This window comes from Malus domestica, chromosome 12 (genome assembly GCF_042453785.1).
Source record: "Malus domestica chromosome 12, GDT2T_hap1".
NCBI lineage: Eukaryota > Viridiplantae > Streptophyta > Magnoliopsida > Rosales > Rosaceae > Malus > Malus domestica.
In genome coordinates, this window is record NC_091672.1 from 8,690,436 (window position 1) to 8,762,524 (window position 72,089).

At 37.9% G+C, this 72,089-nt stretch overlaps 3 protein-coding genes and 1 long non-coding RNA gene across 6 annotated transcripts; 2 read left to right on the forward strand and 2 right to left on the reverse strand.

Moving 5' to 3' along the window:
• Positions 1–18,544: 18,544 nt before the first annotated feature.
• LOC103449750 (villin-3) lies at positions 18,545–30,914 on the forward strand. Of its 2 annotated transcripts, none has more exons than XM_070810044.1 (24): positions 18,545–18,966; positions 21,415–21,556; positions 22,189–22,288; positions 22,779–22,847; positions 22,945–23,181; positions 23,319–23,496; positions 23,691–23,823; positions 24,144–24,303; positions 24,392–24,542; positions 24,628–24,728; positions 24,840–24,998; positions 25,851–25,919; positions 25,992–26,060; positions 26,166–26,303; positions 26,784–26,912; positions 27,275–27,422; positions 27,525–27,535; positions 27,633–27,773; positions 27,844–27,969; positions 28,753–28,815; positions 29,105–29,206; positions 29,742–29,994; positions 30,118–30,314; positions 30,396–30,914. In XM_070810044.1, the coding sequence occupies exons 2-24, from the start codon at positions 21,501–21,503 to the stop codon at positions 30,507–30,509; spliced, it is 2,904 nt and encodes a 967-aa protein (XP_070666145.1). In that variant the 5' UTR covers positions 18,545–18,966; positions 21,415–21,500; the 3' UTR covers positions 30,510–30,914. The 2 variants fall into 2 exon arrangements, with proteins under 2 accessions (XP_070666145.1, XP_028946360.2); XM_029090527.2 differs by having other exon boundaries at positions 18,942–19,030.
• A 28-nt stretch (positions 30,915–30,942) lies between these two features.
• On the reverse strand, positions 30,943–33,529 carry LOC103449752 (uncharacterized). Of its 2 annotated transcripts, none has more exons than XM_008389079.4 (2): positions 33,255–33,529; positions 30,943–32,145 (listed from the first exon to the last, which is right to left on the reverse strand). In XM_008389079.4, exon 2 carries the CDS (start codon positions 32,069–32,071, stop codon positions 31,094–31,096), a length of 978 nt encoding a protein of 325 aa, XP_008387301.2. In that variant the 5' UTR covers positions 32,072–32,145; positions 33,255–33,529; the 3' UTR covers positions 30,943–31,093. The 2 variants fall into 2 exon arrangements, with proteins under 2 accessions (XP_008387301.2, XP_008387302.2); XM_008389080.4 differs by having other exon boundaries at positions 32,770–33,256.
• Positions 33,530–51,600: 18,071 nt separating this feature from the next.
• On the reverse strand, positions 51,601–53,521 carry LOC114820144 (uncharacterized). Its single transcript, XM_029090529.2, has one exon. The coding sequence runs from the start codon at positions 53,343–53,345 to the stop codon at positions 51,786–51,788; it is 1,560 nt and encodes a 519-aa protein (XP_028946362.1). The 5' UTR covers positions 53,346–53,521; the 3' UTR covers positions 51,601–51,785.
• A 2,005-nt stretch (positions 53,522–55,526) lies between these two features.
• Positions 55,527–56,182, forward strand: LOC139189944 (uncharacterized). The gene is made up of 2 exons (XR_011573721.1): positions 55,527–55,773; positions 55,886–56,182. It is a non-coding gene; the product is annotated as an uncharacterized lncRNA (long non-coding RNA).
• Positions 56,183–72,089: the final 15,907 nt, after the last annotated feature.

Below are 72,089 nucleotides of genomic sequence, written 5' to 3' on the forward strand. Positions count from 1 at the left end.
TATCATTCTTCATCACCGAATCCCCAACGGTAAAAGGACCAGTATGGGATATGAAGGATGGGCGCCATATGTTGTCTAGAGAAGGCGGGACTGCCTCTTCACCAATGTTCAAGTCAAAACGACGGTCAGAGGGTCCAGACATTTTCAAAGGTGTTGAAGAAAGAAGAGGTCAGACAAATCAAGATCTTAGAAGTGCAAGAAGGGAGTTTCTACAAGCGAAAATTCAAGTATGCTTTGAAACGAACTGCGTGCCTCTATAAAAATCAGCACTCGACGAGATTTCAAAGATCGAAAAGGCAAGCTCAGAATTCGAAGAGGCCAATTCAAAAATCGAAGAGGCAAGCTCAGAAATCAGAGAGGCATCTTGCTTTTCCAAACGCGTCAGCACCCGCCACACGCAAACTCAGCTTTGCGAAAATCACGGGTAATTTGTCGAAGCGCCGATCCCAGATATCGAAGAGGCGCCAGTCTTTTTCAGCCTCGTCAACACCTGTCACATGCACACTCAGCTTGGCAAAAATTACGGACAATTTGTCGAAGATTTCTGATAAAGAAGAAAGCATGTGAAGCCATACTGATCAATCACGCATTGGTCGCCAACACGAGTGAAAGAATAGTACCTCTACAGGTATTAAAGAACTTCCTATAACTGTCCACCTTCACCCTCCATAGCAAGGTAGACATACAGAACCGTTCTTCATCTCCGAGAATGCCTTCCCAACGAAGCCTCTCGAGTCACTCAGTGTTCCTTATTCCTTGGGGTACCTCTGCAAAAAAATGACACCAAAGTAAAAGTATCTCATATCACCAAGGTAGAAAGCAAGAGTATCTCATATCATACGTTCTCCCTGTCCTTTCCTTTGTCCTTGTTCTTACCTGCAAAGGCAAGGATAAAGAAAGCAATATGCCGAAACCTCCACTCAAACTCGAGTAAGGAACCGACTGCTTGGAACCCTTCCCTGATTGCCTACCTAGCACTGCTCTCGAGTACTCGTCTTTCACTGTTGCTGTACTTCCAAAGAAGCTGCCACATCTGTCTGGAGAACAGATAAGGCAAGTGAAAATGATACTTTGCAGCATGTGGAGACAACGTGCAGAAGAAACAAGCAGAGAAGAATGCAACATGCATAGTCAACTCAGCAGAAGGAGTCTAAGCTGAGGAACTCAAGAAGCTGCCACATCTGCCTGGAGAACAAATAAGGAAATGCAGCATGCACAATCAACTCAGCAGAATGAGTCTGAGTTGACGAATTAGAGAAAAGAAGGGGTCTGAGTTGAATCCAAGAGCTCAAGAAGCTTTAACAACATATTGACGGCACCATCGCCGAAGAGCAAAGCCTCGATATGCAATGCTGTCAAATCGCCACCACTTCTTCAAAAGCAAGAGTATTTCATATCATGATTTCTCCCTGTCCTTTTCTTTGTCCTTGTTCTTACCTGCGAGACAAGGAGGAAAAAAGCAATCAGCCAGCACTTGGTGTCAAACTCCCAGTCAGGAACCGACTGCTTGGAACCCTTCCCTGATTGTTTACCTAGCACTACTCTCGAAGTACCCATTATCTCAACATCTTATGCTTCCAGAGAAGATACCATATCTGCCCGAAGAACAGATAAGGCAAGGGAAAATGATACATTGAAGCATGTGGAGACAAGCACAACAAAGCACGTGCCGATTCATCTGCTACTTCTTCAAAATCAAAAGTATCTCATATCATCAGGGTTGCAATCACTCTGGGTAGTGGACTCGTTTTGACCCTCAAATTCTTGGGTCGACTTGCTAGGCTTTGTGGGCTGCACGTGCCGATTCACCACCCTTGAATCAAATCCAGTTCAAGAATAAGCTGTGGAAAGTCAACAATTGGAGGAATCCAGAAAGTCTTCCAACCCAGTTCAAGATCAAAGTTGTGGAAAGTCAACAACAGCCAAAAAAAATACGTGCCAATTCATCCACTACCAAAGCCAAAGATCATCTACCACATAAAGCTCATTGTGGTCCAATTTCAACCTTCAAGATCAAGCCTCGACGGCCCTTGAAGAAATTTCAAACAAAGTTCAAGAACAAGCCTCAACGGCCCTTGAAGAAATTTCCAACCCAATTCAAGATCAAGCCCCAACTGCCCTTGGATCGACATCTACATTAAAGGACTTCAAAACGCATCGCCTACACGTGACAACCACATGTATACGACGTGCCTTAAAGTGGGGGCATTTGTAGACATCAAAATTTTGGTAAATAAATGTTGACCGATAAATCAAAGTTTCAACGCTCATGTATTACATAAATTTTACACGTAGCGTGTGTCTAAACAAAAAAATCGAAATAAGTTGGAAAAGTCATCAAACAGGACACGTGTCAACACCTGGCAGAAACGACTTGTTTCATCTGGAATATTATATTCAAAATTAGGCCTTGGAAAATTCTATAAATAGAAGCCAATTTCATTCATTTGAAATGAGGAATTTTCAGATTACACCTTGAAGCTCTGAAGCTCTGAAACTCCGAAGCTCTCAAGCATCCAGGTTCCCTAAGAATCAAGAAAGCCTTCTTTGTTCTTCGTTCATTGTTCTTCCAAGATCAAGCCCCGATGGCCCTTTGGATCAACAACGTCAACAAATCCACACATCCAACTGTTCTTCAAGATCAAGCCCAAAAGCCCCTTGAAGGTCCGTTCATCACCGTTCTTCAAGATCAAGCCCAAAAGCCCTTGAAGATCCGTTCATCACTGTTCTTCAAGATCAAGCCCAAAAGCCCCTTAAAGATCCGTTCATCACCGTTATTCAAGATCAAGCCTCAACGGCCCTTGAAGAAACGCTCATCCTCAAGATCAAGCCTCAACGGCCCTTGAAGAAACGCTCATCCTCAAGATCAAACCCCAACGACTCCTTGAAGATCTGCTCAAATCCACCTTCAAGATCAAGCCCACGCCCCTTAAAGAACGTTCATCCTTAGATCAAGCCCAACGGCCCTTTGGATCAATTGCATATCCATAAATCAACACCTTACGGAGATCGAATCAGATGATCAAATTTGAGAGAGATTGTAACCCAAAATCATCAAATACAAATATTACTTTGTGCACGCTGTTCTTGTCTCTTTCGTTTTCAGGAAAATTTCGTGTTCACAGACACGTTAATACTTTTTCCTTAAAGTTATATTTGCTCCCACTTTAATATGAGTTTGCTAACTAGTCTAAAGCAAATCACTTCCAGGATACAACAAAGTTTGGAATTTTAGTTTAGTAAGAACTGAAATTCCCTTAAAATCTTCTAAAATGAAACTATATGATTTTGATGGAGAGAAAGAGGATAAGAAAATATTGGATATACAATTCTTCAAACAATATTTTCTTATCCTCTTTCTCTCCATCAAAATCATACAGTTTCCTTTTAGAAGATTTTAATGGAATTTCAGTTCTTGCTAAACTAAAATTCCAAACTTTGTTGTATCCTGTAAGTGATTTGCTTTAGACCCGTTAGCAAACTCATATTAAAGTGGGGGCAAATATCACTTTAAGGAAAATGTATTATTAACGTGCCTCAAAGTTATTTTTCTGTCTAATTCTCAACCTTATTCTTACAATATATGCTATCAAATTTCAAGCAGAAGTGTTATATTACTCAATGAATTTGTGAATTTGTATTTAGGGAACTGAAAATTCATTCATATTTTAAGATAGGCCAATTGGGTTTTTAGAGTTGGATTGCAGTTCTACAGACCAACAAGCGGAGGAGGAACAATAAAGAAAGAAAATGACTTGCTCTCAAAAGTTTCACACTAGACAACAATGTGATAGAGATGGACGGAATATTTGATGAAAATTTTAAAAACACAACGGTAGGGGAGAATTTGGCTAGTAATACAAGTGCATGGGGATAATTGGCTAAAATAAAAATTCAAAGATGAAAATGACACTACCTTACAAGTTCGGAAAGCAAATCGACAAATATCTTATATTGTTAATTCAAGAACAAGAAATTGCACCAATGTGTGACGATGTTGACTAAAAGATAAATGATCTTACGTTTAGGAGAACTTTATAGTATGATGGTCACACCACCACGTGTTCGTACTAATTCATGTATGATAATATTATAATAAGTAGTTGGCTTGATTGAATGTATTGTATTAATACAGTCTTTTTTTTATGGTATATTATTTGGAAAAATAACTAAAGAAAATAAAACGTGAACTATGCTTAAAGTTAACACGTATTTTCTAGTGTAGAAATCTTATCATTGTCATGTTAGGTAAAAACATTGCGTATGTGTAGATAGACAATCGGTACAAAAAGAATGGTAGTTCAAAAAACTCTAGCTTCTAAGCAAAATCTTGTATTGACTTTTGTGGAACTCTTTTTATAGCTTGAATATGCAATATACATGATTGAATTAAATTATACCCACACAACAGAAATGATCATAATGGCTCATAAAAAAAATTTCCACATCCAATCCATGACTAAAATAAGTTTTTTTAGTTTTACTTTTTTTAATGTAGAAGGAAAAATAGCCTCGCACCAATTTATCATTACAAAGTTTTGCTAATCTCTATCAAGAAATAATAATCTAGTCAAGTGACTCTTCAAACCAAACCATTTAGCGATACAACGATTTCCTGAATCGAGCAAGTCTTTTTAGATAAAAACTAAATTGAGTTTAAAAAGGAATTTATTAGAAAACAATAAAAGACAATAATTATATTCAGACACAAACCATGATACTCTTGCTAACATATTCTCTCATATACCATTATATGCCAGACCTATATGTATTAGTAAATGTCAATCTTGTTTGTCTAAGTAACATTACAAAATTTTTATAAAACTATAAGTACTCAATAAAAATGTAGACATGTTGTAGTTAATATTGTTTAGGAATGCGATTGTGTAAATTTAGAAGTAGATTCCAATACGATTTAGGAGATCTATTTCCTTTAGGACTTCTATTACTTGTGAAGCAAGTAAACCCTAGCTAATTAGCATAAATAAAGGCATAAGGCCACAAGGAAGCGTGTGCAATGCATAACCACCAAGCTCTCTATTGTTTCTCTCTGTTGTCATCCCTCTTCTACCTTTACTCTCTGAATTTTCGTTCAACATATTATCAGCACGAAGTGTGTCTTTGAAGGAAGTATCGAGTCAAGAACGTTATTGTAGCGATCGCAATCCAAGCATCTTCTATACTTAATCTTTTCTAAAGGTTTATAAGCCTTTATGCATGTTAATCATCACATAAAGCATGAACTCCATTTTTGAATTACATATCTTGTTATGTTTGTGATGGATTATTGTGATTTGAAATTTGATTGCTTAAATTGTATGTATGTGTGAAAAAAAAAAAGGAATTAAAAAACCCTAACCCATGTGAGCCACGACTCCGAGCTGCGTTGCACGCTTAAGCCTAGCCCAAACTAAATGATGACATTTTGTTTGTCTTCTTCCTCAGGTCAAGGTCAAATGCCATTTCCAATTTATGTTGAGACATCGTACCAGAGGTGCTGGGTGATCGGGAGCTCGAGATTCCATTGAATCTCTTTCATAGCAATCTTGTGCAAAATGCCTTCTCTACATTTCTTGCCGAAAATATTGTTTTACAATAACAATATCGGGCACAAAACTTTCAAAAGTTTTCAAATTTGACATTTGTCTTGCTAGTAGTTGAAAATAACCAACTTCTGATGGAAAACCATCAGTCCCACCCAACTAGCTCAAACATTGCTCCTTCGCATGAAGTAAACGCAAGTGTGCATCAAGGACCAAAACGCAGAAATAGGCAAAGAGGATGCAATAAAGGTGCTTCACCCAAATATGCGGATAGGGGAGACAAACTTGAAGCCAAGCAAAGAGTGTGAAATGCAATTCTAAGCGCGACTCTTCGTCTCATAAGGCTCAAGACTTTAAGAATAATGGTAAAGTAAAGGAGTTGACTGCCAAGCGAGTTAAGTGAGTTCCTTTTTTTTTTCCCAAACCTTGATATGTGCTACTGTTCTGGCTTTAGTAAACAATGGTTCAAAGTTTTCAAGGCCCTAATACACGTTGTGAAGGAATACCATACTAAAAGATAAGCTAGAAGGCCAATTTCGCTCGAGAGATGAATTTCGCCCAAGTTGAGAATCCTAAAGTTACAACGTTGGATATTTCTTATATTCCATGAGTCTAGCACACCTATGGAGGATTAGATTTTGACATAAGGCCAATATTGGCTGAAATTTGCTAATGTTTTTTTTTTATCTAAGCTTGTGAAAAATTTTGTTTCCGGTTTCTAAGTTTTGTGTTGATTGATGCATCGACACCAATTTATGCTATTGATTGATGCATCGACATGTTGGTCACATGTTTGCCTACGTCCACACACAATGTTGCCTTTGCAAAACTCCTGGAGCAAATTATTAAGTTTAGGGTTCACCTCCCATTAAGTCGATTTGAATAGATAATGCCTGAGAGTCTACGTCAAAAACTTTTGACAACTATTGCATGTCTTAGGGTGTTGGATTTGAACATCATGTTCCCTATGTTCACATCCAAAATGGTCTTGTACAAGCGTTCCTAAACTTCCGTTAGGACATTAGTCATGCCCACCAAGCTTCTGATTTCTGCATGGGGCATGCATATTTACAAGCAGCAATGCTTATCCGCCTGCCCATCACCATCTAACCCTACTTGCCACTCTAGTTGGTTATTGGATACGAGCCTTAAGTTCACACTTACACGTGTTTGGGTGCCATTTATGTGCCAATACCACCGTCATAACATACCAAAATGAGTCCGCAAAGAAGGTTGTCAATATGTTGGTTATGATTCACCTTTGATTATTTGGTACTTAGAGCCTTTGATAGGCTTACTGCTAGATTTGTGGATAGTTACTTCAATGAGACAATTTTTTAGCAGTTAAAGGGAGAAAAAAAACGTTAACTTTCATGATAAATAGAGCAGATTAGCATGGTCGGCAGCCACTATGCCTCAACTTGATTCCCGTACTCCGTAGTGTGACATTAAAGTGCGACGTATTCTAGATCTTCAGAGCTTAACTTAAAGCATGCTAGATGTTTTCTTTGTTCTAGCAAGAGTGACGATGACACACCCCGACCCGGAATATCCACTAGGACTCCGAATCCAGTTGTGATGGCCGATACCTGGAAGGTGACGAAGCCATAAAGTATAGTGATGTGGAAAATGTGAATGAATTTAAACCTAAAAGTGCCTAAAGACAAAAGTGTGTTGTGAGCGGGAATGAACCCATTTCACACCCGATGTCAGAGCATAAGTAAAGTACAGTAGTGTGGGTAAGGATCATACCCTCAGAGATAGCCACCTATACTGAGATTCGCCAAGAATCCTCGTTAATATGAACTTTCATCAACTAAACCTAGAGGGGCGAAAATCAGAAAACGTGAGTGGGCAAAAACAAAGCTTTTTGAAACCATTTCTCTTTCCAAAAATAATAACCCCTCACTGTAAAACCCGTATAATTTCCCAGAAAATAATAATACATACGTATAAAGAAATCAGGCTCGAAAGCAATGAAAACCAAAGTATATGCCATGCCAAGTATCTCAATGATAAATATGTAAGCCAGGTGATGTAAATCAATATAAAATGATATATCAGCTGGAGTCATCTAACGTGATCTATACGGCTGAATCTATAGCTCATAACTAATACCTGCACACGAGTCGGAACCACCAAATGTGGTCTGTACGACAAGCTGGGTGTAAATAAATACGCTTAAGTGCTACGATCATGTGAAGGCTGTGCAAAGTATCACAAGTCACCTACGAGTCGGAATGACCTAATGTGGTATGTACAACAGGCTGGCACCTGCCTTGGATCCAAGGTGAACGTGTGGTGCGAGAGGTGAACAATCACGTGAAGGCTAGGCCCTGGCCTTGGACGGAGCACTAACACCGGGGTGCAGGATAATGAGCACTAAATGCATCTAAACATAACCATACACACTGCAATTACTATCAACAATATGCACACACCTGAAGCTTACCTGTGCGTCCGCAGCGTTATGCAATAATATACATATCTATACTAATGCATATACTAAAATGAAATGTGAGTATGACATGGCACTTAAAAATATACGCTTATTTAAAACAGTTTTTGGGAAAATGTAAAACGTATATACGTATATATAGAAAACCAAAAGCCCATTGACCAAAAGTCAATCGTCGGCCAGCGATTGACAGTAGGGTCCACAACCCTACATAACTCGATCCGAAAGATCTGCTCCTTGGATTTCCAATCATTAACTTCCAAAGATCCACATTATGCTCCTAAAACATCATCCTAAAATTTCATTATGATCCAACGGTTGGATCTCCGCCAATTGAAAATTCAAGTGGCGGTCAACGTTTTATTTTACGAACTAACAAATCTAATTTGGGATAATCCGAGAGTCAAATTCCCAATCCGTAAGTTCCTATGATCTTCAAATATTATGTACTATAACATATTGAGTTTTGGTGACAATCCAACGGTCGGATCGTTGATTCATATAATTATCAAGTAACACACCATAATCAAACTAGATTCACAATAATCAAATCACATCATATGGATATCAAACCTGAGATCAATATATCGATTTAACATAAAATAGCATTGGCAGCCCACTGGCCACGCGCCGCCGCCGGTGGCGGTTGGCCGCCCCGACTCGTCGGAAAAATTCCACTATTTCTAAAAATTCTCAAACTTCATAGAAATGAAGATATCAATGAGTGGAGCAACTTTCATACCTGTTACTAAGGCCAATTTGGCAAGGAAAAGCCTCAATTTCACTCTAACCCGCAGGAAACCCTAAAGAGGCTGTGCTTTAATTCGTCACCTCCGGTGATCCTCCGCCCATACAGTTGGTTAGGCTTTGTTCCTGACCTTAAGAGGAGTTTAATAAGGGTGGCGACCATCGTTGGAATTTACAAGATCGGCGGAATTGCCGTCGTGGAGTCTGACACCCATATGGTTGTTCACCGTGAAATAATGCCTAAAACAACATGGGTTTGGTGGAAAGTATGAAGGTAGAGGGTCCATAAGTTGATCTATAGTGGTGGATGGCTACAATTTGCCGGAAAATCGACGATTTCTCATTGAAAATTCACCCACAAACCGGGTCAATTCACGAGTCAGGGGAGGAGATCCGGTTCTTCTCCTTCCCTATTCCCTCATTTCCCTCATTTCCCTCATTTCCTTTCTTCCTCATTGGCTGATTCCTCCCTCCTTTCTCTCCTTTATTTCCTATCTCCACCGCCCATCTCTATTCTTCTTCAATCTGGGCCACACACATGGCATTCTAGATTTTGTTCCAAAAATCTAGAGCATTCCAAAAAATAATGAATTTACAGTTTTGCCTTCAACTTCATTCGCTAATATCTCCTTTGTTATAACTGCAAATCACATCTTGTTTGCACCCACACGCTCGTAGCGACGAGTGCTACCCAAATACACCAAGAAAATAGATCTTACATGACACAACAAGGCAGTTATTAAAATCAACGCATTTGCCTCAAAGGGCATTTTCGAAATTTCTCATTTTAAATTATAAAAATCGTAATAATTGGGGATGGGTTGTTGTAGACGAGGTCACGTATACCACTTGTAAACGTGTCAGTAAGGATTGAAGTGCTAACAGGGCGTCAAGGCAATGTCCTATAACAACGTGCCCTAACCACCTTTACACCACATGGTGGGCCCAAATTATCTTACATATATATATATATATATATATATATATTATTGAAACCTTTCTTAGTGATAAATTAATTGATATACTATGTAGTCGAATGCTTTTTTTTATCCCTAATTGCTATGAAGAACAAAGGGCGAAATATAATTGATTCCTCTATTTAAGTGGTTTTCACTTCTCCTTATTCCTGTTCCTAACTCTTCCCCATATAGTTCCCAATGTTTGGCATTTTCCATACTTCGTAGGTGCAACATCAACAGATTTTCTGATTGCACGTAATGGTCGTGCTAACACATTTACAGCTAGCCAATCAGCTGCCCCAGTTTAGAAGCGAGGTAGACCAGTTGGTTTGAAGTAATATGGTATAGCCCAATCCTAGTTCAATCGTTGTCTCTTCTACACCAACGCATAAGGTTATTATAGACTACGGTTCGGGAAGAGACACAGCCGCTTCTCAAGGATTAAGATATTTTGGTCGACTATGCTTATTCAGATGCACTTTGTATTAATAATAAGATGATCATCGACGATGCATTTGCGTATATTGTAGCTACTGAAATTATGCAAAACGACAATATCAAACCACGTTGCATACACGAATGTCAGCGTATAACAGATTGGCTAAAATGGAAAAAAAATAACCTATGTTGAATTTGATTCTTAAGCAAAGAGAAAGGTGTTTGGTGTCGTAAAGCCCACACCTCCAAACATGAAACTGGTTGGTTATAAGTGATTTTCATAAGGAAGCGTAATGAGAAGAATGAAGTACTACGATATAAGGAATGCCTTGTGGCACAAGACTTCTCTCAATGCCTTGAAATTGACTACAAGGAGACGTATTCTCCCGTAATTTACGTTGTAGCATTTCACTACCTTGCAATAGGCTTGGCAAACAGGTTGTGTCTGTCATGTTCGTGTCGATTTTGTGTAACACCTATTATCTTAACGGGTCGTGTCGTGTCACACCCATTATCTTAACAGGTTCTTAACAAGTCGGGTCACTTTACCTACCCAACCCGTTAAGAATTTTTTTTTCATTCTTAAATTTGCACATACCACACATTGCCACATAAATACTACTTCAAAATATTAATACACATTTGTCGTTTAAGTACTACATCTACACTAAAAAATAAGAGCCTAATAAAAAAAACATCCATACACTACTAGTCTATTACAAAATATTAAATGTGCAAGGATATGCAAAATTAAAGAGTTTTTGTTTTCAAGGTTGTGAAGCACTTCTCAAAAGTTTAAACCTTGCCAATGGAACTCAAAGCTTGCATGTTATTCCTTTTACAAAATCCTCAATTTTTATCGATCATCATGAGGAAATTGTATTGGAACTTTGGCTTGATCTATTACCTTCAAGAGTTATGTTGATAATGTTTTCAGTAAGGTTTTCCACGTCAGAACTCTCTTCGGCATAAACTAAGTATAGAAAAACTAAGTATAGAAAAACCAAACATTAAAAACCATTCAAATTATGAGAAGTTTACCAAAATAATTATGAAAAGAAATAAAACAATAGTACTATACCATATAAAAATATATTACGTCCTTTTCCAAATAGCCAATCTCGTGTGCACAACAAAGCTTGAACTGTTTCTGATAACAATGAACTACAATACTGATCTAGTATTATACCCCCAATACTAAATGCAGATTCTGATGCAACAGTTGAAAATGGGAATTATTAACACATCTCGTGCTAACTGAGAAAGTATCAGATAATGAAAACGCTCCATTTGCCACCAAGAAAGAACATCTATGTCTACTTTTCTATCTATTCTTTTATCCTCCAAATACTTTTGCAATTCATTTTTTTTTTCAATTGAACTTGAACCATCGTAATTATTATCAAAATCCTACATCATAAAAAATAAAAACGAAAACGTAAAAAGAATCATGCATCATGTCAATTTCAAATATAATATCAACACTTTTTATAGTACTACTACTACAAATATATAAAGTAAATAAAAACAAACTTAGGTTAACTCTGATAGGATTAAAAGCACACCACAAAGTAGCACACAAATGTCCTATTGATTTTCCTTATTAACACTAAGATTTGTCAATTGTAGCATATGAAAATAAGGGTTTTTCCCGCAGAAGATTGTTTTATCTAACTACTTAAAATGTCACAAAAATTGGGTTGCTGTCCCTACTGACCAGCCACTAAAAAATATTTATTAGACCGACTTACACTTATCTAAAGTCTACGAAATTTTATATGCAGACACTAGACACACAGAGCTACACACACACACACACACACACATTTTTGGAGTTGATTTTCTATTTAAATTAAATCAAACAAAAACAGGAAAAAAGCGAATTTTAAATAATAAAAATAGATTGTAGTTCACAAGTTAAGAAAAAACGAGTTAGGCGAATCGCTATCCACCACCAAATAATCATGCAAACATGTTATGTTTCATTCAAATTCCTTTTATTTTCGGATGAAGATGCTGAAGTTGGCTCAATGTTAGAACTCAACCTATTACTCTTTCTTATGTAGTATGTTAGGAGAATGGCATTTTCAACTTAACTTAGTCCCTAGTACGCAATCTAGAATGGCGTGTTCATAGATTTAACAAGTAGAAATCATTAAGAACGAAAAGAGTTTGAGTCATCACAAGGCATCGTAAGTACTAGCATTGTCTTACTTATCCTAAAAATTAGTTCACATGTTAATTGCAATTAACAAGTACTACTCTAGAACATATGTAGGTCCTCATTCGACAAGGGCAGACACACACATATTCATAGCATTAGAATCCTATATATGCTTACTAAGTATGCATCCGTAGAAAAACACATAAAGAATTCATCAATGAGACAATTAGTGAACTAATTTTCATCCATTCATAAAAGTAATTCAAACAAAATGTCATAACAACTTGCAATCATATTCGGGCTTCAAAATAGCCCCTAACTACTAAAAATTAGTTACACATAATCCTTAAATAAAACCAAAATAAAGACATGAGTTTGAGAAGATAAAACTGCAAGAAGAGAATGCCAAGATTTCCTCCTTCCTTTCCTTCCTTCCCCAACGTTGCTGCCTTGCCTTTTCGTTCTGTTCTTTTTTTTTTCTCCTCTCCCTTTGCCGCTGCAACCTACAGCCTTTTTGTTCTTGCTTGTTGCCCCAATTTCTTCTCCATAACTCACCCTACTAACAGCCATTTAGTGATGACAATAAGTGAGAGGAAATGGTAAAACAATTGTAACTCTTTAGGCAACCTTTATGCCCATTACTCCCACTTAATCCTCATCTTTAATTCCATTTCCTCTGATATTTGAATAGGTGTCAGCTGACTTGTTCTTGGCTACATTAGTTTTGGCTGATAGATTTATTGGATTTATTGCTTTCAATGCATTCTTGTCAGTTACAAACTGCTCAGCCTCTTGGGAACCTTTCAGTGTTAAAACAACCATAACTTCTTCTAGAAAAATGATATTAGCAATCTGTGAAATGCTCCAGAAAATAGACATCCGTAGTTTTCCAAGCATATAAAGTTCATTCTCTAATTGATTCTGAACTGTTCGCAACTTGCTTTCAAAGTCAGTTGATCTGCATAGGCATTTTTGACGAATTTGTTACTTAAAATCCCACTTGTGCTATTTTATTTTTCTTTTCTTTGCTTGACAAATCCCAAAAAATACCAAAACAAAGTAAATAGCTCAAAAATATAAGAAACTAACTAAGAAAAGACAAGTGAATTTGATGTAAAATATATAGAAATATGAGCTTATCAACCTCAAAGAGAACATCTCCAGATTCTGTTTGATGATTAGGCACTGAATTCATTAGAGTATATGAATTATCAAGATGCAAAAGTTTTTCCAAGTACACACCAAAAAGAACATTCAATTTGTCATTAACCTTTGTAAATTCAACCGAATTCACACCATGAAGCTTTGTGTAAGTCCAATCCACAAAATGCAATTTATAATGAGGGTCTAAGATGATTGCAATTGCCAAAATCAAACTGTACTCTGACCACTACTTCTCAAACTTCGTGTACATGTAAGTCTCCATCTTATTCATGAAACTTTTAGAGTTATCCATGGCTGCCTTAATTTGAAGTTTGATTAAGAACACCTTAGGGAAGAACAAATTTGATATGGGGTATTTTGTCCTAGAGAATAATCACGTAACCTTATAAAAGTACCCAAAAAACTTGGAAATCTTCATTATTTTATCTCACTCTTCAGAAGAAGGACAACTACTAAAATTGGAATCACTTAACCCTAAATGAATCAAAGCATATCGATAGAAAATTGCACTATCTAGCATAACATAGGTTGAGTTCCATCTAGTAGGGACATCTTGTCTCAAACCTCTCCTAGCATCCAATATCCCTACTTGTCTAACACATTCATAAAACTTTAGTTTCCTAGCCTCAGAGCCCTTTATATACTTGATGCATTCACGAATCTTTATCACCGAAGAATCAATTTCTTTAAGTCCATCTTGGACTATCAAATTCAAAACATGAGCACAACAACACACATGAAAGAAGTCACCATTCATCACGAGAAGACTTCTAAGATTCAATTGATTCTTCAAAACGCTAACAAAATAAATATTTGAAGAAGCATTATCCAAAGTAATAGAAAATAACTTCTTCTCAATCCCCCACTCAGTCACCAATGCATTAATTTTCTCAAATAATGCAACACCAATATGTGGAGGAGGTATGTGACAAAAACTTAAAATTCTTTTATGCAATTTCCAATCTTTGTCTACAAAGTGAGCAGTAAGAGCAAGATACCTATCAGTGCATTGCAAGGTCCATAAGTCTGATATCAAACAAATTCTACCTTCAACTGAGCCTAACAAATTATGAAGCCTTTGTTTTTCATTTTTGAACATCCTCAACACACAGGCTTTAATTGTATTTCTACACGGTAACTTAATATCATGAGATATTTATGCAAACAAAGTCCTAATTCCCTCATATTCAGAAAAACTAAAAGGAAGATTATGCTTTATGATGACCTCTACCAATAAGCCATGGAATACCACAGGATCAAAGTTTTGGGAACATAATTCAGACACCGACAATAATTCACCAGTCAATCCAGGGCATGTTTTCAAATGTCTATTCATATTACCCGTCCCATGATGACTATCATCTACTACCAATTTCTTACAATCTTTACATTGAGCATGACTTTTACCATCTTCAAAAATAGTAGTCAATTTGTTGAAAGTTTTGCAAACATGAGACATGAGTGTTTGCTTACCTAATTTGATCACTCTAGCCTTTTTCTTTGCCGAACTTGTATTTGTATCTTCTGTATTTTCACTTCCATGATCAGGTTGTATTCCCATTGTAACTTCCATTGACGCTCCATCACTAAGGTTCGTAAAATCTTGCTCTACAACATCCATTGCTTCAAGAAAGAAAAACAAAACTGTAAAATTTTGCTCATACCAATTCCATACCATATCCATTTCAATTTCAATTTCACATATCCATATCCATTTAAATTCACATATCCATTTCAATTTCAATTTCACATTTCCATTCCAAATTCACATATCCAATTCAATTTCAAAATCCAAATCACATATCCACAAATCAGAATCCAATTCAAATTTACTTTCAAATTCACAATTCAATTAAAAATACCTTGCACTTGTAGGTTGCAGCCTTGCTTAATTGCTTTGCTTGTTCCAAATCTTCAAATGTGGAAAACAAATATAGACCCCACTTATTAACTTCAAGTAAATAGACCCCAAATGAAACATAGATACAAAAGAACTAGAGGCATTCACAATTAAAAAAAAAAAAAGACCTACCTGCTAATTGCCAATACTTGGGGACAAATAATTGGACATTGCATCTACTACAGCAAAACAAAAATAGGTGGGGCATTACTACACTGTCGTTGCCTGCTTCACATGCCACTTAAATTCTAACCTCCCCAGTTCCCTGAAAACATATCCCCAATATATATACTCCCAAATTTCAATGCTTGATTCTATTTCTGCCTCGTCCTTTTGTGATTTTCAAGCTTATGAAGCCAACACGAAGCACGCTTACTCAATCGCTGGGTTTTTTTGAATGTTTGCAAACATGCCCCAACCCAGAAACTCCAAAATCTCCAAAATCAGAAAACCCCAGAAACCCCAAACCCAGAAAATTCCCAACCATTAGTTTTAATTTTAACGAAAACCCCAAATCACTAGTTTTTGAAAAAAAAAAACACAAAATACGCAAAAATACAACATTCATACCTTTAGCGTGTGCTTGCCTGTGTGTGGTTTTCTTGTGGCTGTCGGAGTCGAGTTGAAGGAAGTGAACGGAGAAGGATGCGAGACAGATGCGGATTAAGGAGACGGCATGTGAGTAAGTCTGGACTGGAGAGATCATAGTGAATGAGAGAGAAGAGAAGGATAACGTCTAACCTAATGCACAATGGACAACTGAGATTCAATCTCAACCGATCCAATGGTCACCAATTTTTTAAATTTAATTTAATATGTATATATATATAATTATTATAGTTTTTAGGGGTATAAAATTGTTAAATTAATATATATAATTATTATAGTATTTTTTATGGTTATAAAATTATTAAATTAATATTTTGCTTATCGTGTATCGTGTTACCCATATGTATACTCGAACCAACCCATTATCTTAACAAGTGCGAGTTACCCGATAACGACCCAATTCGTTATCGTGTTGACTCGAACACCTGTTAATTTTGTGTCGTGTAATGTTAGGTTATCGAGTCGTGTTAGGAATTGCCAGGCATAGGCTTGCAAGTCTAGTAGTTTCCGAAAGACTTGACATGCAACTAAAGTGTGTATATGAGGATCTTGATACGAAAAATCTACATGAAAGTTCTTGATGGGCTTACATTCATTGGTCAAATAGTTCTAAATCAAGGAACCACTCTTTATTCGATTGAGGCGTTCACTACATATTGAAGCAATTCAGACGGATGTTATATAATTGTCTAAGCAAGTATTTGACTTGTCAAGAATATGTGAATAATGAACTATGCCCTTGCATGTCCATTAAGAAGTTTAGTTCCAGATTTATGATTGTTGCAGTCTATGTCGATGGCAAAAATTTCATTAGGACTCCTGAGGAGCTTAAGAAATTGTAGCATACCTTAAATTAGAATTTGAGATGAAGGATCTTGGAAAATTTGATATTGGCTTGGTCTTGAGATCGAGCATTGTTCTGACCATATTCTGGTTTACCAATCAAAGATTGTACATCTCTTTCGTTGTGAATCTTTTAGCAAGATATAAACACACGCCTATACACAGACACTGAAATGTGTTACGGACATTATACGTTACTTAAAGGTATAATGGATTTGGGCTTGTTTTATCCCTATTCATCTTCATGTGTGGCCATCGCCCCCTCTCAGTCCTTAAGTTGATCCTCGCCTTTTTGGTTATGCTAATATTGGGTACTTACATGACCTGCACTGAACACGATCCCAAACGAGTTATGTCTTTACCGTTGGTGGACCGCAATATCTTGGAGGCCTACAAAGAAAACCCTAGTTGCTCTGGGTTCAAACCATGTCAAGATGCTTGTTCTTTGTAAGTTTGCTTATGAGTGAACGTGGTTAAGAGCCGTTGTCGAGCATATTCGAAGCACACATGAATTGTTGACCATCGTTGACGTACCAACAATGATCTTTGAAGATAATTCTGCATGTATAAACCAGATTCGAAAGGATACATTAAAGGAGATCATACCAAGCACATTGCGTCGTAGTTCTTCTTCTCTCTTCAGCATCAAAAGCATCAGAATATTGAAATCAACCAAATTCGTTCCCAAAATAACCTCGTTGATCTCTTCACCAAGTTATTGTCAAAGTATCCTTTTTGTAGCTCATCCGAGGAATTGGAATGCCTAAACTGTTTCATTTACACTACTTGTAGTCTAGTTAAAGAGTTTTATCGATCTGAAGGGGCGTATCTGATAGATACCAAGTTAATCTTAATGTACTCTTTTTCCTTTAGTTCATGAATTTTGCTAACATGGCAAGGTTTTGACGAGGCACCTATTTTAGGTTGGTCATACCCTGATTTGAGCATTAATTGCCGCTTGATTACCTAAAACATCGACTTTGCATTTGTCACCTTTCCTCCGAGACTTGGAGTTATGTCCCGCATTTGGTTTTACTATTGTCAGATTTTTGTGAGCTTATGTTCCTTGTATGAAACCTTAATTTAGATTTGCATGTGTAACTACCTATGTCGATTGAAGACTCCAAAAATCATCGGTGAAGACTTGATGTGGCTAATTCTTAAGTTTTACACACTCAAGGGCAAGGGGGAGTGTTGTAGTTAATATTGTTTAAGAATGTGATAGTGAGGCAAGTAAAGCCCCCTAATCAGTATAAGTAAAGGAATAAGGCCACAAAGAAGCGTGTACAATTCAAAACAGTTGAGCTCTGTATTCTCTCTCTTGTCGTCCCACCCCTAGCTTAACTCTCTGAATTTTCCTTCAACAATATATATATATATTTGTGATTTTATTTTTCCCTTCATTTTGCTTTGGTACAAAGAAATCAGTAAAAACCATAGAATTCTCCCTTCAACATGTAAAAAAGTAGACAAAATTTCTACGTAGAAAATAAAAGGTTGGGGAAAAAGTGTAATGCTATAAATCCAAGACAAAAAGAATTAAAAAAAAAGATTAAAATATTATAATAATAAAAAAAGAGAAATAAAAAGTCCAAATTGGAAAGTAAGCAAAATAATCAGAAATTCGAAAAAAGCAAAGAGGATAGCCAACATGGCCGGTGCCACCGTCACCGGATCTTTGCCTTAATTAACGACCTGCCTGTCAAAACCATAAACTCTCTCTCTCTCTAACCTCTCTATCATTCCGCTTCCGTTTTGAGTCGTTTCATTTCTGTTGCTCTCTTCTTCCTCCTCTCACCATTTCATCACCAAAATTCATATATATTTCCATTAACTCTCTCTGTCTCTCTCTCTCTCTCTCTCTCTCTGTGAAACTCTGCTTTCTCTCTTTTTCTCTCTCTATCTATCTGAAATTACAAATCTCAAAGGCTTCACGAAAAAGTTAGAGAGAGAAGCGCACACCCGCAGCAATAATTCACTTTTCTTTCCAACTATCTTCTTCTCTCTCCCTCTTTATTGCCAGCTCTTGCAGTTCGTCCCTCCCATAACCCTTTTTCCCATCTCTCTCTCTCTCTCTCTGTATTATCTCTCACCCCCACCACCCTCCATCATTACAATTACACACAGAGATCCTATTTCTGGTACGTCAATTCTCTCTCTGATCGATCTCATACTCTTTTCAGCTCCATCAATACCCATTTTTCTGTATGTTATCTGGATCTCTTTGTTTTCAGAGCTATTCCATATTTGCTCTGATCGTTATTTTGTTTGCAATTCTCGTTTTTTGTTATCTGGGTTTTTATGGGTTTGTATCAAATTTAATAGGCTCTGGTTGTTTTTATTTTTGTTTGTGTTTTTGGATAAAGTTGAATACTTGATCTGATGGGGTATGTTGGTTTTGCCTCCTTATTGCTTGGTAGTTGTTTGATCATCTATGCTTGTTGGTATCGTTTGATCTGACCCTTTCTTTTCATAACCTTATCTTGATTTTAGTTTATCTAAAGCTCGAATCGACTGAGTTGAAATGATTGAGTGAGTGATTGAACAGATGACTAGAAGATCTTAATATTATCTGGGTTCTTTTATGAATGCCTTTTGATGAAATATTATCTGGGTTCTTTCATTTGGTAAAACGTTGCGTGTCCATGCACGTGTGTACGAGTGTACTTTAATCTCCCTTCATTTTGCTGTTGTGTAATCAGGCATGTTCCTGGTAAGTCTTATAACTTTGGATTTGATAGTAATCAAGTATCCAGTCCTATTGCCTTTTCTGTGGTCATGTTGATCACAAGTCATATTTCAGTTCTTGGGTAGTTTTTCACTTGTTTGAATACTGGAAGGGACGTTTAAATTTGCCAAGATATTCTCAGTTTGCTTCTTTTCAGTTGGATTCGGGAATGTTATGGTCCAGAGGAAAGCTGTGCTGGAGGATTATTCGCACTAAGTGGGTTCAGTAATTAATTGCAGTGTTTGAGTCTGCAGTCCTACACACCTAGCAGATGTTTCATGGATGGATTATATACAGCCTGTTTGGAAGTATCAAATATTTGTTACTTGAGTAAAAAATAAGATGAGTTGGATGACTGTTCTTGGCTGAGAAGTTACCGATGATGATTCTTCAGCCTTAGTGCGTACTTGAAGCCAGTGGTTTAACTAGCTTGTGGTCCAAGTTGAATGGACAGTAGTACAGATATAAAATTTAATATTACCCAATATATAATATATGTGAACATAAACTTATGTTAGACCAATAGGATCAGCTTTGAGGTCAAACTCGTTTTCTAGAAATTTTTTGCCATAAGTATATTCTATGGATTGATCACTCATCTATGATTAAGTCATGATGATCTAAGTGTGAACTTCAAGGGAAGGACTGTATGTCAAACACTAGTTTTTATAACTGTACAAAGATAATCTAAGCAACATCTATGTAGAACTTTATAAACTAGTAGTGTCAGGGACTAGTTTTAGGTACAGAAGTGGCTCCACTGTAACACCAGCGAGTAGTATTAATGATGAAAAATCTTAGGACAGTTTGTTAATTGGCTGAAGTATATTTCCCTTTTGATGCATATTTTCTACTGACATCTGCATGCTCACATGTAAAGAAGGAGAAAAAAGGTGATAAACTTCTAAAGATGTGGTCTGGGTAGCCAGCAGGGTGGAATTTAGGTCTTTGTATCACTATGAATGGAGGCTTACCTAAAGAAAGCCTACTAGGACGAAGCTTGAAGAGGAGGATCATAAACTGAGAAGAGGTTTTCTAAGTTCTTTGGTAGCATATATGGACCAAATTCTAGCTATATGAAAAGCAAGAGGTGGAAGCAATGATGCACTTATGAGAGTTAGATACCTACTAATATTATCGGGAACTACCTCTGGATATATCTCAGTCAAGAAGTTAGTCCAGGGAAGGGGAGTCCGTGAAACTATTGTAGTCTGGGAAATGCCTTTTGGAATATCTCACTTGAGAATCAGTCCAGCGAAGAGAGTTTATAAATGTTTTGCCAACATGATTTGTGTTTCCTAGCTGAATATATCAAGTGGTGTAACTTGAGTATCTGATCCAAGGTTCAATGGCCAACACATAAGCTAGAACCTGACGTAAATGGACTGAGACATACCAACCAAGTTAGACAACTAAATTCTAAATACAGTGCATCAGCGCTTGACCTTCATTCTCATGCATGAGTTAACTTACGCATGTTGGTGTTATGTCTTATTTGGCAAGCACTTTTACCTGTTTGATTTAAAGTTCGTTGTATACGAAAATCAATAACCGGTTAGTGTAGCTTTATGGAGATATATAGTGATCCGAGATGTAAGTGCTCACAATTTAAACATCACAAGAAGAGATCTTATTCTAACAACTCATATTGTCGTAGTGCTAAGATTTACTGTAGCATCTCTATTGAATTTCTGTGTTGAGTATCAATGCTCACATTTGTACATAAGAATTATTGAAGCAGATCTATTACTTTTGACATAAGTTATCTCTATACTGTTTTTGAAAATGATGTAGTATTCATTTTGGCTTGGTAACAAAACTCCATTTGTTTATTTGTCTTTGTTTTTTATTTTCCTTGCAGTGAAATCTTGTGGAATTTATAGGGACGCAGGATTCAAAGTAATTCTGCCTTGCTGAAAGAAAGCTTTCTTAAGGGATTTTCAGGCAATGTCTAGCTCTACAAAAGCTTTGGATCCGGCTTTTCAGGGATCAGGTCAAAGGATGTATCCTTTTACCAGAGATGGTGACTCAATAAAATGGAGTCTGCAAATTATTTCTTTTAAGAACTATAACGAAGGACAGGAACAATCTTACTATCTTGCATCCACAGAAATAAAAAATTAAAAAAAAATGAAGTAAAAGCGACTTAAAACAAAATTACGGCCCAGGATAGTTGGAATAGAGGCTAGGGTTCATGTGGCCGAACCTAAAGAGTTGAGTGAAGGTCATCCATTCCAGCTACTGTAAAATAGTTTGTTATAAGTAAATGTAATTAGTTTGTTAATAGCTGTGATTAGTCAAGGTAGTTAAGTGATTAGTTAAAGCAGTTAAAGGGTATTAATGTAAATAGCCAAAATGCTATATATATCCATACATGTGTAATTGATTATTCAGTCAAGACAATTGAAAACTTACCGAGGAAGTTTTCTGTTTCTATAAAGGTTTTGTTGTTATAGACAAAAATGTAAAGTCTGTTTCTATAAAGGTTTTGTTGTTATAGACAAAAATGTAAAGTAGGTTATACGTTATACTTTGTATCAATTTTGGGAATATGCAAGTCTTTCTGGTTATCTTTTAAATATGTTAATCATGTTGTGTTTCCACATTTGAGGTCGTGAAACTTAACATGTTATAGAGGGGCTGAAATTTGGCGAATTGAGGACTTCCAACCAGTTCCTTTGCCAAAATCTGAACATGGAAAATTCTATATGGGGGATTCTTATATTGTCTTGCAGGTTTGTCTATTTATTTACTCTCTTTTATTCTTTTCGAAGCCTTTACTATTTATACTTTTTTCCTCGCAAGATTGCTTAAAAAGAACGAAATTTGTCAGTAATTTTCTTCCGAGAAATGCAAAAGTTCAATTTTTCTTTTTTGGGTGATCCATAAGTTGATGTCATTCTTCTTGAATAACTTTTTGTGTTCTCCCTCTATCAGCTGTTACGTTTGGGTTTAAAAGGTTTAATAAAAAAATGGTGGAGGTTTGCACTGATTAATAAATTTAGCACTCAAAATGGTGCACACTATTACCATGGCTCTCTATCAAATCTTTTTTTATGCCTTTCCCTTTCTTTGCATGTTCCACCTTAAGAAAGGGGTAGTCAGGGATGGGGAGGAGGATGGGGAATGGGTGTAGGACATATCATACTTTGGAATAAAAAGGCTTACCTTCAAGGAGGCTTTTTTCATTCATATGTTCTCATGCACTTCTCTGACTGTTTGTAGACAACACAAAACAAAGGGGGCGCTTATCTCTATGACATACACTTCTGGATTGGGAAAGATACAAGTCAGGTATGTATGTTCAAAGTTTGAACTTGCCTTGAATTTCCTTTGATGTTATATATAGAAGTAAGAGAAAAATGGTTTATGTAGTGACTTTTTATTGTAGGATGAAGCTGGGACAGCAGCTATTAAGACTGTTGAGCTAGATGCAGTTCTTGGAGGACGTGCAGTGCAACATCGAGAAATTCAAGGCCATGAATCTGACAAATTTTTGTCATACTTCAAACCTTGTATTATACCATTGGAGGGGGGTGTTGCTTCTGGATTTAAAAAGGTTGAGGAAGACGAATTTGAAACTCGGTTGTATATCTGCAAAGGAAAACGAGTTGTCAGAATGAAGCAGGTATCCTGTTCTTCTGATGCGAGGGTTTAGAGTTTTTCTTTTTCTTTTGGTCTGGAGAGTTAGAGTTCAATTAAGTTTCCTAAATGTGATTCTGATAGAGTTTAAAGGGAATTGCACCCTGCATTCTGATTTTGTAGGTTCCTTTTGCGCGTTCCTCTCTGAATCATGATGATGTGTTTATCCTGGACACTGAAAACAAGATCTTTCAGTTCAACGGAGCAAATTCTAATATCCAGGAGAGGGCGAAGGCTTTGGAAGTAATCCAGTTTTTGAAGGAAAAGTATCATCATGGAACCTGTGATGTTGCAATAGTTGGTAAGTGCATATACGGTGTAACAATGTATATTATATACAAGCCCACAGAACTTTTATCATGTTTTCATTTTCTCTGGTACTCAAAATACCTGCATTATCCAACCAGAAGTGTTACCTTACATGTTTGCTATCTGTGTTGCCCATTCTCACTCATTACTTATTTCATTTGTCAAAAATGGTGTGCATTATGGCAGATGATGGGAAGCTAGATACAGAGTCCGATTCGGGTGAATTTTGGGTCCTAATGGGTGGATTTGCTCCAATTGGAAAGAAGGTAATCACTGAAGATGATGTGGTTCCAGAAGCTACTCCTGCTATACTGTACAGGTATTCTCATATTCTGTTATTGTCTTTTGTCTAAAACTCTTGATTTTTAGTAAATAGTGAACTCTCTCTCTCTCTCTCTTTCTCTCTCTCCCTCCCTCCCTCCCTCCCTCCCTCCCTCCCTCCCTCCCTCCCTCCACACACACACACGTATGGTCGTATGCTTTTCATGTGTGTGCATCTGCATGTAGTAGGTGGCCTGGTAAGCACATGCTCCAGACACTTGTTTCTGTGTTGTGTGCCGGAAACAAAATATCTACTTATATGTTAATTTCTGGTATAATCCTCATACGGTTCTAACTTAAACTTACTGGTTTTTGAAGCATAACCGAGGGTGAAGTGAAGACTGTAGAAGGTGAACTATCCAAATCCTTGCTTGAAAACAACAAATGCTACTTACTGGACTGCGGTTCAGAGGTGTTTGTTTGGGTTGGCCGGGTGACACAAGTGGAGGACAGAAAATCTGCTAGCCAAGCAGCTGAGGTAGTGACCTGCACTTTTTTATCCATGCTGGCAAGCAGATAGGTTTATGAGTGACTTACATAAATGTAACTCTGAATTTTGTCACCAGGAGTTTCTTGCTACTCAGAATAGACCAAAGTCAACACGAATAACCCGGGTTATTCAAGGTTATGAAACACATTCATTCAAGTCCAACTTCGATTCTTGGCCGTCAGGATCAGCAACTTCTGGTACTGAAGAGGGAAGAGGAAAAGTAGCAGGTAATTATCAACTCCTGAGTTGTAAAGTGTACAGTAATACTTTCTGATTGCCTTTATCTAATATTGTATCTTCATGGTCTGCTAGCTTTGCTGAAGCAACAAGGTGTTGGTTTAAAGGGTGTTGCAAAAGGTGCTCCCGTAAATGAGGAGGTCCCACCTTTGCTAGAAGGAGGTGGAAAGATGGAGGTCTAGTTGATAATGATATATGTTAATCATGCTTCTAGTAATGACTTAATTAATTAGGCTTCCTTGTTGATATCTTTTGGAATATTGGGTATTCTGTTTTTTTTTTTTCAGGTATGGTGTATCAATGGTGGTGCCAAGACTCCTTTGCCTAAGGAGGATATTGGTAAATTTTACAGTGGAGATTGCTATATCATTCTCTATACTTACCACTCTGGTGATAGAAAAGAAGATTACTTTTTGTGCTGTTGGTTTGGAAAAAATAGTATTGAGGTAATTCACTTTGTTCCTGGTTAGGATTCAAATAATTGAAAGAATCACTTTGCTTTCTGTCAGAATTCTTGTATATAAACTATAAAGAAAGAGACCTGCACTTCAACCTCATGCTTGCATACATTGTGCTTTCAATTGGGGTTGGGGGTGGGTGAGGGTTGTGGAAAAAAATGTTGCGTCTTTGATGTCCTTCGGTGTTTTGGTTAGAGTTGAATGTCATTTCTTGAAGATAGGAGGAACGCTTGATTTTGTTGTGGAGAGGGTGGGCTTTTTAGCTTCTTTGTGGGCTCCAGTAGCTGCAGAATCTGGAGATATTCCTTTCTTTGAGCTATAGTTGGATTCTTGGATGATTATTGTACTGTTTAAGTTAGCCTTGATCTGAAGTAGGAACAATAGGTTGGTAGTATCGGACATTTTCAGGTGGTTATTCCTGGTCTTCTTGTTTCAGTGTACTTCATGTCCACTTCTTGATTTTTTGAGTAAATAAATAAAAAAACGAAGTTTCATTCACATAGGAAAGAGACAACTTATTGTCCAAGTGTGGTTTGTATTTTCTGGAAGGGTTTTCAGGGCACTAAACATGTTGTTTGGTTTGGGTCTTTGTTTGTTCTCCTCTTCATCCAAGCTATTATTAAACCTAGTGATTGAATAACAGAGGATATCAAAAGAAAGAGTCATGTTCTTATCTTCATTCTAATGACTTTTCATTTAATTTTTTTACCTTTTTGGTAATAGTTTGTCTAATATTTCGTGAAAGCATCCTTCGACATTTTGTTTCTGCACCATATTAGAAAACCTTGTTGCAATTGTAAGAGGACTGCTAAAGAATTTCCATTATATAACCCATTTTAGGAGGACCAGAAAACTGCTTCTCATTTGGCTAGCACAATGTCCAACTCGCTGAAGGGAAGACCAGTGCAGGTATCATATTATCTTTAGTCAATGTTGGAGAATGTGTCTTACGGACCTACATATAATAGGGGCCTTTTGCAGGGTCACATATTTCAAGGTAAAGAGCCACCACAGTTAGTAGCACTTTTTCAGCCTATGGTGGTCCTGAAGGTATTGTTCAGTTTAGTGACTTTAGTCTGGTGCAAAGACCTCTCCATATTAGTTTCATTTGAGGGTTTATTGTTATCATTTTAATTTGATTGATTTCCTCTTCAGGGTGGCTTGAGCTCTGGTTATAAGAAATCGGTTGAGGAGAAAGGTCTGACAGATGAAACTTATACCGCAGATTGTGTGGCACTCTTTCGGTTATCTGGAACTTATGTTCATAACAGTAAAGCAGTGCAAGTTGATGCGGTATGAGCCAATTCATATGTTGTAATCACGTATCCTACATGACAATATATGCTCACATATTTTGGGGGACTGACCTTAGAAAGCGATAAGCACTCTGTCTGCGATATTACATATACCCCTGAATTCCTCGTATTGGAGACTTATCTGTTCCCTAGTAGTATGCATCTTTAAGATTACCACTGAATGTTTTTCACGCTGGATTTTTTGGCATGCTGTAGTTGGCCGGTATGGAGAATAATATGGTATATGAAATGTTGGATGTGATTTATTGAGGGGAAGATGAAATAGAGTTATCTGTGTTTTCTTCATATATGTAGTACGAAGATTCAAATAGAATTGCATACTTTCAAGAGAATGGTTTCTATGCTATGTTTAGATGTTAGACTTCTTGTTCACTGCTGGACATAATCTTTGTACTCTTTGGGCTTTTTAAATAGTCTTTCTTTTATATGTATACATAAAACAGATTTCTTTGTTTAGGTGGCAACATCATTGAACTCTACCGAGTGTTTCATTCTGCAATCTGGGTCCTCAATGTTTGCCTGGAATGGAAATCAATGCACCATTGAACAGCAACAGTTAGCAGCAAAACTTGCAGAATTTTTGAAGGTATACTTGTATTGAAGATTTCTATTCTCTCTTCCCTCTTACATAACTTATTTGCCTTCGAACTTATCATAGATGCACCATCCAGAAGAGTCAATAAAACCAAGTATGCTTAGTAAATGTATTTCAGTCGGGCTTCAAGTAACAATGGTATACTGGGCTCTGGCATTGTTTCGACTTGATGACAAAAGAACAAGATGATTGTACACGTTAACTTGATTGGGCACGTACAATGGATGGACAGTGTTCAGTATTCATGCTTAATGTAATTTAATAGTATTTATTATTTCTTAGGCTTTCGATTTTCAGTATTGCCACCAATATAATGTTCATCTATTTGAGCCTTATATGCCTTGCTAATACAGCCTGGAGTTACTCTAAAACATGCTAAAGAGGGAACTGAGAGCTCATCCTTCTGGTTTGCTCTAGGAGGGAAACAAAGTTACACCAGCAATAAAGTTTCTCAGGAGATTGTCAGAGATCCCCACCTGTTCTCATTCTCGTTCAACAGAGGTAGAATTTTATGACATGAAATGATGTCTAAGTTGGAAATTTTATTTGTAAAGCTAGTTCCATTCTAACTCTGTTTTTTTTTATTGTTCATTGATTCCCCAGGAAAGTTTCAGGCGAGTTATCTGGCCTTTTGAGTGTAATCGGTATTTTCTTCCATTTTTATTTGGGCGCTAGTGCTTCTAATCCCTGTCTTCGTTTTTAATTCTGCAGGTGGAGGAAATTTACAACTTCACTCAGGATGATCTGTTGACAGAGGATATCCTTATACTTGACACACATGCCGAAGTGTTTGTTTGGGTTGGTCAATGTGTAGACTCGAAAGAAAAGCAAAATGCTTTTGAAATTGGCAAGGTATACCTTAAAATATTTGCATCTTTGTCATATGTTTCATTTGTTACATTTTCCATTCATATTTGTGCAGAAATACATAGCGCTGGCGGCATCTCTGGAGGGGTTGGCTCCTAATGTACCATTATACAAAGTTACTGAAGGAAATGAACCTCGCTTCTTTACAACATACTTTTCATGGGATCTTTCAAAAGCCACTGTATGTTCTAAAACAACAGACTCTCTCTCTCTCACTCATTTAGATAAATTTTAAGGAATTTGTAGTCAAGCAAGGAATAATCAAAACACGTTTAAGTTGAATGCAACAAATTTCTGTGATTTGGAATTTTTGGAGGGGTTTTTACTTTTCTATTTCATCTTTAACCTATTAATTGAAATAACTAGTCTTTTGAACTAGAATGAAATTAAGCGAGGATAAATATATGTGTGGAATACTGTAAATGATAATGCTGTGCAAATGTCATAACAAATAGGGAAGTGAAAACTGTCTAGGTGGGAAGAGAATTGGTTTAGGGATCATTACGTATAGAATATCATATACCAGTAGGGATTAAATATGCATAGAAGTCTATCTTCTCAAATAAAATGAAAGCCTAGAAGTCTAATTTGGTAATAACATACGAGTCAATCAACATTTTTTTTCTGGGTAAATTATTACTGATTGATGATGTGCTTACATTCTCTCCCTCTTCAGTGTAATAACCATGTCAGAGATAATCATCTAAAATATGACTTTGTTTCTGCTACACTTGCTAGTGCATTTGAGATTCCAGACATTTCATTAAATAATTTTAGAGGCGGACCAAAACTTTTGTGATTGAAACATTATTTTGATAGGTAAAGTGTGAAGCAAAGGGGCGTGACAGTGTGTCGAAAACCTTTGTAGATATCAACTGTTTTAATTGAAAGTACTTTATACGGATGCATTACACTATTCGGTTTAATATATAATTTTCTTACAGTATATCTACACTAAATGTAGGTTCAAGGAAACTCATTCCTCAAGAAGGTGTCAATACTCTTTGGAATTGGCCATGCTGTGGAGGTAAGCAATGTATATTATCAAACACGTTGCATCGTAATCTCCTCTTATACATGTGTGCGAAATGCTATATGATACATTCTGTCTAGTATATACAAGGGAACCATGATCATATCATGTCTTAAGATTCTCGTTATAAGTTAGTTACCGGAATAATGTTCTTCTCATAACAGTTCGAAATGATTGAACAACATTAAGGGTTAAAATCTATCAAATTTTGTAAAATTTTTTAGCATTATCATTTATTATCCTTCTGTAATTCACGGAGAACGGATATCTGTTGCTGGATCAGGACAAGTCCACTGGGAACCAAGGAGGACCAAGGCAAAGAGCTGAAGCCTTAGCTGCTTTATCATCTGCATTCAATCCATCCTCCGGAAAGTCATCCCAAGCGGTAAATAAATTTTTTTGTACCAGCATCGTGTGCTTGTAGTGGATGCTATTGCCATGTTGTCATGTCTTCACATGCGGTGTGCAGACAAGCAGAACTTTTAATTCATTCCATGAATGAATAGTAGGAACCTTCATCCTAGTTAAGTATTTACAGAAAGTTGCATTAGAAAGTGTACATTCCCCATCTCATCCTCCATTCCCTCTCAATGCTCTTTTCATGTTGTCATTCTTTTGTGGAATAATCAACTAAGGAAGTGGGTGTGTATACAAACATCCCTTAGGTTTTTCGAATGTTGCATTATGACAAGTTGAACCTGATATTAAGCTGTTACATGGAGCTTTTTTATTCGACCTTTATCCCTCTTTGCTTTAGGATATGCTAGATCTGAGATTAATCTGTAGCATGGAGCTTTTTTATTCGATCTTTATCCGTCTTTGACTTGGTGTTGTTTCTTAGCACCTTTTAACCTTACACTTCTCCTTTTCTGAGGCATTATATTCAATAATTCAACAATTCAACTGCCATGCAATCACAGGGCCAGGATAAGTCCGATGGATCGAGTGAAGGAGGACCAAGGCAAAGAGCAGAAGCTTTAGCTGCTTTATCTTCTGCATTTAATTCATCCCCTGGAAACAAACCTTCTCTTCCCAAGCCGTCTGCATCAGGTCAAGGAACACAAAGAGCTGCAGCAGTTGCTGCGCTTTCAAATGTTCTTACAGCTGAAAAGAGTAAGTTAACACCAGATGCTTCTCCTGTGCAAAGCCCTCCCTCAGAAACTAGTGCTTCTGGTAAGAAAGTAGGAATACTTATGATTATCCATTATATGCATGGTTAGCAAACGGATTTGATGAATTTGGGTACTTGCAGCTGGCGCAAAAAGTGAAACTGTTTTTTTTTTCTATCTGAAACAGAGGGTCCTCAGGAACTTCCTGAAGTCAAGGAAACAGGTGAATCTGCACCTGCTTCCGAAAGCAGTGAGGATGATTCAAAACAAAAGACACTGCAGGACGAGAGTGAGAGTGAAAGTAGTCGCAGTACATTCAGTTATGACCAACTGAGGGCTAAATCTGACAATCCTGTAACCGGCATTGATTTTAAGAGAAGAGAGGTTGGTCTTTTGTGAATGTTGTCATTTTCATCAATATCTGCTTTGAAATCATAGTGACATATCGTCGGCTTGGTTTTTCAGACCTATCTCTCTGACGAGGAGTTTCAGACTATATTCGGGATGCCAAAAGATGCTTTCTATCAACTGCCAAAGTGGAAGCAAGACATGCAGAAGAGGAAAGCTGATTTATTCTAGAGGCCGAAGTCAATAGAACGAGTGCTTTTACTGCGTTTATTTGCATCCTGACTTGCAATTCATTCATTTTGATCTGTGTTTTTTCTGTGGTGCCTTGTTTTCTGTCGAGCATTTTGCTCTCGATGAACATAGCGCCGTGGTTAGTATCGGTATTGATTGAGATACTGCCTGAAGAGTGATTTTCTTCTCTCCTTTTTTCTCTTTTTCTGAACTGCTGCCGGCTCTTGTAGTTATCACAGATGGTAGTGTTAAAGCTCAACGCAGGTCAAATTCTTTTATTTGCTTCCACATGTATTTCAATTTTCGGATTTTTTCGGTTCAATTTTCGGTTTGTAATATGTAATACATTTGTATTTTGTAATTGTGACCTACATAAAAGGAATGGGAAATTGTTTTTGGTTTGCAGTTTTTGGTTCATCTCTAATACATCAGATTGTACAAACCGAATAATCCGTTAACCTCGGATTTATTTATCGTATTTACGAAAGTACTACAACTTAAACATTTGCCACACGAAATATGCATATCCAAGCATTATACAGGCCCCGAGCTGCTCACAAGCTCCGAACACTCCGAACCATTCATCACGGAACAAGCAGTATCTTTCCGATATGCTTGCTACTTTCCATCAGCCGGTGAGCTTCTGCCGCTTCATATAACGGAAAACATTTGTAAACCACCGGTTTCACCTTGCCAGACGCGATTGCAGGCCACACATTGCTCTCCACCTCCCTAACAATCGCTGCTTTGTTTTCTGGACTTCTGTATCTCAAACCTGCTGCCTGGATGGTCAGGCGCTTTGAAAGTACAACACGAAGATCTAGCTCTGTTACAGCACCGCCCATGGTCGCGATCACAAAAAGCCTCCCATCAAAGCTTAAACTGTCAAGGTTTCGACGGAAATAGTTTGCCCCAATGATATCCAGGATGACATCCACGCCTTTGCCACCAGTTTCTTCCTTCACCCGCGCAACAAAGTCCTCTGTCTTGTAATTGATACACACATCAGCTCCAAGATCCTTGCAAAAAGCTAACTTTTCTTCACTTCCAGCTGTGATAAACACCTTTGCTCCCAGGTATTTAGCTATCTGAATTGCAAACGTACCAATTCCGCTTGATCCGCCATGAACCAAAAACGTTTCGCCAGCAGATAGCCGGCTCATCATAAAAACAGTTGACCAAACAGTGCACGAAACTTCAGGAAAACTAGCAGCATCCTTCAAAGAAACACCAGGTGGAGCAGGAAGTACTTGTCCAGCTGGAACAGCCACCTTCTCAGCATACCCTCCTCCAGTAAGCAGAGCACACACCTTCTCACCGACCTGCCAGCGTGAGACGTGTTTCCCAACAGCCACTACGGTTCCAGAACATTCGAGACCCAGGTAAGGGCTGGAACCTGGGGGTGGTGGGTACAGGCCCTTCCTCTGAAGGATATCAGCTCGGTTCAGGGCTGTGGCCTCAACTTTTATTAGGACCTCATCGTGTTTGAACTCTGGGTCTTCAACTTCTTGTAGTTGGAGGACCTCCGGTCCACCTGGAGCGCTCACCACTATAGCCTTCATCGATGCTGGAGTATCTCCCTACCTTGGACTCGGGCTTCCACTGAAGAGGTCTGACAGAAGGAAGAAAATCTCACCTGCATAGAAAAGCATTACACGCTTATTAGATGGAAACGTAAAGTACATAAACGAAAACCATTGCACTCGCATTGTCCAGTGTAATTCTATAACTTCGTTGAACAAGATGATGATCCTATTCCTATCCACTGCAAGCAGTCCTCCCAAATTCTTTCCTCTAATGCATCAAAAACCACCTCAATTCTCATACATTATTGCATGCTAAGAACTGCAAGCAAGCTACCCCCTTGACGAAGAATTAGGGCCCGTTTGATAACAATTTTGCTTTCAGAGATGGAGGAAAAATATGTGGAAGAAAGGAGAAATGAAGAAAGGTGAAAGAATAATGGCGGAAGAAATGTGAAAGGAATGTATATGCAATGACAAGCAAAACGAAAACTAAAAACCGAAAATTGAAAACGAACAAGTTTAGGTTGTTTTTTGTATAATCTCCCTCTTCCCTCTCACCACTTCCCGTCATCCTTCTCCATTCCTCATTTTTCTCACAAACATCCCTTCTATCTCTAGCACCAAAAAATAAAAACTAAAAACCAAATAGTTACAAACAGGGCCATGGTTTCTCAATTTCTTGATTTCAAACCTGGGCTCCAACTCCAAGATTATAAAAAGGTACTCATTTTTACCTTTCACACACTCCTTCCAATTGCCGGCCGTCGGATCAATGGCCCAAAATTAACCGGATGTGTGAGCGGTAAAAATAGGTGTGTGGAACTGAGAGGCATCATCCATGAGAACTGTGAGGCATCAACCCCACATTTTTAGCAATAATTCTATGTGCTTCCTCTTAAATTTAAATTTCAGCTAAAACTGCTGAATTCCTAATTTGATTAGCATCCTCTCTATAAATTATTAATTTCGAAAAGAAAAAAACTAGGATTAAATTTTACTTACTTTTGCTTGGTCAAAGTTTGAAACTTGAATTAAAATTTAATATCAACCTAATCCCTTATATACACACACACATATTATATGACAGACCCAAAAATAAATAAATAAATAAATAAACCAAATGTGAAATATTGCCACTGCGCCGCGATTATAAACCAGAAATTGGAAATTAGTCTAAAGAAAAATAAAGTTGGAAACTGAGACTTTAAAGAATAATTACCTTTGGCCCTCTCCGGAAGATAAACAAAGCTGAGAAAGAAAACTGCCGAACTTTGGAAGGTGAGAGACTGCCACTGCAACTGTGAGAAAAATCAACCGACCAAGGCAACAGAAGAACCCAACAAAATAAGTACGCGGGTGGGCTGTTCTTCGGCTAATGGGCTGCCGAAGATTCTGAGCAATTCTTTTAGTGGGGCTGATGGGGAAGGTTGGGCAAACAAAAACCGGGATTTGTTTGAGGGGCTTTGGAGTAAGCCCAGTATCACTGATGTCGTCAGGCATTGTGTTGAAGTTGTAGGCCTCTTAGTTTTATTATTTTTTGGGAGGGTGAGTTTGTTCAAAGGAAAACTAATGAAAAGGGTTTGAAAACTTTGAGTTTTAATGATAAGGACAAAATAAAGGGTAAAGTGAATAGTACCAGGATTGACTTTTTAGTGTAAAAATATGGTTTTTTATTAAAGTGAACAGTACCGGGTGCTTTTCGTTAAAGTTCCCTTTGTTCAATGGAATGACTGATGAAGCCGATGTATTCTTGTTGTAGGTCCCTTTTTCACTATTACTTGCCGCAGCAAAATCGGAGCTGAAAAGCCTTGAGCGAGCTGTATTCGCTGCCAGTGTACAACTGCTAGTTCTGAGATAGCAGATTCTTGTTGTCTGAATTTGCAAATGCATCCGACCTACTGGTGTCAAATCCATGTTACGCCAATTCACGTTAGAAATAGATCTATAACTATTATGTTGTCGTCACTTAGTATTACGGTCTAGTAGTATTCATCTCTTCACTTGTAAGTTAGATATTTTAGATTCGATTCTTACCAAAGATGAATTTGAAACATATTATTGCTAGCTTATTATGAGGTTAACCTCATCTACTACCTCGTCCTCCTTAATGTAGATTATATTTTTTGTTAAAAAAAAATTAAAAAATTTGTCACATTGTCTATTTCTTGCACATAGAGCATTTTTACCATATCTAATTTCATTTACAAAAGTCACTCAGTATTACGGTTTGGTAGTATTCCTTTTCTCTTAGAAGTGATAGATCTTAGGTTCGAATTTCGTGGATGGCGAATTCGATACCAAATTATGCTGCCAATTATGTAGCTTAGCTGAACTCCCCCTTCCTTAGTGTAAACATGTCGATGTACTAAAAAAATATACATTTCATTTACGAATTCAACTATTATGATTTTATGAGAAAAAAAACTTCGCTAAGTTTTGAGAATTTCATAATAAAGACTCATAAATTCTTGATCACATGTTGACCTCAAAACAGATTCACAATATCTTAATATAACAAACTTCGATTGGATACACTTATGTAGAGGCACATATCTAACCTGTAATTATTATGTGCTAAAGAGCTTTAGAAAATTGCCATTCAACTTCGAACTTAAGATCTTTTATATACAAATAAAATAAAATATTAGACAGGACCATCATCGCTTGGTTTAAAAATTGAGCTTTAATTTGGGCCCTCCATAATTGTGTACCCCAGCATTCAGGAACCCACATCTAAAAGGGCATCTCAATCACAAAATTAACAAACACTTATCCAAAAGCAACCATAATATTTAACTTTTAACATAATTATTATTAGCTGTTTGAGTCATCATAATTTATACTATAGCATGATGGCAACCTTTTTTGGAGCTTTGTGGTTGATTGTTTGGTGGTACATTTGATTTGCTATTTGCTAATACTAATCTCCTTTCTTCTCTTGTTTTCGTTCAACATAATTTGCATTAGTTGCAGTTTAAAAATCCTTTAATCACATCAACGTGTCTAATTCATGTCATTAATTCCGTGTAATCATTCTTCAACAAGACAAGGAAATGTTCTGCCATCACAGTACTACATCGAATTCCAACATGTTACGTCAGGATTTTGTCAATCAAAATTATTGATTGATTATATTTAAGTATATTTAAATATGTAATTAATTATGGATTAACTACACAACATGCTAAGTATCTGATAAAAGATATGCACCAAATTTCACTTTGCATCGTATAGTACAAAATATTGCAATTTCAATCTCAAAATTTTTAATATTTTTTCGATGTAACTCAACTCTTAGTTAGTCTGCTAAGCTTTACGTTTTTTTACTTTGTGATGCATGGAGACCCACTTTTTATACGAAAAAAAGTTTGCCCCATGCATGACGTCATAAAAAATTCGTTAAAATGAACAAGTTCAAAGTTGTGTCACTGTACACATGTACGAGTTTAATCAAGTTGATTATACTCATTATGCTTTTTATTATGCGCCAAAGTTTAAATCATTTTTCACATAGTTTTGATGAATTTAGTATAAATTATTCCATCATTTATTAAAAAAAAAAGAGTTGTACTATCATACTAGAACAAATTACAAGTTTTTTAATATTTTATTTTCTTTATATAAGTGATCATTTAAACTACTTTAATTTTTAAAAATAAATTTTGTTGTGAGTATTAACCTTGCATCATAAAAAGAAGAGACCTTGCATGTGAAACTCAACAACCCACACGTGCTCTACATCACCCAATTTGTTTTCTTCAAGTATTAGGCTTAAATTCGTCACGTGAGAATATGTGTTGAGAGTATTAGTCTCACATCAGAGAAAGAAACGACCTTACGTATGTTTTATAAGTAATTGAGTTACTCTTCATATTGTTAGTTAATTTTATGGCGAAACTTCAACTTCTTCAAATTCGAACTTAGATGAAAAGAACAATCAAACTGTTTTTGATGAATTGACCTGGTTCAGATATACAAACTTTTCTTTTAGTGGTAGGTGGATTATAGTGACAAATTTCACAAGAACTACATTGCAACTTCACATGCAAGAGTGGGGCAAAAATTCACCCAATTTGGCTCATAGTCACAAGTCACCCGTGGGAATATATACCCCAAATTCGTGGCCACCTCTGCTTCTTCTTCTACGGAAAGGGTTCCTCTCCAAATCTCTTCCTTTTAATCCATCAAGTTTGAGAATTCAGACTATTGAAATTTAATCCAACAATTACAAATAGAAACTCATTTTAAAAATTATAATAATTTTAACTGTTGAATTAAATTTCAATAATTAAGATCCTGAACTTAATAGATTAGAAAGAAGAAATCCGAAGAGGATCCATTTCCTTCTTCAACCTAGACTTGGGACACTTTGCTCTCTCTCTCTCTCATATGATGCCACATTCATGCGCTGCCTGCCACGTAAGTCAAATCTCCATTAACTTGAATAGTGCTACATATATAATTAACACAAAGAATCTTTTATTTATTTAATTATTTCTCTTTCTTCTTTTTTTTATTCTTTTGTGGTGTGAGCTAAAGTCACAAGAGACTGTTTGGCACCAGAAAAAAAGGCATGCATTTTATGGAAGACAAATGCCTTTATTTATTGTTGTTTGTTTGGTTGGGTCTTCTTTGTCCACTTATTATTTTCCTTATTAGGAGAAAACAAATGAAATTATATCCTAACGAATTGTCTTGTGGATTTTCCTTTGTACTTCTTCTGTATTGTATTGAGCTTCTATCATAGATACTTCATTAACCAAAAAAATATGTATAAACTTATTCACTCAGACCAATTATTTCATGTTGTCAATTAACTTCAATGATATTATTTTTTACTTATATTTAAGAGATATTAAGTTCGACTATTGTGAATGACAAGATTAATATGAAATTATTATGATTGACATCTCTCAACGGTTACTATAAATATATTGTTTTAACCCAAAAATGGTTTTCTTGTATAATATTGAACCGAAACGCCAAGTGACGTATATGTTGGATTTGGCATTAAATCAACATGCCTAAACTAAAAAGGATTAGAATATCTTGGACGCAAGATATTTGGATTTGTGTTTCATAGTTGGTTTGGGATTTGGTTTTGGTATAGGATTTGGTTTCCTATATTCTAGGGACTTTGTGTAAACCTAGGACATCTATTAGTATAAATAGATGGATGTGGAATAGAGTTTTGTGTGTGAGTTTTGAGAGGCATAAGTTTGTATACTTGAGAATACTTTGTGTTTGTGAGTTCTCTTGTATTTGTTGGTAATCAATAAAGCTTCTGTTGTTAGAGAGATGCTCATATATTGGAGGAACTCTGAAATCATTGTGTTTTGTTTATTGCTTGATTGGTTTTTGGTTTAGTTTACAACAAGTGGTCTCATGAGCTTAGGTTCTTACGTGGGTTGTGACTATCAAGCAATGACGAAGACTGGTGATTCTACCAGTGGTGATGATGTTGAAGAAAAGTCTGGCACTAGTGGAACCAAGATGATGGTTCAGAGTGCTAGGTTTGAAATTGAGAAATTTGATGGAACAAACAACTTTGCTATGTGGCAATGTGAGGTTCGAGATGTCCTGATACAACAAGGTTTGGTTGTTATGTTAGGAGACATGTCGTTTTCGATGAAAAATGAAGAATGGGAAATATTGAATGCTCATGTAGGTTCTACAATTCGGCTATGCTTGGGAAAGCAACAGAAGTATGATGTGATGAACATAACTTCCGCGAAAGAATTGTGGGCTGCATTGGAGACAAAATATATGAAGAAGAGTGCAAAGAATCGACTGCATCTCAAGATCAAGTTGTACAAGTTCAGTACAAAGAGGGCACGAAAATGATTGGCCATCTAGAAGAGTTTAACAAGCTTCTAGTTGAACTGGAAAATCTTGAAGAGATAATCAAATCTGAAGACAAGGCCTTGATCCTGATGAACTCATTGCATGAACCTATGAGCCTTTCATGACTACTTGGATTTATGGCAGGGAGACAATTAAGTATGATGAAATCTCAAGTGCTCTTATGAATCATGAGGTGAGACACCTTAACAGGTAAAAAATGAATAACTCTGAAGCTTTGATGGTGAGAAGGAGATCGAAAGAAAAGAAAGGTTCGTACATGAAAAATAATAGGTCTCATACTAGATGAGTCTCAAAGAATAGTAAGTTCTTGGACAAAGATGAGTGTGCTTTTTGTCATGAAAAAGGACATTGGAAGAAAGACTACCCTAAAATCAAATAAAAGACTAGAAAGAAGAAGGATGACTCATAAGCAAATATGATTGAAGTCGAGGATGAGGAATTTGTCTATGCCCTAACTGCATTGAGTACTGTGGATTATATGAAAGAGGGGATGCTCAACACAGGTTGTACCCATCGTATGACTTTTCAAAGGAATTGGTTTTCAAGCTTCAAAGTTATGAATTGAATTGTGTATATGGGAGATGAAAACACATGTACAACTCAAGGAATTGGAAGCATCAGGATCAAGCATCATGATGGTGTGATTCGAGAATTGCATGGTGTAAGGTACCTCCCAAATCTGAAGAAAATTTTGATCTCACTAGGCACTCTCGAGTCATAAGGCTACAAGTTTTACTCTAATCACAACGTGCCCAAAGTTTCCAAATGAGCACTTGTCATAATGAAAGGGTCTCGAAATGGCTTACTTTATATGCTACAAGGAAAAACTTTGGAAAATGGAGTGGCTATGGTAGCTGATGAAGTGCAAAGTGATAAAAGTGACTTGTCTGCATTATGGCACATGATGTTGGGACATGTAGGAGAAAAATCATTGCAAGGATTGATCAAGCAAGGGTGTTTAAAATGAGTAAAGCCTGGAAAGATAAAGTTATGTGAGCAATGCATTCTTGGCAAACAAACAAAGGTGAAATTTGGCTCAACTGTTAATCGAACGAAAGGGATTTTGGACTATGTTCACTCTAATGCTTGGGGGCCTGCAAAGAATGCTTCTTTAGGTGGAAAATGATGGTTTGTATCTTTTATTGATGACTACTCTCGTAGATCATGGATATATATGATGAAACGAAGGGACGAGGTTCTTGACATCTTCTTGGAATGGAATAACATGGTGAACAAGACTGGAAAGAAGATTAAGATACTGAGAAGTGACAATGGAGGCGAATATACCTCTGATCCTTTCTTCAAAGTGTGTAAAAATGAAGGGATTACTCGACAATTCAATGTTACTCCACAACAAAATAGGATTGTAGAGAGACTAAATAGGACCTTGCTCGAGAAAGTTCGTTGCATGCTATCTCAAGCTAAGCTGCCAAAGAGATTTTGGTCAAAAGCTTTGAGCTATGCATGTTATGTGCTTAATCGACTACCATCAACAACATTGGAGGGTAGAACACCAATTGAAGTGTGGTCCGGAGAACTAGCTCAGGACTACGATAAGCTACAAGTGTTTGGATGCAATGCCTACTCTCATGTGAAGGAAAACAAACTGGATCCACGAGCCAAGAAAGCTGTCTTTATGGGATTCAATGGTGGTGTGAAAGGCTTCATACTTTGGTGTCCCGAGTTGAACAAGATTATGGTAAGTAAAGATGTGACATTCGATGAAAGTCACATGAAATTAAAGGAAGATGTTCAAATGGTGGAGCTTGGGGAACAAGTAGTTGTGAATTCATAGCCAAGTAAGGAAGCTGTGGAATAAGAAAGACAAGGTGATCAACTTGAACATGAAGAGAGTGATCACGAAGAAGAAACATCATCAGAAGAACTAAAGATGCAAGATGATTGCATAGCCAAAAGGAAGGGAAAAAAAGACATATCCTTACCTGCGAAATATAAAGATTGCATGGCCTGCATGGTATATGCATTGCCAGTAATTGAGGCTAAAATTCCCACTAATTTTGAAGAAGCTGTAAATAGTGAAGAAGAGAGTAAATGGCATGATACAATGGACGATGAGATGCTCTCCCTTCACAAGAATAAGACTTGAGAATTGGTGGAGCTGCCTAGAGGAAGGAAAGCAATTGCCTGCAAATGGGTTTATGCAAAGAAGGATGGAGGGGATGACAAGAGCTTGGTAAGATTTAAAGCTAGGCTAGTGGCTAAAGGATATGCTTATAATAAGGGAATAGATTACAATGAGATTTTTTTCTCCTGTGGTTAAGCACTCCTCCATTCGAATATTGCTTGCCCTAGTTGCACAATTCAACCTTGAATTGGTACAACTAGACTTGAAGACTGCATTCTTTCATGGTAATTTGGATGAAGAGATTTATAGACAACCCGAGGGGTATCAAGTGAAGGACAAATAAAGATTGGTTTGTAAGCTTAGAAAATCTCTTTATGGTTTGAAGCAGTCGCCCAGGTAGTGGTATTTAAGATTTGACAAGTTTATGAATGGTCAAGACTATACACGAAGTCACTATGATCACTATGTTTATCATAAGAAGTTGGAAGATAGTTCGTTCATGTACTTGTTAATCTATGTGGACGACATGTTCATAGCCTCAAGCAATATTTCAGAGATAGAAAAGTTGAAGGAGCAAATGAGAAGGAAGTTCAAAATGAAAGATCTCGGTGAAGCCAAGAAAATATTGGGAATGGAGATCACAAGGGACAGACAAAAAAGTTTGGTGTGTCTGTCTCATAAGCAATATCTTGAGAAGTTGTTACAAAAGTTTGGAGTAATAAAAAACACTAAGCCTATAGGAACTCCATTAGGTGCTCACTTCAAGTTGAGCAATCAACAATGTCCCAAAATTGATGATGAAAAGATGAAGATGGATGGTATTACATATGCTAATTTGGTTGGAGGATTAATGTATGCTATGGTGTGTACTCGTCCTGATATAGTACATGTAGCTGGAATTGTTAGTAGATTCATGCATAATCCTGGAAGAGAGCATTGGAATGGTGCTAAGTGGATACTAAGGTATTTACATGGAACGAGGGACAAAAGTATTTGTTTTGAAAGATGTGATGAAGGAATTGATAAGTTCATGTTGGAGATCAATATTACAACCAACGATGGCATTATCAACCATAGAAGCAAAATACATGGCAATCGCTGAAGCTATCAAATAAGCAATGTGGACTCTGGGATTCTTAGGAGATTTAGGTGTAGAACAACACAGGTTGGATGTATATTATGACAGCCAAAGTGCCGTTTATTTGGCCAAATATCAGGTACATCATGCTAGGATTACGCACATTGATGTACAATATCATTTTGTGAGAGAAGTAGTAGTTGAATGTGAGATTCATCTAAAAATGTTGCTATAGAAGATAATCCAGCTAATATATTGACAAAGGTGGTTAATACAGCTAAGTTTGAGCACTGCTTGGATTTGGTGCAGTTGAAGCAAGTTTGATCTTGCGATATGGTGGAGCAACGGAAGTTGTTTGATGCCTCGTTATGGATTTCATGCCAAGGTGGAGATTGTTGGATTTGGCATTAAATCAACATGCCTAAAACTAAAAAGGATTAGGATATCTTGGACGCAAGATATTTGGATTTGTGTTTCCTAGTTGGTTTGGGATTTGGTTTCCTATATTCTAGGGACTTTGTGTAAACCTAGGACATCTATTAGTATAAATACATGGATGTGGAATAGAGTTTTGTGTGTGATAGTTTTGAGAGGCATAAGTTTGTGTACTTGAGAATACTTTGTGTTTGTGAGTTCTCTTGTATTTGTTGGTAATCAATAAAGCTTCCGTTGTTAGAGAGGTACTCCTATATTGGAGGAATTATGAAATTGTTGTGTTTTGTTTATTGCTTGATTGGCTTTTGGTTTAGTTTACAACAATATAAACTAGTTTCATGCAGGTTACTCTTATCTATTTAGGGCACAATATTGAAGATTGTTTTTTTTTTAGTTTTTGTCATTGAGTTTCTCATACTTTGCGAATTACTAATTACCATAACCCTTCCGGCATCACATCTTTAGTTTGGATTAACAGTTGTATGTTGACAACCGGTGACATCTTCAGTTTGGATTGACAACATTGGAGCCGAAGAATCAAGCGATTTAGAAGCATCTTCAGTTTGAAGTAATAGCACTGCTTCTGGCTAGCGAAGAGTTCCTAGCTCTTTCGCCTAAATAGGTCATTTCATTAGCTTCTCGGCAAAGTGAGGTGTTACTAGGTTACCCTATGTTCGTCACAATGAAAGTCGAATCAGTTATTGAACTTCGCAGTGATCTAGTAACCTTGTTTGAGGTTCTAAAACCCAAGGCCAAGACATGTTCCTTCTTCGGCTGTGATCGCTCGAGTATAGAAGTAAGGCGTTTGACACCACTGCATCTATTCTACTTGCCAATCGAGCTCGGTTTCGCGAGTTGCCACGCTTGCATTCACTAGGAAGACGTATTTAGCTTATTAATTGCTCGACATGCGCACCATATAGGCTTGGTAGTATTTAAGATCTACACATTGAAAACGAAAATGTGATAATGATAAAAACAAAATAATGTGTTAGTTTGAAATATGCCATTTTCATAAAACTTGTTGTCAAGTAGTTATATATAAATATTTGTTTTGCATTGAGGATCAATTTATTTAAAACTAAGAAGTGTAACTACTAAGAACAACCATTGATTCGTAGGGCGTTATAATTAATTAAAAGTCATTCAAACAATAATTAAAATGCGTAGCAAAATATCCAAAATGTGATGGTTTGATTTGAAGTTGGAACTTCTCCGCACCAACTCACTAGCCATACGTGCAACAAATGACAAAACCAATCACTTGAATTAAAAACTATACAATCAAATGGATATTACAATATTTCAATTGAATGTTAAACTTGTCCACTCCAATATTCAATTCTATCCACAATCACCATAACACATGATTGTGACTCTATGTCATTTTTACTCCCCCATTGAAGAAGGGGCAATCGAAATAGCGTGGCCATCGCCGACCAGAGGGGTGGGGATGATGTGTCGAGAAGTAGGGACGACGACATGCGCTGAGAAGAAATGTTCACGGAGATCGGTATGGTTAAGGGTGAGTTTGGGGTGCGTTCATAGTTTGGCAGTGTGGTGATATGGGATTTAGTTGCAAGTGTTGGACAGTTTGAGGACCGTATAATCTAAAAACGGATTTGAGAGATTAAAATGTAGTTTGCATATTAATTTAGCGACTATTGCTACAATTGATTGTGCCATTATTTGAAATGTCTTTCACAACTTAACAATGAGGTATGGACGCTCTCAAAATTCAAAAAAAATCAAACCCAGATTTCATTTGAGATTTTGGAAAGAATTGCCATAACAATTTGCGTCATTGAATTCAATGGCGTGGCTTGGTAGATTGAGTAAGCTAATTTGAGATTATTTTAGTCACACTAAAATGGCACCAATAGACGTCACCGTAAGCCAAAGTCATAAGATAAAAAAATGATTAATGCAGACAACATGGAATACTGGATAGGGGGCGGCTTTAAAGCTTTCGGCGTACTCTAATGCCGGTCCTTCTCCTTTTTTGGGTCCATGCGAGGGTTGCTCTCTTTCATTCCTCTTCCTTCTCTCTCTCACACAAGCACACATCATGTATTTGTGCGCCAGTCGGCTAAATTCTGATTCCTCTGTTCATACTTTTGAGTTTAGCGAAAAGTATTGATTGTCATTTAAATTCAAATTTCGTGATTAATGAGTTCAATATAATATATTATAACGATTTATTTTGTGACTTGATCCAAATAGTATATATTTAAAAAATAAAAAGAGTGAAATATCAATTTTATTAAAATAACCATAGAATGAACTCATACAGGGGCGGAGCCACCAAGGGACTAGGGTAGTCCCCGGCCCATCCTGACTTCATCTGAGGTGTGAACCTTATGGAAGAAGATGAAGCAAACGACGTCGTTAAACTGTTTTGATTTTAAATCTTTTCGGCTGTCTAATGAAACGATAAATTTGGCAGGGGAGTTTTAAAAGAGATGTGCAATTTTAAATGGAAAAAACAACCCCACTTCTGGTTCGATTCTCTCACCTAACAGTAATATATACCCTATAATTTTCTAAAGCAACCCACATTCTTTATTTGCAGACCTCTCCCCCTTTTCCTTCTTTTTCTACTTCTCTGTATTTTCTTTAGCCTTCCACAACCTACCTCTTTCTTGGTTGTTTGGGTTTTTACATTTTTTTTCTTCTTAGTATTGAATTTAAGAGAATTTTTTCAGTTTTGTGAGGATTACACAAATTGCATATGTCAACATGTTATGAATCCAACTTTTTACACACATCATATATATATATATATATATGTGTGTGTGTGTGTGTGTGTGTGAAAGGCCCATCCTCATTCAAAATTCTAGCTCCGCCACTGAACTCATAGATACACGCGTGTATCATAGCTAATTCTTACTCATGTCATATCAAATTATTTTTTATTTTTTATTTTTTGCTATTGTATCACAACTATTTATGTATAAAGAGAAAGTCTTAAGTGGAGTAAGTACTATTTCGTCACAGTCACCTCATCACATAATAGATAAATAGAGAACAATTATATCTTCACGTGAACAATGTAAACCTCTTCTTCTATATCTCAGTGGCGTTGAAGAAGAAGAAGAATAATGTGGTTACAACATTCTGTATGAGGGAAAATGTGTTACATGGGAGTACTGAAAAACCAAAAACAATAGAAGCTTGTCAGTGCTCCAAGTCAATGTCAAAAGAAGGAGGTGGAGCCTTTTGCTGGTGTTAACACAAAAGCTTCGAAAGATTCCTCAATTACTTTTTCCCAAATAGGGTTCTTGCACAGTCCACTCGATATGGGTGAGATCCCTGTCTTCTTCAATAAGGCAATTTTCCATCCCAACCCTCTCTCACATATATTTTTTTTTATAAAAAAAAAAAAAAAAAAAAAAAAAGAAGCGGTCCCTATTATATTTCAAAATTAATTTTCGTAAAAAAAAATTTGAAAAATACACTTTTTTTTTTACTTTATACATATTGTTTTTACTTTTTTTTTTTTACTTTATACAATTGAAAAATACACTTTTTTAACTTTATATTTCGAAATTAATTTTCCCAAATAGCCTTCTTCAAAATTGATTTTGCTCCAACCGTAGTCTTTCTAGCCGCCCTTCAAGTCGGTCTTTCTCCAGTCCCTTGTGGTGCCTTCTTCCCCCCTCAGTGGTGGCTTTTTCACCCTCGGTGGTGCCAGCTCCCCTTGCACTAATTGTGCTTTCTCCTCTTACTTACAAGTGAAGAGAAAATACTATTGTACCATAAAAATATTACCATTCCAAAACCGAATTAAACTATCTCCGGTCTAGTTGCATTCCAACACCAAACAAAGTTTGGCTCAAATGGAATTGAGCCCTTATCATATGTGGAATCAAATTAAGCATATGTTTTCCACTGGGTAGCAGGGTCCATCAACTCACCATCAGCATCTAAGTACAATATCTCTCTCACCACAAAAATTAGAAAAGGCTGGTAATTGTGTTTACACATATTATGTGACGGATGATGAAGACACATTTGGCACAATTGGTTTGGTGTCGGTGGCTTATTTGACTTTTACCATGGTTGGATGTCCCAAGCACCTAGTCGTCGGTGAGCATCCGAGGCGCAACAAAGTTTAATGTTTTGGAGAATGAAAATTGAGTCTTCACCAAATCATATCATGCCCCATATATACAAATGGCCAATCAAAATCTCTCGCTTCTTTTATTTTCTTTTGGGTTTTCCTTTTCTTTTTCTTTTTGTTTTTTGTGATAAGTACTAATACATACCAATGTCTTTGATTAAAGCTTATGTCATTCACAATTATGAATCAATTTTATCCTTAATTTGGTGACCGACACATTATATGATGCTTTAATAAATTTCGTGTAAATTAATAGATGTTGATAAATTTGTAGGTCCAAGCACAGTCTACCACTAATATCATTGATATTGTTCAAATTAATCACCTATTACTAAGTGTTAGGTTTTATCATAAAAGTCTTTGGTAATATTAAGAGTGGAAGCTCTCATATATTAATTGTATAATATTTTGTCATATGACCAATGCAGCATCCTATTGTCCAACAGATGCTAACACAAATATATTTTTACATAGGTGATATGATTCGATTAGAAAAAGACTTTGAATTTTATATCCATGCGGTTGAAAAAAATCTCAGAATCGAATCATTCCCCTGTTGATTAAATAAAAGACAAACAAATGAATGAGGACCAAAATCAAATTCTATCTTAATTCTAAAAAATTTATTTACTCCCCTCAGATTAAGATTGCTTATGTTGCTCTCGCTACTCAGTTAATCGTAAGAGAGCAATATATTTATTTTTCCGACAAAAACTGTAAGATAATGTGATTTTCTTTTTAATCAGGAAACTTAAATCTAAATTACCGGGTGTGAGATTCGAACTTTGAATATATAGTGGAGAGTACATCTTAGCTACACTGTTACACTCACTTCTTAAATTATATGATTGTTAAGTTTTGCCAAAAATTGCTAAACCAAACTGCTTAACTATTAGTCTAACGTCAGGGCAAATTGAGTAGTTGTAATGGGTCCCTACTTATATTATACTATACATTACGTAATGTTTCTCAATTGAGTTTTTGCCTAATTGCTTTGTTTTATTTCTTGTTCTTCCTACGGCAAGACACACTCTTGATGTAGGTTCACTCTTTACTAAACTCAAATGAGCTTTCCTTACCAACTATTTCGTATCTTACCTCGGACTGTATTGATTGGTAATTTTCTTTCGATGAGAGAAGAGATTTCAAGTTCGATTCTTCTTTTTTTATTGTTAAGAAAGACGCATTTTCCTTTAAAATGTCGTAAAAAGTAGTACTACATGTACAAGCAGCTCTAAACATATTATACTCATTTCAGAAGAAAAACTCAAACTCTCAAACATATTTTCATTTTTACCTCACATTAATTGGCTTCTTACATAATTGAAAGAGGATAATTACATATTTAGACGAACAAAAATAGACACAATTGTTGATACACTCTAAATATATTGTAGTGCAATTCACGTGTATAGAAAATGTGTGTTAGACTTAAACGTTCATGCAAGTAAAGCACCAATGAACTAACCTTGCGAAGACATCTTCCTAGCACAGCAAGGACTGCAGTTGCAGCAAGCTCTCCTCAAACACTTTGAACTTCGAAGGTTGGTCTTTTGCACATTCACCACCACTGGAGTACTCAAACTTATGGGGAGTTCTCTAAGTATGTGTATCGGTGGTATATGCAGGGACCTTCCCTTAGGTACCGTTTGGTACGTGGGACGAGACGGGACGGAACGGGACGAGCCGTTCCGTCCCACGTTTGGTGCGCCTAAAAACTGTGGAACGGGTTGTCCCATGGGACGAAATTTGGCTGATTTTTCGTTCCACCTCTTCTCCCTGGAATGACCCGTTCCACATCCGTGGAACACAAATTTATAACATTTTATGACAAATTTTCTCCTTATCTTTTTCAATATTTACATCATCTGTTCCGTCTTGTTCCGTCTTGTTCCGTCCCGTCTGCGTACCAAACGGTACCTTAGTATTTATACTACTACAACCCTAGTGTACATTCCCATAATCATACACTAGGATCCCTTATTGTACAGTGATATAATCTACCAAATCTCAATCCAAATAGGATAGTATCAAGAGCCCTTATTCTCCAATTATAACCGGGTTATATATACCTTACTTGAAGTCCAAGTTATAGCTTATAACTAAACCCTAATCACAATTATATTCAACATCAATCCTTATTAACTATATTGACCTATTAGGCGTTGGATTAGAGTCCAACATCCAACAATGTGTCGACAACTTTATTAGTTTTATGTGTCTAGATAGCTGTATTGTTAAAAATATTATTTGTTCCTACATCTTAAAAGATGGTTTCTTTGACTAACTTGTTGTCAACCATGTCAAGGTTTTACCATAACCTACTATACAATTTGATGTGGTAGTATTTTCTATCAATCATGCATTGTTATGTACGCTAATATTTCTCACAATTTTAAGTAATCCACTTTAAATACTATCACAGTGCTACTGTCGTTGCATGAAAGTTGTTATCTTGACTTTGACTAGTTACGAAGTTGTGAGGGTTAGGAAGCTCCCCCCGATCCGTTTAGAAGTGAGTAATTGATGGACCATTGCAATCTAAAGCTGTAATTAATTGATATCATTAGTAACTAATATTTTTGCTTGAAGGTGTAAATGAAGTTTGGGCATGATCTGAACTAGATTTCAGTTCAGCAGCCACAAGTCAATGACTGATGTACATACGGCCAAGGGGTCTTTTTACTTGAGGTGTCTTGAAAAATGCACGCCTTCCTCGGTTCCACCCACCAGAATAGCATTTGATGTGTCAGCCATTGAAATCTGAACAAAAAAAGATATCAGCATAGGGAGCAACAATCACCCATACACTTTCCTTACAATTTCATTAACCTCTGCATAATAATTATATAATTATTTTTAGGATAATAATAATAATTTTTTACATAATTTATGACGAATAATACTTGGTTACTCAAATATGAGTAAGAATTTCTACTCAAAATTCTCAGTGTTTTAATCGCAGAGTTTTGTGCTTATGATCAGAACCGTTTATAGTATGAATCACATTGTAAAGATTATTTCTTCAAAAAATTAAATTAAAACAAATTATTGCATTCACTAGGAATTGTATTAGTGTAAATACAAAAGATATTGCAATTATTAGAATTTTATACCAGACTAATTATTGCAGATTTATAATGTTGTAATTGTTATTATTATTATTGTTGAAAATTCAGCCCAAGAAATGGTATGGAAAGCCCTTCTTGGCAAAAAAAAAAAAAAAAAAAAAAAAAAAAAAATCCAAAACTCACAAGTAATGTTACACTTACCATATATTTGTATTATCCTAATAATAGTTGCTTACGCACTCATGAGTGTCTATCAACATTTAATGGGCTTCAGTTTCACAAACCTATAAATTGTTTCTAGCCTAGTCAATCATGCACAAGTGTTCAATTATCACCGTTACAACTCGTCATATACTCATTTAGTCATTCTCAAGTGCCAAAATTGCAAAACAAACACTACCTTAATGTTGTAGGAAAAATTTGGTAAAACAGTTGATAATCTATGGGCATGTTACAAACAAAACACTTGAGAATCCCAATTTAATGTCAACTACTTTTGTTAGCTAACTAATTTTAAGGATGAAGTAAATAAGGCATTGTTTGGTTGGAAGCACAGTAACGGTAAAAGCTGGTAAAGTGAAAGTAAAGGCGCTTAAACTTAAAGAATTACACGTTTTTGTGGCTTTTGTGAAAAGCAGGGAAAAATTAAAATCAACATCTCCCTAGCTAGGGTAGCTAGTCCCACCCCCTCACATTCCTCCCATGAACAGACACACACAAAATTGACACTTCACCGTCTCCAAGTATTTCCATCAACGCTACGTGATTTTTGATGTTAAACTTGATGGATGTTATCTGCTGATGCAATTTGAGCGATCAAATAGCTCTTTGAGCGATCAAATAGCTCTTTGAGCGATCAAATAGCTCTTTGAGCGATCAAATAGCTCTTAGTTGTTTATGCAATGTAAAATTCGCATTGAATCAACAACATAAATGGCTTACTCGCGCATGAACGATTGTCTCTAACCAGTAAAATCATTCTTCGTTTAAATTATGACTAACCTATTCCTAAAAAAAATTGGATAGAGCTAGGGGTGGGTTCAAAAAACCGAAAACCAAAAAAAAACCGAAAACCAAACCGAAGCGAATTCTTTTGGTTCAGTTCGATTTTAGTGATCTAGAAACCGAACTGAACCGAATTAATTAAATTAATTTTTTATTTAATTATTTTTTTTGGGTATTATTTTCTAAACCCAATTTGTAAGTTAAAATGTGCTAAACCCAATGTGTTGCCAAACTTTAAGCTCAAAATATTAAAAAAATGCCTATAAAATCTCTAAACCCTAACCTATTATTTCTCCCCCATATAAGTTTCCGGAACCAAACCTCCTCCTGAAGTACCTACATCCATCTCCATAGCACTGCCTACTTCTACCCCAGCTTTCTTTTCCAAATGTACTCTCATATAACATGTAATAGAATCCATAAACATTTATTTCGGGTAGATTACTTGGGTAATTTGTGATGGAAAACAATCCAACACACACTAAATAAATCCACCCACGCATTATTTTTACTAATTAAGTTGTCAACATGTAGTTACAAGCAAATAGCCCTAATCTTTGAACAACACCATACAATTTAACTTGTCTAAGTCATTTGTACGATTTTTGTGTTGTGAGATTGTTAGTTTGGACTTTGGAAGACTTGATTGATGATTTTAGCTCAACTTTAAATGTTTATTTTCATTGTTTTTTATTCTAGTTAGAATGCTTATGTTATGATTGTGTTGGATATATTAAAATTTAAAATTTCAATGTTTTTCATTTTTTGAAAAAAAAAAACAAAAAACCGAAACCGAACCGAAAAAAACCAAACCGAACAGGAAAAAACCGAACCGAAAAAAAATGAACCAAATCTAAATTTTGATTTGGTTTCGATTTTGACAAAAAACCAAACCGATTTGAACCAAACCCACCCTAGATAGAGCAACCCAACTGCTCAGAGAGCATAAAAACTCTATTGCGCTTTATTATGGTCACCCAATACAAAAGTTGCCCGTACCTTTTTATTCAGCATTCTCTCTCTCCTATTTGCAAGTCCTCAGCCTTTTTTGTTAGTCTTTAACTTTGACCTTTGCTTCTTTTTTTGTTTTTTTTGTTTTTAGGGAACCGAAGAGGTTTGAATTCATCTGGTAGTGCAAAGGTAACACTTCTCTCCACCACTATGATAGATGACCACTCTTACTAGTTGGGAGTCTGAGATCTATTGTAAGGGATTTGATTCATATGAGCAAGGCAAAGCATGAGGAATGGCGCTAATCATTATAAAAACAAAAAGGGTTGCTAATCAACCAAGGAAATTGCTGGAGCTTAGCTGCTTAAGGGCCTAAATCCCATCAATCTTGCACTTAAAGTTGGCTCTTTTCTTTTCAATTTTAACTCCAAAGACTCACCTAAAAATATATTGACCTTAGCATTAGCTGCCCAAACCCCATCATGCTCTACCATTAACTCATAATTTTATTCAGAACCCAAAATATTAATGGTTTCTTAGTTGACTTGACCCTATAATTTTTCTTAATTCGCTCTCAAAACCAAAAAGAAGGTGGGGAGTAGGTTAAATCTCACAATGGACTAACAATAATATGGTTCAAATTCGTTTTCGATGGAAATTGAACCTAAGACCTCTTACTTACCACTGAAGAAAAATATCACTAAGTAACTGTAATAGTTTCTTAGTTGACTTTATATTTTTGTTAATTTCATTTTGACCTAGTCAACCCAGTTAACAGTTGACACTACTCATTATTTCATTCTACCTGCTTGATTTGTGTTATACGGTGTACCTATCGAAATTTTCTACTCAAAAAACTATTACTGTCACACAGTTATACCGTCACATAATGTTTATGAATTTACGTTTTTTCACTACTGAATATGGTACTAACATCATGCGCAGAGAGTATACACAAGAAGTGATTTTATTGCTAGATCAATATTATAAACAAGTAACAACAAAACTTGGTGTCCTGGAAAGGGCAGAAGAAATTAAACCAAAAATAAAAAAATAAATAAGAACAGGAATTTGTTGGACACATCTTAATAAACATTTCTATTCTTTTTCCTCTAAAACTTATTTTATTGTTTTTCCTAACAATCCCTATACACAGAAGAATCTATTTCTAATAAACAAATTTGCTTCATAATCACAGAATTAAGCTCCTCATGATTACTATTACCACGTTGAATAATTGTGTGCCCACCGGACAGCCTGGCTGCTCCGCCGATAGAACTCGGGTCCGGCACCGACTCACTCGACGTGACCAAATTAATGCTCTTCGTTACGAACGCCTTGGCAACGAGTTGACTTAAAACTCCCGACTCCGTCACCGTGCTCTTCTTCTTGTGCTGCATGGTGGCCCGAACGATTTCCGTCAACACAGTGTTGGACAGTCGCCGAACTCCCCGTGCTCCGCCGGTGATAACGACGGAGTTAACTGCGCCGTGAGACTGAGTTGAGTCCGAGTTTTTCTTGCCGTGCTTACCCGCCAGCGGCGGCGGCATTGTGAATAAAAGAACCGACTCTGGACTCCGGTGCCGGACTCGGCTGAGTGGGTCCCCTACCACGACTGAGTTTTTCGCGTCCGCCAACATAATATGCTTGAAGTTTCTCCGAACCCGGCCAAGAAGCATCGGGTAACAAGCCCACCGCCGCAGGCTCATCGGCACCACGTGGTCCACGAACCCTGATAGCGAATTTTCCGGGTCGAGCTCACCCGCCTCGAACCCCACGACCGAACCGTAACTAAACCGAGTAAACTCACCCTCCCCTTCCGAGTTAACACCCTTTCTCCCCCACAGGGGCTCTTCAATTTCCTTCTGCCCGGCCTTCACGAACTGAGACGCGTCGAAACCGGAACCGGATTTTTTTCCCGCCGCAGCCGTCCGGTTCAGTCCCCCGTAACGGCGTAGGAGCTCAAAGAACGAGGCGTTCTCTTCCCGAATCACGGACCCGAATCTCAAACCGGAGGAGGCGAAGACGAACGCCACGTCGGCTCTGGACGTGAGGCCGGACCGGTGCAGCAGCCTCAGAAACAACCGTAGTTCGGGTTCCGTTACGTCATCGTTGACGTGGGCGACGACGAGATCGGGCATGGCTCTGGTGCCGCGGCGGTACAGAGTGCCCATTTTCTGGAGGGCAAATTGGGACCTCAACTTCTGTATTGGGCTGCTCTGTTTTTGCTTCCACCATTTTGATAACCAGGTGGAGGAGAGAAGGGGTAAGTTCGGATTGGTGGGCAATTTGGGAATTTGGGTATTTTGGGAGAGGAACCTTCTGGAAGGTGATCGGCCGACGGGGCGGGGCTTGGCGGCGGAGGGCTCGAAGGTGGAAAGGGTGAAGAGGAGGAGGGTGAGGAAGACGAGAAGGGCACAGATGGAAATTGTGGATTGGGCTTTGGAGAGAATAAGGTTGTTGGAGTTGGTTCTTCTGAAAACCGTGCATGTTTTGGAGGAGGAGGAAGAGGAAGGGGTGGAGGACGACGGAGAGGAAGTGGAAGAAGAAGAGAAGAGCTTGGTGGTTTTGTCGAGAATGGCAGTGGTGGTGCCGCCGTTGTCCTCCGGGAAGAACACTAGAAGCAAACCCATACCCCAATTTTCGCTGCTGCTGCTGCTATTGCTGTAGCTCTTGGCCTTTGCTATCAAGCCCATCCTCTCTCTCTCTCTCTCTCTCTCAATCTCTCTCAATCTCTCTCCTCTCTCTGGCTTTGGCGCTTTACCTTATGAGGATTATTAATTTATTAATTTATTAATTTCCGCGGTGTTCTTGGCCGCATGTGATTCCCACCTGTTTAACCTTGGATTATTGGCCTCTCTTGCTATGCAAGAAATTAAAATTAAAAAGGAAAATGTGGACACATATACCATCGTGTTGCCGTATTTGGTAAATACGCGTATTTACATTTTATGACAGTCAGAGGTTTTAGTTGTTTCTTTGTTATTTTTTTAACTAGAATTTATTTTAATTGTTGGTATAAATAAATTGCAAAACAAACTCACTACTATAAGTGTGTAACCGTCACTTATTTTTAGTGTAGGTAATTGGTTTGGTTTTCAAATTTTTTATGTGTTTGTTTATTGGTTTTAGTGGTTGTTTTTTCATTTTTAGTTTTCTTTGTTATTTTTATTTATTTCCACACATAGGTTTTTATTTTGGATGGACTAATAAATTTATACATTTCAATTGTCGAATTGAGCAAAATCCAAATGTTAATGGCATATCGACCAAGTATTAGCAACATATCAATCAGATACTCAAAAGATATCATTCAACAATTGGATTACTTAACTTAAAATAAGTATTTAGATAGCATTCAATGGTACGAGTATCTTAGTAGTTAGATTTTATTTCCACAGCTGTTTAGTTCTTCTATTTTCAGTCTCAACCATTCATTTCTCATATCACTCAATGGTATGTACCATTGAAGAAAAATTAGAAAAAAATCATGAAAAATTGGCTAAACTCATCAATTTACCATTCTCAATTAACAAAACTGTTCGCTTTGTTGTTTGATCATTATTATTGTCAATATTTGATTAGTATGTTGTTAATACTTGCTTTTGATTAGTTGAAGGCAAAGATTTCTCTGGAGAAGGATCCTCGGACCTCAGCACAGCTCCCCAAGGGATTGGCACTTTGGATGTGCGGTCGGGCTTTTGCTTGTTGATGTGCTACAAGATGAGGACAAAGTTAGTTATGAAAGGTGTCTTTATGGGGCCTTAGGTGTAGGCCTTAAGGCTCGCAATCAAAACTAACTAAGTGCTACGCGTGCCACTGCTATCTTAGTATAGCAGATGTAGAACAAGTGTGTTTTTAGTTAATTACTTGCGCCCCAAGTTACTTGGACTTCTTGTTATCAAAGGATTGTTGTGGATGGGTTAAGTCCATATTAAGTTCTTTTTCTTACCTTGTAAACAAGGACTTTTAGTACATAGTCTTGTATGTTCGAATGAAGGGAGTCTAGATCCTCTTAAGTCATTTGTTTGGTCCTAGATTGCTTTTAATGAAAACATATCCATTAAACTAACCGGATCCAGATGCAAATGGGACTCTTAAAATAGGAAAACAAATGGAAATAACTTGAATACATGCTGGAGAATGCATTAAGCAATATATCTATTAATTTAGCAAACAAACAAAAAGCTTCAGGCAAGATTTCACCTTATCTATCAAGGTTGAACTTTCTTGCAATCACTTCTCTTTGAATTTACAAGGTTTGTATGCTAAAAAGGGATGGATGGTAAACAAATTTTACACAAGGGAATCGATACTACACCACTAAGGGAAATAGCAGAGCTTTTAAACTAGACAAAAGATAGCTTTTTGGTTGCAAATCTGGCTTGAGAGCAGAGTTTATATGTTTGTTTGTTTGATTGGTTGAGTGTCATTGTCTCTGGGGCCTCTTCTTCCTTTTATAGGCCAATTAGTCTGACTACTGTGACTTTGCTCCTGCCCGAAAGCATCTGAAGGGTAGTGAGTAATCAGCTTTTTACTTTGAATGCCACTAGAAAGTGTTCTTTGGCTAGTAGTAGGTTAGTCTTCATCATTTGTCACTTCAATGATGAGCATGTGGCTTGTATCTTGGCTGAGAAGGCTTCACTTTGCCTTTGGGCTTGGTGCTGGGCTTCGGGCAAGTCCTTTTTTAGTTGGCATCTTTGACTTTTTGAGGGAAAAATGATGTGACACCTGTTGGCATTTGAAGCCAGCAGCTGATGGAGCGAGTGAACTAGCATCCCACACACACACACACACACAAAGGTTCGAATCCTGTCCCACCTAACTCCAATTACTTAAGGGTCGGTTACATAGCTGGTGTATTTCTACGATTCCCTGCATGGAGCTAGCTAGGTATTACCAGTTGGGGTAAGACTTGAGAGTGAAGAAATTGATGAGCTTGCATGGTAATAATCTTAACAGTTAAGAGGGGTGTTTGCCGTGGTGAGAGAAAGGGCTCTCATGTGGACAGTTGGTGCTGCCATTATTGTCCTTGTTGAATCATGGCCTTGCTAGCTCCATCACGGTTACCTCACCTGCGTGGAGGCCAGAAGGCCCAGAACAGTACATATTGGGTTTCTCGTGGTAAGTTTCGTTTTTCTATCTGTTTTGGTTAATACTTTCGGGACTCCTTTTCTTCCTTGTGCACATTCGTATCTATTTTTGCCTTACAATATTTTTTTTTTAATTTGTTCAGTCCGAACCAGAAATGAACAGGCACGCATAGGAGAAAAGCGTAAATGGAAATCACCTTCCTTATTGATTTGGAGTGCATTGTTAAGCATTCTTATTGATTTCGTTAATAATGTCTTTGCATTCTTAAGCATGCTAATTCATTATGCTCAAGAGCAGGGGCGAAGCTAGAAAGTTAGTTTACAGGGCACAACTAAACTATAGCAGATGCTAGTCCTCATGGAATTCTTAAAAGACTCTGCAACGCCAAATCTTTTTCATATTTTTAGTGAGTTGTTTTGTCAAGCACTTGGCCAACCCATACCTATAGTGTGCTTAGCGTACATTCCTACAATTTGTGCCATTTTAATTGTATCTTTAGGGTGAATATTGTTGTAGTGCACAAATAGATAAATTATAGGGAATTGTTATTGACACTCTAAAATTCTCATCGTTGCACTTCAAACTTTCTATATTTAGAAAGAAAAATGCATTTGTGAGGAGTACATAATGATATTTTTTGAGTGCCAATAACAGTTCCTAAATCATACATGTATAGGGCTGAGAGATCAAATTTATCAGACATATGAGACTAGGAAATTCTTCTTCGTAAGTTGCCAAATTCATTTACAATGTTTGTTTTATATCCGCCTCATGGTGGTTTTGCCGTTTTGGATGAAGATCGAGTAGTAGAATTAGTGGTGGTGGTAAATAGATTATTATTTTTCGTAGTCTAATTTGATGTAGTAACAAGTGACAAAAAGTGACTGCGATTTAAGCGGGATCCTAATTCCTGCTTAAACCACCTTGGCCAAAAACTTGAAAGCGGGCACGTGCCCCTATGGCCCTTGATAAGATTCGGCCCTGCTCACGCTCAAAAGAACATCGACCAACACATTAGTTTTTCTCTTACAAAGTAATATACTAAACTATTTTAATTTAAAAATAAGAGATTCGAACTCGATGTCACTTAGTACTATGATCTAGTGGTATTCTTATTCATTTGTAAGTAAGAGGTCTTAAATTCGATTATCACCAAATGAGTATTTGAACCACATTATTGCTAGTCCATTATGAGGCTAAACACATCCTCTCTCCCTTAATATAGATAATATTATTAGTTCAAAAAAAAAAAAAAAACAAAAGAGATTCGAACTCAATATAACAAGGTTAATACACTATCTCAACTAAAAAACCTAATTAACATAATTTGCATCAGCATATTAGTCTCAACATATAAACAAAATGGAAAATCATGTATATTGGGTTACAAGAAAAAAAGGAGAAAATGTCTACAAAAATAACTTTGTGTAACACAAACTCTTGAACTTCAAAATAACATCGTTTTGTTTTGGATGCCGGCACAAAGCATAGCTAAATAACCATATTATATAACATGTGTGTGTGTGTATTTAACATTTGAACATTAATTGTTCTGAGACTGAGTTTCCTGCGTGATCCAACATATTCGCTTGCTCGATTTCGTATCTTATTGTCATCACTCATTAACTAGGCCTCATGTTTCAAAGAAGAGAAATGATAAAGAGACTCTCAAAAGTAGAATTTTTTATTATGTCATCTTACAATTTAATGTTAATCTTCAGATCAACATCATAAAACATCGTGTAAAAAAATATGAGGAAAGAGTCCATAAAGAATTCAATCTTGAAAGAATCTCATTAGTATTTCTCTTAAAAAAACCAATCAAGTACAACCCAATAATGCTCTATTAAAGAAAAATAATAAATATGAATAATTTCACTAATTTTTTTCTACATAAATAATATGGAGACTGATAGTCATGATAACAAATTGTATGCAAGTGTTTACTGTAAATTTTATGTCACAATTTAATAATACAACATCATTTAAAAAAATTATATATTACTGTTTGGGCCTAAAATATTGTTTTGGGCCGAGCTTAGAGTTATTCTTGGCCCAGTAGCTTTCATCTAGAATCTTATTATGGGCCGTCCAATCAAGATCTGTCGAATCCTATTGCGAGAAGGATTGGTTTAGATAAAGGTCAAAAAGTCGAACCCTAGTGCAACAAGGAGTCTTAAAGCTGAAGATGTTTAGAATTAAGGGATGAATCTGGTTCGTTATGGAGCTTGGTTCAAAGTCCTATTAGAGCTAGGATTGGCCGAAACCTAATCAGATTGGGTTGAGGAATTCTAATCCGAGTATAATTCTAGTTCGGCCATGAATGGGGTTCACTACTATAAATAGAGAAGGGAGTGCATCATTCAAACCCCTCCAAATCAACACACAAATTGCCCTTTGCAAAACTTCTCAACAACCTTTGAGATTTTATCATCTTCCCTTTTTTTTTCCTGCCAACACATCTTCAATTTGGATAAACAACACTTTGAAGGAAACCGGCGACATCTTCAGTTTGGATAGACAGCACTGGAGCCGTAGAATCAACAGACCAAGGAGCACCTTCAGTTTGGATAGACATCATTGCTTCGAGGTCGAATGGTTATTTATCCAAGTCTCAGTTGAGAAGGATTTTCAAATCCTTGTTGGTAGAGGTCATATCATAAGCCTTCTTGGCAAAGTGAGATGTTACCAGGTTACTAGGCTTGGCACGTTGAAAGCCAAGTTTTTATTTTATTTTTATGATTGAATATTCACAAGTACATTTTAGAGTTCGGCATTTCGATGGCCAAACCACATTTACGATCAAGACATTTATCTTTTTCGAGTATTTGTGTCTATATAGTCTGGTACCAGTTCAACGTACTTATACTTTCACTAATATAATTACCGAGACTGAACCCAGCACCGACGATTTGTGAATTTCACAGAACTAGCAGCCTTGTCTTCTGGCTTTAGATCCCAAAGGCTGAGACGTGTTCTTTCTTCGACCGCAGCGCGCCCAACGCGACATTAACATATATTACTCTCCGACCAAACTCGGTTGACGAGTTGGCACGCCTCACACACAACCAAAGGACGTAGTTAGCTTATTAATTACTCAGCATGCGCACCACGTAAGCTTGGCAGTTTTTAGGGTCAACATTTTGGCACACCCAATGGGACACAGTGCTAAAGCTACGAAGTTCACGACCGTTGAGACACGGTCAATAAAAAAGAAAACAATCATGGGAAAGTCGACGACTAATCTTCCAGTCCAAAACCTAGGACAAGATGGCTTGTTACAGGCACATAATCCTTTTGTTGCCGTGACACTCGAGGCCACAAGTGCGACATGCCGAGAAAAGAAAGTTAAACTCGGCGGTCAGCCTCGTGATGTAGAAATCCCTACCAAAATGACAAAAGATATTTTTGTAGAGGGACTAGCAGAGGATTGTGACTAGGATGATGGTGAGGCCTCTGATCCACCAACTAGATTGTTTATTTGATGACGACTTGAAGAACAATCTCGATAGTTTGAGCAAATGTTTAGCCGAGAGTTAAAAAGCATACTTGAAGATCGCTATACACAATAAATTTCTTGAAGTTCTGGTTAGTAAAGTCTATGACATTGGACCCGCTGATCGATCTAGGTAGCCTCTTCTAAAAAGTAATCCCTTACCAGTGATACAGGTCGAGACATGATTTGCTCGACTCAAAATGATTGACTTGGAGAAAAGAGGTGGATTAAGCAATAAGGTGGACGAATTTGACCAATGAGTAGAAGCGACGTTTGTTGACATGGTTGAAATCCAGAGAATGATTGATTCGGCCTTAAAAAAAAGGCTGAAGTCTCCAAAATTTATTCACCCATATCCAGCCTTTGTAGAAAGATTCGAATATCCTAAAGGATTCAAGATTCCAAACTTCAGTCTTTTTTATGAAGAGTCATCATTGTCCTTGTTAGAACACGTGGCTCGTTTCACTGCGCAATGTGGATATGTTAACAGTGATTTTCATAAACTACGACTGCTTAATTTCTCGTTAACTGGCTTAATATTTGCATGGTATATCAACCTCCCACCCAACTCTATCCAAAGCTGGGAGGAATTAGACAATAAATTACATGAGTAATTCTATCGGCCAAGGATGGAAATGTCAGTTTTTTCTTTGGCCAGGATGGCTCAAGCATCTGACGAGTCAGAAATGGAGTATCTTACGAGGTTTAAATCGGCCATAAACTGGTGCCGAGAACCTCTTCCTGAAGTCAAATTCATTAGGATTACCTTGAATGGCTTGGATGTGGGGTACAAAAAGAAATTCTTAGGGGTAAACTTCTGAGATATGTACGAACTGGCTCAGCATGTCGAGCAATATGATTATTTGCTCCGAGAGGAAAAGATCTCGAAGTCCCCATCCCGAGGAACGATCTACAAGAACCCTACAGTCAGTTATGCATCGGCCGAAGGGGAAAAGTCTTAGTATGCCATCATAGATGCGGCTGAGATAATAATTGACAAACCATATGTTTGCAAAGCGTTGGCTCATGCTAACTCTAAAGATGTCAAAACTCGCTCGGCCCCTGTGGAAGTCGCCGTTAAAATGAAAAAAGTCTACACCTTCGACATCACCAAGGCTAATGCCATCTTCAACCAGTTATTTCTCTAAAAAAATATCAAGTTTCGGCCAGGGCATAATATTCCCAAGGCTAAAGACTTGAAGGAAAGACATATTGCAAATACCACAACTCGAACAAGCATACGACAAATAATTGTGTTGTATTTTGTGACGTCATTCAAAGCTGGATTGATAATGGTAAGCTCAAGTTTCCTGAGAAACAAATGGCCATGGACACCGATCATTTCCCTACGATGACAGTAAGCATGGCCACGATTGAAAATCAATCTTTCTTCGAACGAGCCACCCAAGTATTTTTCAAACTCAGCTTATGTTGGGTCAATGTCAGATTCCAACACGGAGGAAATTGACGAGCCAATGGTTTTATGCAGTCAGTGCAAATCAAACGTCATCATAACTGAACTAAAGGAAAAACCGTGTCTGGTTGAAGCACCGCAACTGGCTCCTACAGCTGCGACATCTCAAAAAGTGCTCTATGCAGGCAAACGTGAGCAAGTTTTTAATAGGCTTAGCCATTAAGTACAGGATGACAAGCTGTCTTAGACTAGATGACGTGTTGATTTTAACGCGCCATTTTACAATGAAGATTATTACGTGCGTAACTCTAGTAACTCAAGATCACCAGCGAACTAGCTAACCTTCAAGCCACCTGAGGCATGCGACCATCGTTGGTATAGCAACAACTCCTCTACCGGTGTATATATCGCGTTGTCCAAGTCGTAAAAGTACCGTCGACAAAAAATTGACTGTATGGCTCACTTATAAGAAGCTCAGGCCACTTCGATTACCAAATGGCAGCCGAAAGAAACGGTGAAAATGAAGATGACCGACAGCCTCCGGCGATCATGACTGAGCCGCTTTAAGGTAAAAAGGTGATCGATTGAGATTTTGAAACCATAATTGAAGAATCCAAGAAGCGAATCAAGCTCATCCTTTTACTTGGAGAGATGAAAGCTCGCCTCGAGCATTGCTGGAAGGAAGCCGAAAGTAAACTTTCTCCACTACCCTCACAAGAGCCATTGATTAAAGTCAGATGAAACTTCCCCCCCCCGCGCCGTTTCTCGGTGAAGCTTTAGAGTACATGCGGGAGTTTCACAAGAAGCATTCGGCTAATGACTTATATGGCCTGCCAAAAGCATGTCAAGAAGCTCTTGATCTGGCATTAACCTGCCCTGATGCTGAGCAAATCATCCAAAAAAACCACGGATCCACGAATGAAGGCTAGGTTCCAACATATACGCAAGGCTCGAGTTCTTGGCTTTGAGGTAGAACCATATACTGATATTGATGTCGCCGATCTCCCTTTCTCTCTTCAAGATCTCCAATATTTGCGGTACCATTTTGAAGTTTTCTCGACCGTTTCATTTTTCAGCCTTATAGCCTATGAAAAAGAGCGTGTGGCTATTTTAGATGTTTATCTGGACACAAGAGATGCCCGCATCGCATACCAGGAGCGGACTCGCAAGGCTTTACAAGAGCAAAACCAAGTTCCAACTCCGAGCGAGCCAGAGGTTAAAACTCAAAACGAAACATCTCCGACAGACATGCCGCATGAGCATGTTGTCGCTGCAGTCAAAGATGATCGAGCGAGTAATGCCTATGAGCAAGACATCTCGCCTGAAAATCCAGAAGATGAAGATCACGACCCGATGGGCCCTTCGGTCATCGATAACATGGAAATCAGCATGGTCCACATTTTACTTGCAAAGTTCCAGCCAACCACATCCCAACCAAATTTCCTAGACGACATGTGGTTGCTGATTTGGCCACGCAAGTCAATTTTGTGGCCATCGAAGAAGTTAAGCCGATAAGCAAAGAGGATAAACTCAAGGCAGCTCTTGCCGAACTATTGCCTCATTCTTCATCCGTTAACCTTCATCACTTGAAGCCATTGTATGTCACATCACATATTGAAGGATACCCGGTTTCTAAAAATTTTGTCGACTGTGAAGCAACGGTCAACATCATGCCCATTTCTATCATGAAAATACTACGTTGATCCAACGACGAACTTATCCCATCAGGGGTAACCATGAGCAGCTTCGTCGACGACAAAGTGTAGACTAAAGGAATGCTCATTTTTTTTATAGTCGATTGAAAGACCGAGTATAATGCATTGCTCGGTCATGATTGGATCCACCAAACTAGTTGTATCCCTTCATCATTATATCAAGTCCTCATCTTCTAGGACTGTAAATCGATCGTCGTTCATCCTGTCAACAACCAACCGTTTGAAGCCAATATGGTCCAAGCTCACTATTACGATGATCATGTCGGCTACATCACCCTGTAAGGTTTTAACGAAGAAAGACGACTAACTCGGATCTTAGTTCAAAAAGCCATCGAGGTTAGTGTTGAGATTGTTCATCAGGATTCGACGAGACTCGGGTTGGCTAACTTAATTGACAATCATGATGTCCGATACCAAATAGAATAGAAGTCGGCCTACGGTTTCATCTACCATGGAACGCCTGCTGGCCCATTAGTATACTATATCCAAGCAACCAAATTCTGGCGTGAACTTAGTTAAGTTCCTCGTCGAATGAGACAATGGTCTAGTCCTGTCACTTGATAAAGTCCAAGCTGCCCCAGTCGAGCTCGAAGACAACCGGCCCCAAGTCAAAGATCCATTGGATAAAATAAATGTTGGAACGGCCGATGACCATTGACCTTTGTTTATTAGTTCTTTGTTGCCCTAACCTATGAAAAACAAGCTTTGTAAATTACTCAAAGAATTTAAAGATTGTTTTACTCGGAGTTACCATGAGATACCTTGCTTGGACCGAACGCTCATCGAGCACAAATTACGCATCAAGGTTGGTTGTAAATCTTTCTGCGAACCACCCCTCGGTCGATTCTCGACCGAAGTTCAACTAGGCATAAAAGACGAACTCGTTTGACTTTTCAAAGCTAGTTTTATTCGGATAGCTCGATACGTCAAATGGTTGGCAAATATTGTCCCAGTTTTAAAGGAAAATGGTGCTTTACGTATTTGCACTGATTTCCATAATTTGAACTTGGCAACCCCTAAAGATGAATATACAATGTCAATTTCAGACTTGTTAATTGACGCTGCAGCAAACCACGATATGTTATATTTCATGGATGGACATGCTCGTTACAACCAGATTTTCATTGTTAAGACCAATGTCCAAAAAACCGTTTTTCGTTGCCTTAGGGCACTTGGGACTTATGAATGGGTCGTCATGCCTTTCAAACTTAAGAACGCTGATGCCACATATCAATGTGCTATGAATACTATTTTTCATGACCTAATTGGTACAATATTTGAAGTATATATTGATGATGTTGTGGTCAAATTGAAGCTCCGCCAAACACATTTAGATGATCTTCGGCAAGCTTTCCTTCGAATGCGCCAACATAACCTTAAAATGAACCTTGCCAAATGCGCCTTTGGAATATTGGCAGGCAACTTCTTGGGTTTTCTTGTACATCATCGTGGCATCGAGGTGGATGAGAATAAAGCACGAGCGATCATTGATGCTTCACCCCCGACAACTAAGAAGCAATTACAATCCTTACTCGGCAAAATAAATTTCCTTCGCCGTTTTATTTCTAACTCGGCAGGAAAAATGAAGGCCTTCTCCACGCTCCTGGAAATTAAGGATTCTGACAAATTCGAATGGCATGAAAAGCATCATGATGCTTTCACGTAAATCAAGGTCTCCATCACAACCTTACCTGTCCTTTTACCACCTCAGCGCGGTAAACGTCTTAAGTTGTATATCTCAGCAACTGAGGAATCTATTGGCTATCTTCTTGCACAAGACAACAACACAGGGCGTGAGCAGGCCATTGTTTTTTATCTTAGCTGAAATCTTAACTCAGCTGAGATAAATTATTCAGTCGTCAAGAAACTTTGCTTGGCTTTGTTCTTCGCTGTGTCTAAACTCAAGCATTACGTGCTTCTTTCTGTTACTCAGGTCATCACCCAAATAGATGTTATTTGCTATATGTTCACTCGGCCGATAGTAAAAGGCTGAATTGGGATATGGACAATGACGTTGTACAAATTTAGTTCGCAATACGTGCCCCTAAAAAGCTGTTAAATGACATGTGCTGGTCGATTTCTTAACTCAACACCCTTCCCCATACAGTTTTGGGGGCAACAACGTCGAAATTGGCATGGTGGAAACACGTGATAATTATTAGACATTGTATTTTGGCGGCTTTAGTACCTCGACCTTGACCGACGTTGGAATCGTCATCCAGTCCCCTAATCACTACCGATGGTATTTCTCTCTTAAATTGGATTTCGACTCTACAAATAATCAGGCTGAATATGAAGCCCTCATCATCGACCTTAATGTCCTTCACGACTTAAGGACAGTCCGCGTACTTGTCCTTGGAAATTTGGAACTTGTGATTAACCAACCCAACGGGACTTTTCGTTGCATAAGTTGTACTATGGCGCCCTATCATATGGTTACCAGCTATTTAGCCGAATTGTTTGCAAGCATTACGTTCAAGCACATCTCACGAGTTTGAAATACCGACGCAGACAAGTTGGCTCAAATAGCCTCCGGAGCACAACTCCTAGTGGCGAACTAAGCCGAGTTATACCAGTAGTACAACACCCATACCCGGCCTTGGTTGATCAACAAGTTCTCCAAAACGACCACAGGATATACGTACACGAGTTATGTCCCTACCTTCGTTGTTGGAATGAGATGATCCCTATAGATATTTGTATGGTCGAGACATTACTAGACGACTAGAGAAAGTCAATTATGCAGTATGTTGATAATCCTAGTGGTAACCACGACCGCAAGACAAAGGTACATGCCACAAATTATGTAATGTACCAGAATGCATTATATTAAAAAGGTGAAAACAGTCTGTTGTTATTGTGCCTCAGCCAGGAAGAGGCCGCCCAAGCTATTACAGAGGTACACGAAGGGATATGCGGTGCTCTTCAATTCGGACGCAAAACACAGTGGTTGCTCCGCCAACAAGGTTTTTTCTGGCCGAGTATGTTGAAGGATTTCATTGAATACACTCGAGGTTGTGTACAATGTCAAATCCATGGGCCCATACAGAGAGTTCTGGCCGAATTACTTCACTCGGTCACCAAACCATGGCCATTCATAGGATGGGCCATGGATGTAATTGGTAAAATTACATCGTCTTCTAGATCAGCAAAGCATGCATGGATACTTATTGTGACGAACTACTTCACGAAGTGGGTTGAAGCGAAGTCATACGCCAAGTTAACTTCTAAAGAGGTCTGTAATTTTGTAGAAGAAAACATCATGACAAGATTCGGCGTACCAAAAACAATTATAACGGACAACAGCACAATTTTTACAACAGACATGTTTAATGAATACATGGCGAGTTTGAAAATTCGGCTCGATCAGTCCATGCCGTATTACCCACAAGAAAATGGATAAGCCGAAGCAAGTAATAAAGTTTTAATCGGTATCCTTGAGAAAAATATAAAAGAAAAGCCTGGTATGTGGCATTTGAAGTTAAACGAGGCATTATGGGCATACCGAACTTCACTCCAATCAGCAACAGGGACAACCTCTTATGCATTGACTTACGTACATGACGCGATGCTACCAGTCGAGTTAAGCATAAACTTGTTACGAGTTATCGAACAAAGCAGTTTGTTTAGTGACAAGTATAGTCAGGCCATGAGGCAAGAGTTGGAGGACTTGGAGGAAGCTCAGCTCGATGCCTATAACTTTCTAGTGGCGCAGAAAAAGATTACCGAACAAGCTTATCATCGACGAGTTAGGCAAATGGCGTTCGGCGAAGGTGAATTAGTATGGCAAACAGTGTTGCTAGTGGGGATTAAAGACCCTAGATTTGGGAAATGGTCGCCAAATTGGGAAGAACCATTCGTCATCCACAAAGTTGTCAGCAAGGGGGAATACCACCACAAGGATCGAACTGGTTGAATTCATAAATTCCCAATCAATGGAAATTCTTAAAGAATTATTATCCGATCACTTGGGAAATGCAAGAATAAAAATTTTATTTCATTGATTTAAAAATGGCGTCCAAGTGAAGTTACAAATAGTCAACCAGCCTACAACTAAAGACAAAATCCTATGGAGTCGAAGGAAGAAAAGCTTCAAAAGTGGATTTCTTTTGTTGAGTTGTAGTTGCTGTATCCACTTCGCACCCGCTGCGTACGCTGCCAGTCGAGGTTTATTCGACTCAAAATCCTTTTCAAGCTCAAAAGCAACGGCCGACATTTGACATTGAAGTTCAGCGATTTGACGATCAAGATCGGCTAGTCGTTCTTTCCTTACCTTTATGGCCTCAAGCTCTGGTTGGATAGCTTTATGAGCGACCATACATCCTTGAGGTCATCCTCTGCATGAAGAGCCCTCTCAAAGATAGTGAAATATTACCGGGTTCGTTCTAGGACAGTAGATAGGTGAACGACACTCTGGTTGCTCAGAAGGTTGATGGTTGCAAGGTCATTCAAACATTCTCCTACATAATTGAGGCTTTTGCATTGAAGGATTTGCGAGGCTGAGAGAGACACAAGCTCCTACAGCTTGGCGAGGGCGCTGGACTCGACCCTGGTTGCAAAAGGCTCGGTTAAGGCTGTTGAAGGCCCAACCGTCCCAAAAGCAATGGAGATGAGGGCATCAAGCTCGACCTCCCATGTAGGTTGCACAAAAAGAAAGTTGTTAAAGAAGAGAAATTAAAAGGACAGTAGATACGGAAATTGTGTTAGACCTGCCGAGAAGAAACTTCGGCCATGTCTGCTGGTTCGTTGCTTGAACCCATAGAGCTTAATGGACAAGCCTAGTGTTTAACGTAGCCTTTTAATTCATGCGGCTGATAAAGGTTTTCTATGTCTGATAGCCATTAGGGTGGCCATGAAATATAAATAATGCCATTCGGCGCATAGAATTTTGGATAGAATGAGCGATTGGGCACCGGGCATTTAAAATTTTCTTAGTTTAGAATTCTAAGGTTGGAAATTAATAAAAGAAAATGATTGAGCCTTACAAAAGTTAAAGTGACCTCCTGAGGAGGAATGCCAAGATTTTTGTCCTAGGGATGAACCGATGTCTCTGCCGTCGCTTTTGGCTCGACTTGAGGCGACGCTTTATGCTCCGGACCTACTTCGGCCGTAGGAAGGTCGACTTGGCCAACCACCTCGACCGCTGGCTGAGGATTGGTAATCGGTAGTTCAGCCGGTTGAAGGCGCCTCACCAGCGAAGATATTTAACTTTCGTTTTCCTAGTCATAAAAGAGGATTGTTTGTTAGTTTGGAGATCTAGTTAAAATAAAAGAAGAACATTATTATAAAAAAAAATGGTCATACCACTTCTTCCAAGACGATCACTAGAGTTTTTTTTGGATTTGGGGAAGGGTTTCTCTCTGCCGGTGGCCGTTTTCTCCAAAGCAGCAGCTGCTATGCTGACATTAGGAGCAATAGCTAGCCCTAGAGTTGCAAGACCCTCGACCAATAGAGGAACGACTGGTTCAACAATGACCTGCCTGGTGGGTCGAATCTCAGTCGCCTGATCCATCGAAGGTTTTGCGGTACTTTCATAGAGGCCTAGACGACATAATAAGGGAGAGGGATACTAGGAGTGGTTACTCCTATGGTCTGACTTGCATTTATGTGAATTTCCCGATCTCTCTTCTTTGCCTTTTTCTTGATGCGCTTTTGGGGCTGGGCAACGTTGCCAGTCGTCTCGAACTCTGGGCAAGGCCATTTGCATGGTGCGGTCAGCATAGCAGGGGTAGCTACTGGAGTTGGTCCGGCTGAGGGAGGTGCGATGGTCGTAACCTTCTTTGGAGAATGAGTGAGTTTCTTTTTTGCCGCAACCATCGCGATCACATCGGCCCGTTTTATGACATGACCACCTAAAAAAACTAAGCTTAAGTAAAAACAAAGTTTGAATTGAATAGATAAACAAGAAAAGTAAATGATGTATACCTTAAGCCGTTTCTTTGGATTTTAGAGCGAGCGTCTTCCTCGGTCGATCGCCAAAAAGGTTCTTCGAAACTTCCTTGGTCGAGGTACTAAAGAAATCCTTGACGTAGGCATTCCACCAGTAGGTGAATGTGCTGGTATAGTCAGTTTCTGGGGTATACGACCGAAGGTAAAATTTAGTACACCGTTCTTGGAATTCTCTCTCAACCTCCTCAGAGCTGAAGAGGTGTTCTCGGCTTAAGAGTGAGCGAGAAGTGAGGAGCGGCAGAGGACAGCCCTGGAGGTAGCCCAGTTAACAGGCCACGAAGTGAGGATGGTAGATCTCCCAACTAGCCCGTCGAGCATCTTAACCAAAGGGAAGGTCACGACCCAGGACAAACGACCCTCAAGACTATCGTAGGTCGAAGTTGAAGCTAGGGATCTTCGACCTCAGGGTGCAGAAGTAGACCTGCAGCCATAATTGGAAGACCCAGAGCCGGCCATTCTGATGCGGATCGATCTTCCCAGCAGAAGCATCGGCCAAGCACTGAGAAAGGTTGGCAATGATGGCCAGGCCGGTTGGCAAGGATGGCTAGACCGAGGGCTAGGACATAACCACTGACCAGTGCTTCGGCCACCGACATGTTCTCGACCAAGCACTTGTTCGACTTGGTACAAAAGATGAATTTGTTGTACTAGTGGAATAAGAAGGTCTCGTGCTCCCATTTCTTGAGAGCTTCCCCTTTTAAGCCAGCAAAGTGGGTGATCAGGGTGCTATAGTTGAAGAAGGTTTTGTGCAACTTGTGCACATATTCTTTCGACAGCTCCTGACCGTCCTTAATCAAAGCTTCGACGACACGCTCGTAGAATACCGCATTCAGGTCTAGGTCGAATTGATACCAAGAAAGAGCGACATCAACTAGAAGACCAGAAAGGGAAGTGCCAAGTATGGCCGTGACATCTAACACGGTCGGGCCAATGGGGCCGAGAGGAAAAACCATAATGTTAGTGGTCGAACACCAGAAGCTCAGGGCAGCCATTAGGAGTTCTCGATCCATGTTAATCTCAATGGTCGAGAGCTTAATGGCATCGAAGATGCCAAGAGTCTTCCATTCGCCCCTGAAGTATGGCTCCATTCGGGTAACCCAAGCAGCCCAGGTTATAGAGGTTGAAGGCCAAACTCCTTAGGGTTTGGTCGATTCCCACTTCGACCATTCGTACCTTTGAAATAGGGGAACAAAGCAGTAGGCCTTTAACATGTTGGTTATTGACTCTGGGATGTCGTCCTTGAAAAGTGGTCCCAAAGTTTGGTAGAAGGCGCTCGAATCATCCTTGGATCGGAAGGTTTTGATGGCGTTCTGATCAATAAAGTCTTGGCACTTGTCGCATTCTTCAGCGAGTTTGGTGATGAAAGTGTTGGCAACCATTGATGAAGGTTGAAGGTTTTCTAAGTTTCAAAGTTTGGTTTCCTTTCTGGGCTCAGTGCAAATGGCAAGAAGTTCTGGAAATTTGAGAGCGTAAAAGTTCATGTGAAGTTGGGCTGAGTACTTATAGGCAATTGGGAAGAAGATCAACAATTTAATTTTAAAAGGATGAGAGGTAAATTTAACTAAAGTGTTGCATAATCATGACAGATCTTTAAAAATCTAGGTGGAGAGGTCGAAAAGCACAAGAATTTAGGTTGCACGCTTGTGTGTGATGGCGAAATTTATGACAAAGAGACGTTTCGACGTCTACACGCCTCGAACGTAAGGGCACGCATGATTGAAGATAGACAGTGGCGATGAGGAGCTACCACGTGTCAAGTTGTGCAGAAAGAGACAGAAATGGGAGAAACTGGAAGTTGCCACGTGTCAAGTGGTGCAGTGTTGTTAGAAAAATTGATGAGTGAAAGACCATGCTTAATAAATGCATTTGGACATTTGGAGTGTTCAAGGCTTGTCATGTTCTTTGGATCTTTAGAAGGAATATGCTAAGGGTTTATTCTTCGACAGAGAATCACTTCTTCAAGGTCGAGGCTCGGCCAGAGATTGTAGGCCGAAGACCTTAGAAGCGAGGGGGCAATGTTTGGGCCCAAAATATTGTTTTGGGCCAAACTTAGAGTTATTCTCAGCCCAGTAGCATTCATCTAGAATCTTATCATTGGTCGTCCAATCAAGGTCAGCCGAATCTTGTTGCGAGAATGATTGGTTTAGATAAAGGTCAAGAAGTCGAACCCTAGTCCCACAAGGAGTCTTAAAGTTGAAGATGCTTAGAATTAGGGGATGAATCGGGTTCATTATGAAGCTTGGTTCAAAACCCTATTAGAGCTAGGATTGGCCGAAACCTAATCAGATTGGGTTGAAGAATTCTAATCCGAGTATAATTTTAGTTCGACCATGATGGGGTTCGCTACTATAAATAGAGAAGGGAGTGCATCATTCAAACCCCTCCAAATCAACATACAAATTATCCTACGCAAAGCTTCTCAACAACTTTTGAGATTTTATCATCTTCCCTTTTTTTCTCGCCAACACATCTTCAATTTGGATAAACAGCACTATGAAGGCAACCGGCGACATCTTCAGTTTGGATAAACAGCACTGAAGTTGTAGAATCAGCTGACCAAGGAACACCTTGAGTTTGGATAGACAACATTGCTTCGAGGCCGACTGGTTATTTATCTAAGTCTCAGTCGAGAAGGATTTTCGAATCCTTGTTGGCAGAGATCATCTCATCAACCTTCTCGGCAAAGTGAGGTGTTACCAGGTTACTAGGCTCGCACATTGAAAGTCGAGTTTTGTTTTATGATTGGATATTCACAAGTACATTTTAGAGTTTGACACTCTGACGGTTGGACCACATTTACGATCAAGACATTTATCTCTTTCGAGTATTTGTGTTCATATAGTCTGGTACCAGTTCAGCGTACTTATACTTTCACTATTATAATTACCAAGACTGAACCTAGTGTCGACGATTTGTGAACTTCGCAGAACTAGTAGCCTTGTCTTCAGGCTCTAGAACCCAAAGGCCAAGACGTGTTCCTTCCTCGGCCACAGTTGCAAGATCAAGAAGTTAGCAGTGCGCCCAATGCGACATCAACATATTTTACTCTTCGGCCGAACTCGACTGACGAGTTGGCATGCCCCGCACACAATTGAATGACGTAGTTAGCTTATTAATTATTCGGTCTGCGTGCCACGTAGGCTTGGTAGGTTTTAGGGTTAACCATTACATTTTATTAACAAAACGAGAAGTCACAAGTACAGTAAAAAGCAATGTTTGGCTACTAAAGGATGATTATGAACTCCTACTCAAAATTCTTCATGACTGATTTACAAAACTTTGTGCTTATAATATGAACCCGTTAAAATTATAAATTACTCTGTAAATATTATCTCTACAAAATATGAATTAAAACTAAGGTCGTTAAGTTAATCAACTATAACAAATAGATAAATATTTCATAATGCTTTTACTATATTTATTCATCTTGTTCTTATGTAATTTAATGACTAAACGACCTTAATTTTTATTAATTTTCTTCAAACATAATTTTTATATAATAATTTATAATATGAATAGATTTTATAATAAACACGAAGATCTACATATAAGAAACGAAGAGCACGAGGGCCTATACATTATTAGACTCTGCTGTGTTGGTCTGTGGTTGACTGACATATGACCAAAACAAAGACATGAAGGTTGTTATGAGGGTGGGTGGGTTCATCTGAGATCATGCATGGTATTGAATGAAGGGTTCCATCCCAATCAGACGGCCAAAGTTGGTCTTTAGATTGTTCCCTGATACTGTTTTGACGGTAGATCTAAATGG

What these genes read in the sequence shown, in the direction of transcription:
- LOC103449750 (XM_070810044.1), top strand. Translation starts at nt 21,501, where the DNA reads ATGTCTAGCTCTACAAAAGCTTTGGATCCGGCTTTTCAGGGATCAGGT. An exon ending in GAGTTGTCAGAATGAAGCAG is followed by an intron (nt 23,182 to 23,318) that starts GTATCCTGTTCT and finishes CTGATTTTGTAG; the next exon opens with GTTCCTTTTGCGCGTTCCTC. An exon ending in CTGTGATGTTGCAATAGTTG is followed by an intron (nt 23,497 to 23,690) that starts GTAAGTGCATAT and finishes GCATTATGGCAG; the next exon opens with ATGATGGGAAGCTAGATACA.
- LOC103449752 (XM_008389079.4), bottom strand. Translation starts at nt 32,071, where the DNA reads ATGAAGGCTATAGTGGTGAGCGCTCCAGGTGGACCGGAGGTCCTCCAA.
- LOC114820144 (XM_029090529.2), bottom strand. Translation starts at nt 53,345, where the DNA reads ATGGGCTTGATAGCAAAGGCCAAGAGCTACAGCAATAGCAGCAGCAGC.